Source organism: Sus scrofa, unplaced genomic scaffold (genome assembly GCF_000003025.6).
Source record: "Sus scrofa isolate TJ Tabasco breed Duroc unplaced genomic scaffold, Sscrofa11.1 Contig702, whole genome shotgun sequence".
NCBI lineage: Eukaryota > Metazoa > Chordata > Mammalia > Artiodactyla > Suidae > Sus > Sus scrofa.
The window spans coordinates 616,776-688,864 of NW_018085293.1; the positions used below are offsets into that span (position 1 = coordinate 616,776).

Sequence of the window (72,089 nt, forward strand, 5' to 3'; positions counted from 1 at the left end):
TTCAAATGGCAATAAATAACCATCTATCAATTATCACCTTAAATGTCAATGGACTGAATGCTACAATCAAAAGACAAAGACTGGCTGAGTGGATAAAACGGCAAAAACCTTCAATATGCTGCCTACAAGAAACTCACCTTAGGACAAAAGATACATATAGATTGAAAGTGAAAGGGTGGGGAAAAATATTTCACGCCAATAGACATGACAGAAAAGCAGGAGTCGCAACGCTCATATCAGACAAAATAGACTTTAAAACAAAAGACATAAAGAAAGGCAAAGAAGGACACTACTTAATGATTAAGGGATCCATCCAAGGAGAGGATGTTACTATCATCAACATATATGCCCCAAAATACAGGAGCACCCAGATACATACAACAAATACTAACAGGCATAAAGGGAGATATTGATGAGAATACAATCATAGTAGGAGACCTAAATACACCCTCACATCAATGGACAGATCCTCTAGACAGAAAACCAATAAAGCAACAGAGATCTTGACAGAAACAATAGAAAATTAGACTTAATTGAAATCTTCAGGACACTACATCCAGAAAAAGCAGAATGCACATTCTTCCCAAATGCACATCGAACATTCTCAAGAATCGACCACATATTGGGACACAAAGCGAGTCTCAATAAATTTAGAAGCATAGACATTATCTCAAGTATCTTCTCTGACCACAATGCCATGAAATTAGAAACCAACCATGGGAAAAGCAAAGAGAAAAAACATACTCCATGGAGACTAAACAACATGCTACTAAAAAAACAATGGGTCAAAGAGGAAATCAAGAAGGAAATTAAAAACTACCTTGAAACAAAGGATACTGAAGACACCACCTCTCAAAATCTATGGGATGCTGCGAAAGCAGTGCTCAGAGGGAAATTTATAGCAATACAGGCCTTTCTCAAAAAAGAAGAAAGATCCTAAATTGACAACTTAACCCTCCATCTAAACGAATTAGTAAAAGAAGAACAAAAAAGTCCTAAAGTCAGCAGAAGGAAGGAAATTATAAAGATCAAAGAAGAAATCAATAAAATAGAGACTCAAAAATCAATAGAGAAAATGAATAAAACCAAGAGCTGGTTCTTTGAAAAGGTGAACAAAATTGACAAACCCCTGGCCAGACTCACTAAAAAGAGGAGAGAAAGAACCCAAATCACCAAAATTAGAAAGGAAAAAGGAGAAATCACAACGGATACAGCAGAAATGCAAAAAACCATAAGAGAATACTATGAACAACTGTATGGTAACAAGTTTGACAATCTGGAAGAAATGGACAATTTTCTAGAATCTTACAGCCTGCCAAAACTGAATCAAGCAGAAACAGACCAACTGAACAGACCCATCACTAGAAATGAAATTGAAGAGGGCATAAAAACACTCCCTACAAATAAAAGTCCAGGACCAGATGGCTTCACAGGTGAATTTTATGAAACATATAAAGAGGAACTGGTGCCCATCCTCCTTAAACTCTTTCAAAAGGTTGGAGAAGAAGGAATACTCCCAAAGACATTCTATGAGGCCACCATCACCCTCATTCCAAAACCAGACAGAGATACCACCAAAAAAGAAAACTATCGCCCAATATCATTGATGAATATAGATGCAAAAATTCTCAAAAAAATCTTAGCCAACCGAATCCAACAACATACCAAAAAAATTATACACCATGACCAGGTTGGGTTCATCCCAGGTTCACAAGGATGGTTCAACATATGCAAATCAATCAGCATCATACAACACATTAACAAAAAAAAAAAAGTCAAAAATCATATGATCATCTCAATAGATGCAGAAAAAGCATTTGACAAAGTCCAATACCCATTCATGATCAAGACCCTCGCCAAAGTGGGTATAGAGGGAACATTCCTGAATATAATCAAAGCCATTTATGATAAACCCACAGCAAATATAATCCTCAATGGGGAAAAACTGAAAGGCTTCTCACTCAAATCTGGAACAAGACAGGGATGCCCACTCTCACCACTGCTCTTCAACATAGTTTTGGAAGTCCTGGCCACAGCAATTAGACAAACCAAAGAAATAAAAGGCATCCATATAGGAAGAGAAGAGATCAAACTGTCACTGTGTGCAGATGACATGATACAGTAGCTAGAAAGCCCTAAGGACTCAACCCCAAAACTCCTTGAACTGATTAATAAATTCAGCAAAGTAGCAGGATATAAGATTAACATTCAGAAGTCAGTTGCATTTCTGTATACCAGCAATGAAACATTGGAAAAGGAATACAAAAATACAACACCTTTTAAAACTGTACCTCACAAAATCAAATACCTCGGAATACACCTGACCAAGGAGGTAAAGGACCTATATGCCAAGAACTATAAAACTTTAATCAAAGAAATCAGAGAAGATGTAAAGAAATGGAAAGATATTCCATGTTCCTGGATTGGGAAAATCAATATTGTGAAAATGGCCATCCTACCCAAAGCAATCTACAGATTCAATGCAATCCCGATCAAATTACCCATGACATTTTTCACAGAACTAGAACAAACAATCCAAACGTTTATATGGAACCACAAAAGACCAAGAATTTTCAAAGCAATCTTGAGAAACAAAAACCAAGCAGGAGGCATAACTCTCCCAGACTTCAAGAAATACTACAAAGCCACAGTCATCAAAACAGTGTGGTACTGGTATCAAAACAGACACATGGACCAATGGAACAGAATAGAGAACCCAGAAATAAACCCTGACACCTATGGTCAACTAATCTTTGACAAGGGAGGCAAGAACATCAAATGGGAAAAAGAAAGTCTATTCAGCAAGCATTGCTGGGAAACCTGGACAGCTGCATGCAAAGCAATGAAATTAGAACACACCCTCACACCATGCACAAAAATAAACTCCAAATGGCTGAAAGACTTAAATATACGACAGGACACCATCAAACTCCTAGAAGACAACACAGGCAAAACACTCTCTGACATCAACATCATGAATATTTTCTCAGGTCAGTCTCCCAAAGCAATAGAAATTAGAGCAAAAATAAACCCATGGGACCTCATCAAACTGAAAAGCTTTTGCACAGCAAAGGAAACCAAAAAGAAAACAAAAAGACAACTTACAGAATGGGAGAAAATAGTTTCAAATGATGCAAATGACAAGGGCTTAATCTCTAGAATATATAAGCAACTTATACAACCCAACAGCAAAAAAACCAATCAATCAATGGAAAAATGGGCAAAAGACCTGAATAAACATTTCTCCAAAGAAGATATACAGATGGCCAACAAACACATGAAAACATGCTCAACATCACTGATTATAAGAGAAATGCAAATCAAAACTGCCACGAGATATCACCTCACACCATTCAGAATGGCCATCATTAATAAATCCACAAATAACAAGTGCTGGAGGGGCTGTGGAGAAAAGGGAACCCTCCTGCACTATTGGTGGTAATGTAAACTGGTTCAGCCACTATGGAGAACAGTTTGGAGATACCTTAGAAATCTATACATAGAACTTCCATATGACCCTGCAATCCCACTCTGGGGCATCTATCCGGACAAAACTCTCCTTAAAAGAGACACGTGCATCCACATGTTCATTGAAGCACTATCTACAGATGATTGGATTCAGAAGAGGTGGTATATATACACATTGGAATACTACTCAGCCATAAGAAGGAATGACATAATGCCATTTGCAGCAACATGGATGGAACTAGAGACTCTCATACTGAGTGAAATGAGCCAGAAAGACAAAGACAAATACCATATGATATCACTTATAACTGGAATCTAATATCCAGCGCAAATGAACATCTCCTCAGAAAAGAAAATCATGGACTTGGAGAAGAGACTTGTGGCTGCCTGATGGGAGGGGGAGGGAGTGGGAGGGATGGGGAGCTTGGGCTTATCAGACACAACTTAGAATAGATATACAAGGAGATCCTGCTGAATAGCATTGAGAACCATGTCTAGATACTCATGTTGCAACAGAAGAAAGGGTGGGGGAAAAACTGTAATTGTAATGTATACATGTAAGGATAACCTGACCCCCTTGCTGTACAGTGGGAAAATAAAAAATAAATAAATAAAAACAAATAAAAATAGACAAAGCATGGAGTTCCCATTGTGGTTCAGTGATTAAGGAATCTGACTGAGAACCATGAGGTTTCAGGTTCAATCTCTGGTCTTGCTCAGTGGGTTAAGGATCTGGCATTGCCATGAGCTGTGGTGTAGACTGCAGATGCGGCTCAGATCCCGCATTGCTTGGCTGTGGCCAGTGGCTACAGCTATGATTCGACCCCTAGCCTGGGAACCTCCATATGCTGCAGGAGCAGACCTAGAAATGGCAAAAGACAAAAACAAAACAACAACAACAACAACAAAACAAACAAACAAAAAACACCCTTGCCACTTCTAGCCTCGGTTACTCAGTCTACACCAACATTCATATAGACGATGGACTTAAGACCATAACGCCACAACAAGGGAGTTTTAAGTTTAGGTGGCACATAGGAAAGTGAACAGGCTCTGGAAGCACAAGGACCTGAGCTGGAATCCCTACACTCATTTAATTTCATCCCCACTTCACTGGCCTGACATGAAGATTTCACAAGGTAAGGTCTACAAATACTCAGTAAGTGGCAGCTAGTATAAAAAAAAAATAGACAAAGCAGGAGTTGCCATCATGGCTCAGTGGAAACAAATCTGACTAGTATCCATGAGGACACAGGTTTGATCCCTGGCCTCACTCAGTAGGTTAAGGATCTGGCATTGCTGAGCTGTGTTGTAGGTTTCAGACACAGCTCACATCCCAAGTTGCTGTGGCTGTGGTGCAGGCCAGTGGCTACAGCTTTGATTCAACCCCTATCCTGGGAACCTTCATATGCTGTGGCTGTGGCCCTAAACACACACACACAAACACACACACAAAATAAATAAATTAATTAATTAATTAATAAAATGAACTGAGACAAAGCTCAAGGTACACAGTACTGGACTGGTGACCCACGTCTACATCTCTGGGAAAAATCAGGGGGAGAGCCTTGAACAGGGTGTTCTTCCATCCACCTGGAGGCTGGGGCTCTGGAAAATGTGGACAAAAGAAAGCCCTCCAAGGAACAACAAAGCACTTCAAACAAAGGTTTTTACTCCTGGGTGAATTCACAAGGCTGAAAAGAATCTCTGAACCTACTCAGCAACCTACAGGGTGGAAAGACTACAGGGCTATGGGTAGAAAGGAAGGTGCTGACCATGAAGCCAAGTTCATGGAGCAGGGAGACTCAAGGGATCTGCCAAACTCCTCCAGCCTTCCTTCCCCATCTAAGGGGCAGGACCTCCCCTATGAGGAGTTCTTGACTCTGCCCTGTGCCTCACCTTCTAGATCAGTCTGGATCAAGCCCTGACCTGGAGTACTTAAGTCTTAGCCTGCCCCTTACTGTTGTCTAGAAGCCCCCATTCTTTCTTCTTCAGGTTACTCTTGGCCCCTGTGCCGAGCTCACCCCATGCCTCTCAGGCATGAGATGTATATATGAGAGGAGTGGACAGCTGGATTCCCCAGTAGCCATCGTGTTCCCTCTGAAGCCAATTGCTCCCACATCCTGCCTGTCAGTGCCACATGCCCACCTCTGCCCTTGCCCCAGCCCCAAACATGTGTGCACTGGCATCTCACATACATGCACACAAATACGTATATGTAAACACACAAAAACATACACACATAAATGTAAAACATGGAAACACACTCAAATGTATGTACATAATCACACAAAATACACAAATGCAAACACATATACATACAAGCACATATGTGTGCATGCACGTGTGCACAAACACACACTCACACACTTTCTCTCTCTAGCAATGCCTAAACACTCAAGGGAAATACCTTGGAATGCCAGGTCACATGCACCCTGGGTACATGCCTCCAGCTGACTGTCCTCCTCTGCCAGTTGAAATCACACACACACACCAGCCAAGAGCATCCAGGACTTTCCCTCCCTCCAGTTCTTCAGGGCAGAGCTGCTCACTGAGCTCCCTGAGTTGAACCTATTGCCCACGGACCATCCAAGCTAATACAGCTGCTCCCCACACCCACCTATCCAGCCTGTGGGTCACAGCCTTCCCACACTGTATTTCTTCTCTCCTGGGAGGGGAGGCAAAGTATACTTAGCTTCATGACATCCCTGCCCTGACTGACAGGTAGGAGTAGCAACTGTCACTCACTGGTCTCCTGCTGTGACATCCAGATCCATCTGAAACTTCCCAGTGTGTCTGGGCTGAGCTGGTGGCTTAAGATATAGAAGAGTTGCAAGAGGATAAAGATAATCTCTGAGAGCCATGTCACAGGGCTGTTCCCTTCCCCACGCCAGTGGAGCCCTAATCACCTCATCATGGGGTCCAGGTGGTTTGGGGAAGGGAGGGGATGCCTACACAGCAGAGAAGTGTAAGTTCTGTCAGGAAGAGGGGGATGGTTACTGAAACCCCCCTTGATGTCATGAGTCAATGGCATCCCAGCTTTCAGAAAGCTCTGGGGACTCCAGCAGGCCAGCCTCAGTGCCCCCACCAGGGAGGCACTCTCAAGCCCTGGGAATCATCTACATTCTCTTCCAGGTCACATCTATTCCCATTGACCTGCCCTCTCTCTCTGCCCCTCTCCTGGCACTACCAACACCACCCCTACCACTGAGTATGAGATGCTGCATGAGGCCTGGGTTTGTCCTTCTCTTGGCATCACCAGACCTGCAGCTCATTAGCTGTCAATGGACCTGAACTGCACTGAACACAAAGTTCCATAAATATACTGCATGGGGTGACATAACCCAATAGGAAAGCAAGGTCTGGGCTGGACCAGGACCAGAACGGTGGCAGCTACCACTTCTGGGGCCAGTTTGCACCAGATGCACTTGGAACTCATCATGTAATTGAACAATGCAAAGACCCTAGAGGGGGATACCCACACCAAGAGTGAGCAGAGCTGTGGTTAGTGTGTGGTTAATCTGTACCAAACTTCAGCGTTTCTGCTGGTAGAGCTCCTGGTCAAGATGAAATCAATCATGAAGAGGGAGTCTCACTCTCCTAAGTGGTCAACATGAGTTGTAGCTATTCTGTGAGACATGAGGCTGAAAAACCTAAACACAAAGGGAGGAACCCAGGGCCCTAGAGACAGGGAACAGCAGGCACCCCATCTGGGTGGTCCACAGGAGACCCTGGATCAGGGTATGTGTAGGAGTTACCTCAGGCTGCTGAAACAAAACACCACAACCAGAGTGGCTTAAACAACATATAGCATTGCCCCCAGTCCTGGGGGCTGGAGTCTGAGACCCAGGTGTGGGCAGGGCTGGTCCCTCCTGAGACCTCTCTCCTGGGCATGTAGACTGCCGTCTCACCTGGTGTCCTTACAGGGTTTTCCCTCTGTGTGTGTGTGTGTGTCTGTGTCCTGACCTCCTCTTCCTTTAAGGACACTGTTCCTATGGGATCAGGGCCCACCCTGGTGACCTCAATTTACCTTCATCACTTCTTTAAAGGCTCTCCTCCCCAAATACAGTCACAGTCAGGTGCTGGGGGTCAGGACCCAACATATGGATATTGGGGGACAGAACACAACCAATCACACTTTGAATACAGCCAAATCTCTGCCTCCCCCCGAGGGCCACACAGGGCCATGTCTGTGTGGCCAACTAACACATGTGATCCACAGCAGGTCACCAAACCTGGTGCTTTGGAGTCCAGTGTCTCTATAGAATGGGCTGGCCCACAGGAGTGAAGCCAGCCAAAGCTGGACAAGGCTGTTCTGATTCACAGCAACACGGAAAGAGAATTTTATGTAAGTGAGCCAGTTATTTTCCAAATTTGCTATGGGCCCTGGGAGAGGGAGCTGCCAACAGTGGCTGTTCTGTAAGATGTTTTAAGGGTAGGAAGCACCCAGACAAAGCTTGATCGCACAGTGAATATGACACCATCTGCAACAGGTATCGTTAGCGAGCTGTCTGGAGGCTGGAGGATGAGCATCCACAGCACAGGTTGAATTATATGAACTGTTCACATGCCCTCCTCCACCCTTCTGCCCATGCACATTCCTTGTTTGAGATATCAATCAAGCTCGCTCTTGACTTCCTCCCAGAAAAATCAGGGGGTTGGGTGAAATGACAAAGCACTTGGGGTCTTTGTGCTGAGGGCGCTTCCTTCATCACCCTATGCAGGACATGGAGCTGGAAGCACAGACCCCAGCATGGACAGACACCCCAGCTCTGAGGCTTGTAAGTTGTGTTCAGTAAAAATGCAGGATATTCTGAAAGAAACCCCAGTTCTGAGAACACCCTTCCTTGCACAAGAGGCACATTTCACATCACCACAGATTTCTTTAGGATTCACTTAAAAGACCTGCAATAAACAGACACACCCAGGAGTCCTGTAAGTTGCATGGAGCAGTATCCTGGCCTCTCAGCTGTTCATGTGCCATCTGTGTACCTGCCAGCTTCTGCAACTCAAACCATGCCTTGGGGGTTTCCAAATGCCATCATCCCAATGAAATAATGCTTTCTGACATGGACAGAGACCCATCAGGCTGTACTTATGGTGGCAAACATCAAAATGCTGTCAGAGGAAACACATGAAGGGATGTGTCTATACACCATGGGAGAGACTGCAGGTGACCTTGAACAGGAAGGACAGCCTGCTCCAAAGAGGCTGAAGGCCATGAGCTAGTGCTTTTGAATATTTAACACTGAGGAAGTCCAGAGTGGCCCTGGATTTGTTTTTCTAATCAGTAACACTTTTCAAACAAGAAAAGTTTGACAGCAGCACCTGATTGCTGTGGTGAAATGGAAGGAGGACTGTGCACCCCGCTGACCTTTAAGGGCCCAGCTAGTGGTCCTCTGCCATTGTCAAGGCCATAGCAATGGACAGGAACCTCCTGGGCTCTGTCAGAGATTCATACCCTCCTTGGAGGTGAGTTAATTTCCCCTGATGGTATCACAATTTCAGGAAGGCCCAGAGCAAAGCAGAGGATCAGATGCTGGCAAGAGAGGACCTTCTGGAATAAGTAAGTGGGGCTGGGCTAAGAGCAGGATGGGGATATTGAAATCATCCTGACACAAACCATGTGCCTCAAGCCCCTGGGCCAGCAGAGGAGACATGTCAGTAAGCAGCACTTTGCAGGAAACCATCCCCAGCAGGAAGGCCCTTTTCTTGTCACTTTAGCAAAGCTACATTGTAATGAATTTTGAAACCAGGCACACGCATGCTTTACTCTTCTTCAGCCCAAGCACACCTTTCAAATCCTTTCTTCTTCTTTGGCCACCAAGGCATGTGGAATTCAAGCGCCAGGTATCTGATCAGTTGTGACCTATGCTGCAGTTGCGCCAATGCTGGATCCTTAAACTACCATTGTGGCCAGGGATCAAACCTGTGTTCTAGTGCTCCAGAGACACTGCCGATCTTGTTGATGCCACAGTAGGAACTCCCACCTTTCAAATCTTTTAATCACACAATACATGGACTCACTTGTCAGTTCTTCCTGTAAATCAAAGAAGCAGAAATGAAGAATAAGTAACAGGTGTCCAGACCTCTTCCCTAGCTTCCCCTTTGGTCAACTCCCAGACAAACTGTGTGACCAAACTGTGTGAACAGTTAACAGATAGGCCTTACTGCTGTGGCACAGTGGGTTAAGGATCCAACTGCAGAACCTTGGGTCACTGTGGTGGTGCGGGTTCAATCCCCACCCCAATGCAGTGGGTTAAGGATCCAGAGTTGCCACAGTTATGGTGTAAGTTGCAGCTGTTGTTTGGTTTTGAACCCTGGCCCGGGAATTTCCATATGTCATGGATTTGGCTAGAAAAGAAAACATCTAGAGCAAGAGGGGACAAGTCTGCATGCAGTGGGGAACAGTGGAGACTCTGACCCCCATCTCAATAATTATCTGAGATTACCTCCATTTTCATTTAAAAGTTTCATGTCCTGACAGAATCTTTGGAGGTGTTTTTTGGGGAATTCTGGCCATCATCCCTCCAGATTGCCAGCATTCTGTTTAAAGACACCTTCCCTTTCTACTGACATTTTTGAGTACATAATCCATCCCGTAAGTGGTGGGAAGTGGACCCCAACTCAGTAATGCATCAAATGTATGATCATCTTACATTCTCCCAGAGGAGGTGTTAGCAGCCCCAACCAAAGAGGAACACCCAGAACCTTGGACCTGCCCCAGCATCACACAACTACCTGGGGTGGGGCTGGAATGAATGGTTGATAAGTTTCAACTTGATCCACATCTCAAGATGGAGCCAAATATAAGGAATGTTCACCTGGTGGGGAGGGTAGGGGGTGCATGAGAAGGTGGCTTGTGACATGGATTTCATGGGGAGAAAGGGGGATGGGAGCCTGCTGCCCAGTCGGATGGGGACAGACACTGCTCTGACCCGCTTTGCTGACCAAGCAGACTAAGGGATCCTATCCATGCCCCTAGAAAAAAGTTCTGTGAGAAGAAGAGTCAGAACCTTGAGGCTTGGAGGTCCAGGCCCCTGCATGAGGAGCCATAGAAATCCAACCAGAGAGCCCAGGTTCTGGAAAACAGCCTCACCCTCTGCATGAATGCAGAAAATCAAATACCGATGATTTGCACCCTCCAACTGCCACCTTCTGGATCACTCTTATCAGCCTGGGAAACCAGGGAGGAGGTGATCTCTGCTCTTCCCCAGTGCGGCCTTTGAAATTCAACACTCTCATCACAGTATGGTATTTACACAGCTTTCTACAAAGGTGTAAGAATTCCAGACCAAACATTCTTTTCTCAAAGGGATTTAACATGGGTACTAACATGAATTCTAAGCAAAAGAGCCCATAGGGACAAACGTTTGTCCTGGGGTGACAGAGACCCTAGAGCCAGCCCCACTGCTCACATATGTTGAGCACTAGGTTAACATCTAACAGGAATATTAGGCTTAGAATCCTTACCACACCCAAGCCTTAGCTGGTTCAACAGGCTTTTTGCTTTTTTAATAATGCCTATAAAAAAAAGCCTCTCCTGGTCTTTAGATGCCACATGAGATGAATGATAACCAAGATCAGGGCATGACTTCCTGGGAGGGGAGGGGAGGGCTTTCACTGGAGGGCCCCTGAGCCTTATCCTTCATTTTAAATAATTAATGACTCACCAAGTACCTGATTAAAACTGTAAAGCTTAAACAACTCCATTTAAGGACAATGAGGCTGACTGTCACATTATGAAGAAAATGAAGGCAGAGGGGTGTCAGGGGCTGGGAGAGGAGGGTTCTCTTTGGCCTTAGCAACTAATGAATGAAACCACAAATAAACCTAGATTCCATGCTTTCATCCAAAAAAAAAAAAAAAAAGGAATGTAAATGCATACTACAAAAGATATAACTGAGTTGCTTAAAATAGAGATCAAACATCCAAACCATATATTCCTTTAATACAAAAAGATGGATGGATGAGTGGATAGACAGATGGGTAGAAGGATGGATGGATGGAAACTATCAATAAAAACAAATCTTAAAACTATAACACCAAGTGGAACATTTAAGTTATAAAGGACATTCTCAGTGTGATACCAGGTATATATATTCTTTTTCGCACAACAACACAAAGCCATATAGACACAGCAATCACTGATACATACAAGAGAACAAGGGACAGGAAGGATTCACAGTGAAATCATGACAACATTTGCCTCTGGGCAGAGGAACCTGGGCCAGAGGTTGAAGGGGACTTTGACTTTTTTCAGGAATATTTCAACCCTATGATTAAAAAAATGCCAAAATATTAACCATTGCCAATTCTGCATAGTAATCCATAAAACCTGGTATTTATACTACACTTTGTGTTTTCTTATGTTTTTAATTTTCTCTGGATTAAAAAAAAAAAAACATCAATCTGGAACCTACAATGTCCTCAGCCTCTTGAGGGCTTCCTTCCCTGGACTGGAGTCAGCTATGGGCTACACCCTTTGGCCATAAACAAAGTTCTTGATGAAGAATATTATCACCATTTTCTCCACATGCCCATTGATAACTCGTTGATGACTTTTTAAAGGGGAGAACATGTACTTAAGTCAGGGTCACGTGCAACTAATTTTCTAATTATGTCTAAAATCCCAAACAAACCTCTTTGGGCTCAGCAAGCAAGCAGGTGGAAAAGACAGTAACTTCTTGGACAGGAATATTGGAAAACAATACAATGGCACAAGGAAAAGTGCCTGTTTGGGTACAAGAGTCTTTTCATCTCTGTATTCCCCGGGCTACTATTTGACATGTGAGGCCATTTAGTGAAGACATTTAAGGCATCAACAGGGTAAGTGCTATTCTGGGGGGAAGAATTGAGGGGGTGGGCTTGTCTCCAACAGGAGACACATCACCTGATGTCACTGACAGGGACCGTCGAAAACAGGCAAATCCATGGAGACAGAAAGCAGATCAGTGGTCCCCAGGAAGCAGCAGGCAGAGGGGGTGGGGACTGGATCCTAACAGGTATGGGCTTTCCTCTTTGGTGATGAAAATGTTCTAAGATTGACTGTGGTGGTAGGCACCCTAGCTATGAATAGACTAAAATCCAGTGGATCATATCCTTTCAGTGGGCAAAGTGTACTCTATGTGAATTCTCTCTCAACTTTTTAAAGAAAATGAATCTTTTTGTCCTTGTTGTTCTTATGCTGAGAAACTGCCAAGAGGCAGGTAGCACATTTTAAAACATGTCGATAATAGTATCCCTGAAGGACCCTTTCCCTAGAGCACACTTTCATCCCAGAGCCACATCTGCTCTGACTACCTCAACTTTGTCACTTGGAACCTGTCCCTGGGTCTTCCTTCTCTGGCCACCCCCTGGTCCCAGTCTCCATCAAAGCCTTCCTGGATTCCTGCTGGAACCTCTTAGCTGCTTTCACTTCCTTCCCTCCTCTCCAGAGAGAAGCCAAGATGCCCCTGTTAAATTATCAATGAGGTCATCTGCTCTGTACTAATCTGTCCAAAGCTCCTGCTGCCCTTCAGGAAGAATCACAACCCCTCCCCTCAGCCCCCTCACATCTCCCTCCACCATGGGTACCCCACCCAGCTGGTGGCCTTGGCCTTCTCTGTTTGACACACAAACCAAGTTCATTTCCACTTGGGCGTGCTGCTCTTGTGACCCTCTGCCTGGAAGGTTCTGGGCTGAGATCTTCCCAAGCAAACTGCTCATCATCTGGGGCTCAGCTCAGGTGTCACCCTCACTCAAAAGAAGGATGGGCTGAGATGAATTTCTAAGATGCCTTGAAGACAGTGGGTCTGCTGGGGGGGAGTGCCATGTGCATTTGCTCTTACCCTACGAACAGTAAGAACTCATGGGTGAAGGGGGGCTACTACTACAAATTGGCAACAGGGTTTGCATTAAAAATGACCATTCTAGGAGTTCCCTGGTGGTGCAGTGAGTTAAGGATCTGGCATTGTCACTGGAGTGGCCTGGGTTGCTGCTGGGTGCAAAAGAAAAAAAGAAAGAAAAAGAAAACAACACACACACACACAAACCCCACAAAAACCAAAACAAAAAAACAAAAAAATCAAAACTATAAACACTATGTGGAAAACTTGGGAGTAGAAAGAGGGCTTAGAAGCTCCATGGTCTAGGAGAAAGATGGCAGGGACAGTACTGGGTGGATCTGGTGACAATGGTGGGGAGAGTGACACAGGTCCAAAGGGATTCAGAAGGCCCAAGGGCATGACTTGGGACCAGATCAGTGGAGGGAATGGAACAGGTGGGATGGCTCCTGTGTCCTAGAATCAGAAAAGGTCTGACACTGGAAAGAGGGAACAATTCAAGTTGTCAACAACTGGGGATGGATTCAGCCACACAATGAGCTATGCTGGGCAACAAGGGAGAAATGAGGACTGGTCCCCAGATGGAAGGTCAGGCTGGAGGCGTGACCCTAGTCAGGATGGTAACAGGGCCTCCTACCAGCCAGAAAGTCAGGAAGGCCTCACCCAGTTTGGGTGTCATGAGAGATGAGAAGAGGTGAAAGGATCAGGGAGGGAGGGGGGATCCCAGGATGAAGGAATCTTGTATGTTTGTGAAACAAGCCTGGGCAGGAGGGAGCCTGGGGAGGGCCATGTTCAGCCAGCTTGTTCTTCCTTGGCCTGAGCCACCTGCTTTCTGATCACCCAATGGCTGGATGTCCAGAGAGCTAGGCAGAAGGTGTACCCAACTCACAGCATCTGCTTGGAAAGATACATCAAGAACAAAGCTTCTGGGAGTGGAATTCAGAGGATGCTGTTAACTCACAGAATGAGACTCGCACCTCACCCAGAGGCCCAGAGTAATGAACTGGACAGCTATGTGCTCCGATGGAGTGTCTTAGGGTGAACAAAGCACTCCTGCACAGGCCTTCCAGAACCTTCTCTCCTGATGCATACCCACCTCTGCATCATGGAGGAATGAGAGGCCAGCCACAGGGGCTAGATTCCCAGTAGGAGGCTACTTCATGACAACTCTCATGTGAAGGTGGACTTGCAGGCTGGTCCTGCACACACCCAAGGAGACCTCAAAGCTCATCACTGTTCCTGTCAGTTTTCCTCTGTGCTCTTCTTTTGACGTGATATTTAGGGAGGTCCCCCATGCCAGCTCTGTTCCCACTTCCTGTGCCCCAAAATAGAAGTGATATAAAACCTATAGTTTCTATTGATTTTGGCACATGCCTCTCGCTTAAAAGGCCAAGTTTACTGATGGTACCAGTGCTCAACCTCACAGTAAGCTCTTTTTGCATCTGGGATGCTCCAGTGAGCAGAAGGAATGCCTGCCCACACTGCCCCGGCACTGCCTGGCCACCCCTGCTTAGCCTGCACACCCCCTCCCAGTATTCTGTACATGGGAGTTGAGGTGGTGGGGGAGCATTCCTAGAAGGGGGTCAACACTGACAGAGGCTTTCCCCCTTAGTTTCAATACTGCAGTCGCACTGGATGCATGACACATAGGAACAGCAGTCACTCAGCAGGAGAAGTGAGTCCAGACCCCACCTGGTGTGGGAGAGAGATAGCCACAGGAGACCTCATGGACTATGAGAAAAGTTTCAAAAGTGCCCTCATCTTTAAGGGAGAACTGTCAGAATTCTGCTTTGTTGGATTATTTATCCCTTGGATAACTCTCCTGCTCCCTGAGATTGGAAATGTCACCCAAAAAGCAGAAGCTAAATGGAACAGTCCTATGGTACTAGTAACAGGCTCAAGTGGAAAATGAAACCATGGGAGAAAAGTGACTGTAGCAGTCTGTCCCATGAAAACTAATTTGAACCACATCTGCAATTATAGGTACTACAAAATGGAAGATTCTTGCTATTACAGGAAGAGTTACAAGAAATATTTGGGATAAAATTATAAATACATGGTGCTCTAGAGACTGTTCTGGGGGCAGGAATAACATCTTTCTGTAAGATTTAATATGTTTTGAAATCTATTTAGGATAGATGCCAAATATACCATCCACAGGATACTTTTTTAATTAAATTTTTTTGGAGTGTAGTTTATTTACACAAAATTCTTAACTGAGGTGCAACACTGCTGCTCAGACCTTTCAGAGGAAAATGGAAATTAAGACACACTGAAAAGCTAGTTACTGAAGATAGTTGGCAATACTTTTTGTTTGTTTCTTTTAAATTGGGAATTTGTCATCTCTATCGACAAATAAGCTCAGACAATGTTACAACAAATGTTCATATAAAGATCAATTCTTAGGACGATTTCCTGAATAGGTAGGGGAACAAGCCACACAACACCATCCCCTGCACAGATTAGGGCAACCTGGTTAGTTATCATTTCTGTAGTTTCTACAACCCTTTGGTTAACATGTCACACAGGCTATTTTCCCACTAGGTGGCACTCAAGTCAAATAGTAGGCTAAGTCCAGCTCCTTCAAATTTTACCCAGAAATGTAGATATGCTTGTCTTCAGGAAATTGACAACCCTCTGGCTGGACTCACCAAGAAGAAGAGAGAAAAAAAAAAAAAAAAACCGGAAAGTGAAAAAGGAGAAATCTCAGTGGATAACCCAGAAATACAAAAAATAAAATAGGAGAATACTATGAAAAATATATGCCAACAAATTTGACAACATAGAAGAAATGGAAAGCTCTCTAGAGACTTACAGCCTGCCAAAACTAAATCAAGAATAAATACATCAACTAAACAGAACGATCACTAGAAATGAAATTGAATATATAATAAAAACACTCCCTACAAACAAAAGTCCAGGACCAGATTGCTTCATAGGAGAATTCTACCAAACATACAAAGAAGAATTTATACCCGTTCTCCTTAAACTTTTCCAAAAGGTTGAAGAAGAAGGAACACCCCCAAAGGCATTCTATGAAGCCACCATCACCCTAATACCAAAAACGGACAAAGATACTACCAAAAAAAGAAAATTATAGGCCAATGCCTTTGATGAATATAGACGCAAAAATGCTCAACAAAATTTTAGACAATTGAATCCAACAACATACAAAAAAGATCATACACCACGACCAAGTGGGATTCATCCCAGGTGCACAAGGATGGTTCAACTTATGCAAATCAATCAATGTCATATACCACATTAACAAAAGAAAAGTCAAACCACATGGTCATTTCCATAGATGCAGAAAAAGCATTTGACAAAGTCCAACATACATTCATGATAAAAACTCACGTCAAACAGGGTATACAGGGCACATACCTTAACTTAATAAAAATCATTTTTGACAAACCTACAGCAAATATAATACTTAGTAGAAAAAAGCTGAAAGCCTTCCCATTAAAATCTGAAACAAGACAAGGATGCCCACTCTCACCACGTTTATGCAGCATAGTATTGGAAGTCCTAGCCGCAACGACCCCACAAACAAAAGATATAAAAGATATCCAAATTGGAAGAGAAGAGGTAAAATTGTCACTGTATGCAGATGACAAGATACTACATACAGAAAACCCTAAGGACTCCACACAAAAACTACCTGAAGTGGTCAACAAATTCAGCAAATTAGCAGGGCACAAGATAAACATTTGGAAATCAGTTGCATTTCTATATACTAACAATGAAATATTAGAAAAGGAATATGGAAATACAATACCTTTTAAAATTGCGGCCAAAAAAATCCACTACCTAGAAATAAACCTGACCAAGGAGGTTAAAGACTTTTATGCTGAGAACAATAAAATATTAACCAAGGGAATTAAAAAGGATTCAAAGGAATGGAGAAATATTCCATGCTCCTGGGTTGGAAGAATCAATATCATAAAAATGGCCACTCTACCCAATGAAATCTACAGATTCAGTGTAATCTCTATGAAATTACCCATGACATTTTTCATAGAACTATAACAAGTAATCCAAAAATTTATATGTAAACATAAAAACCCCAAACTTCCAAGGCAATCCTGAAGAACAAAAACCAAGCAGGAGGCATAACTCTCCCAGACTTCAGTTAATATTACAAAGCTGCAGTAATTAAGACAGTATGTTACTGATACCAAAACAGACATACAGACCAAAGGAACAGAATAGAGAACCCAGAAATAAACCCAGACACCTTCCATCAGTTAATCTCCCACAAAGGAGGCAAGAACATAAAATGGGAAAAAAAATGACAATCTTTGCAGTAATTGGTGCTGGGAAAACCGGACAGTGCCATGTAAATCAATGAAACTGGAACATACACCCTCAAGTCATGGGCAAAAATAAAGTCAAAATGCAGTAAAGATTTAAAGGTAAGACAAGACACCATCAAACTCCTATTAATTCCCTGCACAAATCTATGTGCTGGCTATAACCAAACCTGGCCCTAGAGTGAGGTCCAGACTGTTCCTCAGGGCGTCGCTACATTACTGGAGGCACTTGCTAGTCTCCTATCTTGCAGTTGGCTGCTGGAGCTGCAGGAAGGTCCCTGACTCAACGCAGGAAGACATAGCCCCCAGCCGGAAGCCGGAGGGGTGGGAATCCTACTACCAAGGCAAGTCAGGTAGAATTTCCACTCTAGAGAATGAGAACTGATGCTTGTGGGCGTGGCTGTGGGCAGAGGGATATGTCCCCTGCGCTGGGCTCCTGAGAGGCAGGGGACTAGCAGGAGGCCTAGGAGCTGGGCTGAAGGAGAGCAAAGGTGAACTGTTGAAAACATGCGGACCTGCGGAGACCATGAGGAGCTGCCCTTCCAGTGATTTCCCCCTGCCCACCCTACCCCCTCTGGAGGGCGTGCTGAGGAGAGAGGAGAGTGTGCCCTGGAGAGCCCTGCCTCAGCTTCAGGCCAACTTTAAGGTAAGTTTTAACCAAACCAAATTGGGGCCTGACTGCGGTGGCAGAGGGGTAAATGGCAGGCTCCTTACAAATGCCCGGCTGAGCCAGAACCCTCTGTGCGTGTGGGAGGGGCAACATGCTGCCCCATGGTGACAGGTTTTCGGCTCCATGGGGCCTTGCTTCTGCCCAGCCCTGGATAGTAGACCTCCGGAGTTCTGGAAATGGGATGGAAAGAAAGTGCAGGTTTGTATTGCTATTAACTTTCCTCTTAGAATGGCTTTTGCTGTATCCCATAGGTTTTGGAGTGTCATATCTTTTCTGTCATTTACTTCTAGGTATTTTTTAATTTCCTCTTTGATTTCTTCAGTGATCTATTAGTTGTTTACTAGGATGTTTATTCTCCATGTTTTTGTGGTTTTTGCAGTTTTTTTGTTGTTGATTTCCAGTCATGTAGCATTGTGGTCAGAAAAGGGGCTTGATATGATTTCAATTTTCTTTTACTATTATTATTATTTTTAATAGTTATTTCCCTCATACAATTTTTTTTCTACTGTACAGCATGGTGACCCAGTTGCACACACATGTACACATTCTATTTTCCCACACTATCATGCTCCCTCACTAAGTGACTAGACATATTTCCCAGTGCTACACAGCAGGATCTCATTGCTAATCCATTCCAAAGGCAATAGTCTGCAACTTCTAACCCCAAGCTCACCAACCACCCAACTCCCTCCCCCTCCCCCTTGGCAATCACAAGTCTATTCTGCAAGTCCATGATTTTCTTTTCTGTGGAAGTGTTCATTTTTGCCATTTATTAGATTCCAGATACAAGTGATATCATATGGTATTTGTCTTTCTCTTTCTGACTTCCTTCACTCAGTATAAGAGTTCCATCCATGTTGCTGCAAATGGCATTATTTCATTCTTTTTTTTTTTTGCGTGGTTTGAAACTCTTTTCTCCCATTATGTAAATTGTCTTTTTTTTCTTTTTGGTTTCTTTTGCTGTGCCAAAGCTTGTCAGTTTGATTAGGTCCCTTTGGTTTATTTTTGCTCTTATTTCTGTTGCCTTGGGAGAATGACCTGAGAAAATATTCTTAAGGTTAATGTCAGAGAATGTTTACCTATGTTCTCTGCTATAGGAGTTTGATGGTGTGTTGTCTTATATTTAAGTCTTTCAGCCAATTTGAGTTTATTTTCATGCGTAGTGTGATGGTGTGCTCTAGTTTCATTGATTTGCATGCAGCTGTCCAGGTTTCCCAGCAATGCTTGCAGAAAAGTCTGTCTTTTTCCCATTTTATGTTCTTGCCTACTGTGTCAAAGATTAATTGACCATAGGTGTCTGGGTTTATTTCTTTATTCTCTATTATGTTCCATTGGTCTGTCTGTCAGTATTGGTACCAGTACCACACTGTCTTGATGACCTGGGCTTTGTAATATTGCCTGAAATCTGGGAGAGTTATGCTTCCTGCTTGGTTTTGTTCTTCAGATTGCTTTAGTAATTGTGGGTCTTTTGTGGTTCCGTATAAATTTTTGGATTGTTTGCCCTAGTTCTCTGAAAAATGTCATTTGTAATTCAATAGGGATTGCATTGAATCTGTAGATTGCTCTGGGTAGTATGTCCATTTTTACAATATTATTTTTCCAACCCATGGTCATGGAATATCTTTCCATTTCTTTACATCTTCTTTAATTTCCTTGATTAATGTTTTATAGTTCTTGGCATATATGTCCTTGACTTCCTTGGTCAGGTGTATTCCCAGGTGTTTGATTTTTGGGGCTGCAATTTTAAAAGGTATTGTATTTTTGTATTCATTTTCTAATATTTCATTGTTAGTATACAAAAATGTGGCTGAATGTTAATCTTATAGCGTGCTACTTTGCTGAATTTGTTGATTAGTTCAAGTAGTTTATGGGTTGAGTCCTTAGGGATTTCTATATATAGTAACATGTCATCTGCATACAGTGAGATTTTTATCTCTTCTATTCCTATTTGGATGCCTTTTATTTCTCTTGTCTGATTGCTGTGGTAGAACTTCTAGTACTGTGGTGAATAACAGTGGTGAGAGTTGGCATCCTTGTCTTGTTTCAGATTTTAGTGGGAAGGCTTTTCTCCATTGAGTATTATATTTGCTGTGGATTTGTCATCATTGGCTTATGTTATATTAAAGTATTTTCCCTCTATACCTACTTTGGAAAGAGTTTTTATCATGAATGAATATTGGACTTTTGTCAAATGCTTTCTTTGCATCTCTTGAGATGATCACGTGGATTTGACTTTTCTTTTTTTTTCATGTAGTGTATGACATTGATTGATTTGCATATGTTGAAGCATCCTCATGCACCTGGGATGAATCCCACCTGGTTGTTGGTGTATGATCTTTTTTATCTTGTTGAATTCGGATAGCTAAAATTTTGTTGAGAATTTTTGCATCTATAGTCATCAAAGATATTGGCCTATAGTTTTCTTTTTTGATGTTATCTTTTTATGGTTTTGGAATTATGGTGATGGTGGCATCCTTGAATGTCTTTGGGAGTGATCTTCTTCTTCAACCTTTAAAAATGTTTAAGGAGGATGGGTATAAGTTTCTCATTGTATGTTTGGTAGAATTCACCTGTGAAGCCATCTGGTACTGGACTTTTATTTGTAGGGAGTGTATTTATGACATATTCAATTTCATTTCTAGTGGTTGGCCTGTTCATTTGATCTATTTCTTCTCGATTCAGTTTTGGCAGGCTGTAAGTCTCCAGAAAGTTGTCCATTTCTTCTAGGTTGGCAAACTTGTTGGCCTATAGTTTTTCATAGTATTCTCTCATGGATTTTTGTATTTCTGTACTATCCGTTGTGACTTCTCCTTTTTCATTTCTGATTTTGTTTATTTGGGTTTTTTCTCTCCTCTTCTTTTCTAGCAAGAGATTTGTCAATTTTGATTATATTTTCAAAGAACCAGCTCTAGGTTTGATTGATTTTTTTCAATTGTTTCTTTTTAATATTTATTTTATTGATTTCCCCTTTGATCTTTATGATTTGCTTCCATCTGCTGATTTTAGGTTTTGTTTGTTCTTTTTCTCATTCATTTAGTTGGTGGGTTAAGTTGTTAATTTGAGATTCTTTTTTTTCTTTTTTGTGGAAGGCCTGTATTGCTATGAATTTCCCTCTGAGTACTGCTTTTGCAAAATCCCATAGATTTTGAGTGGATGTGCCTTCATTATCATTTGTCTCAAAGTATTTTTTAATTTCCTTCTTGATTTCTTCATTGACCCATTGATTTTTTAGTAGCATGTTGTTTAGTCTCCATGTAGTAAGTTTTTTTCTCACTTCTTTTCCTGTGGTTGATTTCTACTTTCATGCCATTATGAAAGAAAGAAAATACTTGAAATAATTTCTATACTCTTAAATTTGTTGAGGTCAGCTTTGTGCCCCAGTATGTGATCAGTTTTTGAGAATGTTCCATGTGCACTTGAAAAGAATGTCTATTCTGAATTTTTTTCGATGTAATGTCCTGAAAATGTCAATTAAGTCTTACTTTTCCATTGCGCCCTTTAGGATCTCTGATGCCTTATTGATTTTCTGTCTAGAGGATCTGTTCATTGATGTGATTGGAGCATTAAAATCTCCTACTATGATTGTATTCCCATCAATTTCTCCTTTTATGTATGTTAGTATTTGTTGTAGGTATCTGGGTTCTCCTATATTAGGGGCATATATATTGATGATTGCAATATCCTCTTCTTGATGGGTCCTTTAACCATTAAATAGTGTCCTTCTTTGTCTTTATGGCCTTCGTTTTAAAGTCTGTTTTGTCTGATATGAGTATTGCAACTCCTGCTTCTCTGTCTTGTGCATTGGCATAAAATGTCTTTTCCCATCCCCTTACTTTCAATCTATATGTGTCCTTTGCTCCAAGGTGAGTCTCTTGGAGGCAGCAGATTGAAGCTTTTTACTTTTTTATCCAATCTGCCTCTCTGTCTTTTGATTGGAGCATTCAGTCCACTGACATTTAAGGTGATTATTGATATATATGAATTTATTGCCACTTTAAACCTTGTTTTCCAGTTGATTCTATGTTTCTCTTTTCTTCTTTTATTTTATGCTTGAATACTTTTCATTTTTTGTGAATATAATGTTTGGTTTTAATTTGTGGTTGCCCTGTTCTTTGAAATACATTAAGCCCTTCCTTTATCTGCTTGCTTTTCCTGATAGTCATATAGGCTCAGACACATCATTAAAAATTAGATACTCATGTTGCAACAGAAGAAAGGGTGGGGGAAAATGTAATTGTAATGTATACATGTAGGGATAACCTGACCCCCTTGCTGTACAGTGGGAAAATTTTAAAAAATATATTAAAAAAAGAATAAAACCCAAAAATAAATAAATAAATAAAATTTTTTAAAAATCTATATTTTCTTATGTTCTTTCCCCACATTGTATGATTTTGATGTCTTTTTTTTTAAACATCTTCATATTTAGATCTGTATGCTGGCTTATTTAAGTGATTGCTCTCCAATTGTCATTTCCTCCATCCTAATTCTTCTTTTCTCTTTTATTCCTCTCTCTCTCTTTTTTTTTAATTTAGAGAAAGCTTTTCAGTATTTCTTTTAGAGTGGGTTTCATATTGCTGTACTCTTTTAGCTTTTTATTGTTGGATAAATTTTTTATTTCCCCTTTTAATTTAAATGATATTCTTGCTGGATAGAGTATTCTAGGTTGAAATTTTTTTCTTCCATCTCTTTACATATATCTTGCCACTCCCTTCTGGACTGTAGTGTTTCTGTAGAGAAATCAGGTGATAGCCTTATTGGGGTTCCCTTATAATTAATGCTTTACTTTTCTTTTGCTGCCATTAGAATCCTCTCTTTATCTTTAACTTTTACCATTTTTTAAAATAATGTGTCTTGATGTGGGCCTGTTTGGGTTCAGCTTGTTTGGGGTCTTCTGTGCTTCCTGTATCTTGATATCAGTATGCTTTAGATTTGGAAAATTTTCAGTCATAATTTTTTCAAATATATTTTCAATCCCCTTTTCTACTTCTTTTCCTTCTGGATTTCCTATTATGTGTAGATTGGCCCACTTTATATTATCCCATAGGTCTCTTATATTGCCTTCATGTTTTTTCATTTGGTTTTCTGTCTGTTCTCCTGATTGGGTGATTTACAGTATTTTACTTTCCACATCGCTGATTCATTCCTCTGCATTATTCATTCTGATCTTTATTGCCTTAAGTTCAGTTTGTATCTCTGTAAATGAATTTTCTAGTTTTTCTTGGATCCTCCTTATATTTTCTAGATCCTTTCTAACAGAATCTGTATTATTGTTAATATCCTCTGTTAATCCTTCAGTATTTTCACTAGCTCCCTTTTGAACTCCACGTCTGTCAGAATGCAGAGGTCTGTTTCATTGTTTCTGCTTTAGGAAAATTCTCACGTTCCTTTAACTGGAAATGTTTTCTGTGCTTCTTCATCTTGCTTGTGTTTTTCTTTTTCTGTGAGTTCAGGGAAGCCAAACTGTAGTCTTCTAAGGCTACTTCTATGCAGGAATTCCCCTTTGTATTTCTTGGGGGCTTACTATTTATTTTTGGTGTAGGAATTTGGATATTTTCGGTCTCTTTCTTTGGTGTGAGCAGGCTGTTGTTTCCAGGGTTCTCAGTGTGATTTCAGGGAGGAGGAGGCAATGGGTAGTCAGTGCCTGGTCATTGGGCTCTCAATAGCAGCAAGGACCTGCAGGAAGGTGGCACAGGCTACTCCTAGTTGCAGGGCCCTTGAAAGTGGTAATAAGCTCTAGGCAAATCTTCAAGGTGACCAGAGCATTTGTCAATAGCATCAGCAGGGTGTGTGAATTCCCAGGGGAGTGAGAGCAACAACAGCTTGTGTTTGATCACAGTGCCCTCCTCTGAGGTGATTAGAATCATAGGTGGTGCCTGTTCATGGACCCCTATTGGGAGCAGGCCATGACCACCTCTAGAGTCAGTGACAACTGCAGTGATTTGTTCCTGCCACCTGTAGGCCATGCATGAATCAACCCGTCTCACTTAGCCCACATATGAGGTATTGTAAAGGGTGATCCTAGTGCAGGATCCTCTGGAGCCTGGGTCTCAGCACCAGCCTCCGCCCAAGTATTTCAGGCTGTGGTGTCTGGGCTGGTGGTTCAGATGATCTGTGTGGCTCTCACTCTGCTTTGCTGTACTCAATCCAGCTGCTGCGTTTTTCTTGGCAACTTTGAGGTCCCTCAGCTCTCACTCTGCTTTACTGTTTTCAGTCCAGCTGCTACACTTTTCTCAGCAACTTAGAGGTCCCACTGACTCAGCCAATCTTTTGTCAGTTAGGTGGCTACCCAGGAGGTAGGTTCCTTTTCTCCTTCACAGCTTGCTCTTTGGAATGCTATTATTATGTTATTTTCAATTTGTCCTTTTAAGGTTGTTAGCAGTTGCCTTATATATTGTGGTGAACCTATGTTCGGTGTATAGATATTTAAAATTGTTACATCTTCTTGGATTGATCCTTTGATCATTAGGTAGTGACCTTCCTTGTCCCTTAAAATATTCTTCATTTTAAAGTCTATGTTGTCTGATATGAGTATTGCTACTCCAGCTTTCTTTTGATTCCCGTTTGCATGGAATATTTTCTTCCATCCTCTCACTTTCAATTTGTACGTGTCCCTAGACGTGAAGTGGGTCTCTTGAAGACAGCATATATGTGGATCCTGTTTTTGTATCCATTCAGCCAGTCTGTGTCTCTTGGTTGGGGTGTTTAGTCCATGAACATTTAAGGTAATTATTGATAATTATGTTCTTATTGCCATTTTATTAATTACTTTGGATTAGTTTTTGTTAGTCTTTTTTCTTCCTTCTCTTGTTCTCTCCTCTTGTGATTTGATGACTATTTTTAATGTTGTATTTGAGTTGATTTTTCTTATTTGTTTATGTATCAATTGTAGATTTTTGGTTTGCAGTTATTCTGAAGTTTTGATATAAGAGTCTATATGTCTACAATATATGTTCCCTCCTCTTGTGGTTTGATGACTATTTTTAATATTGTATTAAGTTGTTGGTCTCTTAATTGCAAGTGCATCTCCAGTGTCCTGCATTTGTACCCTCCTTTTCTCACGATTTCTGATTTTGGCGGCATAATTGTACATGGATGATTTCATTATCTTTACTGTATATGTACCTTTACTGTTGAGCTTTGTCATTTGTGGTATTTTTGTTTCTGGTTGTGGCCTTTTCTTTCCTGCCTAGAGAAGTTCCTTTAGTATTTTTTGTAAAGCTGGTTTAGTGTTGCTGAATTCTCTTAGCTTTTGCTTATCTGTGAAGGTTTTGATTTCTCCTTCAAATCTGAATGAGAGCCTTGCTGGGTAAAGTAATATTGGTTGGAGGTTTTTCCCTTTCATCATGTTAAGTATATCATGCCACTTCCTTCTGGCCTGCAGAGTTTCAGCTGAAAAATCTACTGATAACCTTATCAGGGTTCCTTTGGATGTTATTTGTTTCTTTTCCCTAGCTGCTTTCAAGATTTTCTCTGTCTTTAATTTTTGTCAGTTTGATTAATATGTCTCGGGATATCACTCCTTGGGTTTATTTTATATAGTGCTCATTGCACTTCCTGGATTTGAGTGAGTGGTTCCTTTCCCATGTTGGGAAAGTTTTTGGCTATTATCTCTTGGAATATTTTTTCTGTTCCTTTCTCTCTCTCTTCTCCTTCTGGCACACCTAAAATACAGATGTTCGTGCATTTAACATTGTCCCAGAGTTTTCTGAGACTCTCTTCATTTGTTTTCAATCTTTTTCCCTTTTCTGTTCTGCATCTGTAATTTCCACTCATCTGTCCTCCACCTCGCTTATTTGTTCTTCTAACTCCTGTATTCTGCTGTTGGCTGCTTCTAGTGAACTTTTTATTTCAGTTATTGTATTTTGCATCTCTTCTTGTTTAAGTTTTATATCTTGTATCTTTTTTCTCAGTGTTTCATGTAAATTCTCCATCTTTGCCTTCAGTTTATTTCCAATGCCTTGCATCATCTTCAGCATCAACAGTCTTAAGTCTTTTTCCTGGAAGCTGAGAATCTCCTTTCACTTAGCTGTTATTCTGGGGTTTTTCTTTCTCCCTCATTTGAGTAATAGTTCTCTGTCTTTTCATTTTTAGAGGTTTTTGGTGTGGTGACCTTTTGACAGATAATAGAGTTGTAGGCTCTCTTACTTTTGGCATCTGCCCCCCTTGTGGTGAGGTTGGGAGGGGGACTTGCTGTAGGCTTCCTGATGGGAAGGACTGATACCTGCCCACTGGTTGGTGGAGCTGATTCCTATCCTCTGGTGGTTGGGGCTTTGTCTCTGGGTGAGATTTGGGTTGGCGTTGTGCCTGGGTGGTCTTTAGACAGCCTCTTTACTGATGGGTGTGGCTGCAATCCCACCTGAATTGTTGTTTGGCCTGTGGCTCCTCAGAGATGACTGATGGGTGGGGCCAGATTTTTGCAAAATGGCCACTTCCAGAGAAAGGCACATTGCTGAATATTTCTAGGAGCTTTGCTTCCAGTGACCTTCCCCTACAACAAGCCACATTCACCCCTGTTTTCCCAGGATGTCTGCCAAGAACTGCAGTCAGGTTTGACCCAGATTCCTACAGAGACTTTGTTTTGCCCTGGGACCCAGTGCAAGTGAAAGTCTGTGTGCACCTTTTAAGAATGGGATCTCCATTTCCCCCAGTCCTATGGAGCTCCTGTGTACAAGCCCCACTGACCTTCAATGCCAGATGCCCCAGGGGCTCTTTCTCCCAGTACCAGATCCCCACACGTGGCAGTTTGATGTGGGGCTCAGAACTCTCACTTGCATAGATGAGTCTCTGTGATACAGTTACTTTATAGTCTGTGGAGCTTCCAACTAGGAGGTATGAGGTTGTTTATATCATGTAATCACCCCTCCTACCTCTTGATATGGCCTCCTCTTTGTCTTCTGGAGTACGATACCTTTTTGAAAGTTTCCAGTCTATTTGGTTGAAGATCGCTCAGCATCTGGTTGTAAATTTTGTTGTTTTTAGGAGAGAAGTTGAGCTCCAGTCCTTCTATTCTCGCCATCTTAATCCCATCTCCTAAACTACTTCAGCTTTAAAGATAAATTTTCCAGCAGGAAGCAGACAAAGCACTGCATGTTAAGTAGCATATGACTTTGTTGGGTGATAGCTTGTGGCTATTCTGTAATCAAGATACAGATAATAGTGCAGGAAACAATGTAAATGGTTGATACTGTAATCTATATTTCTGCATGTCTATCTGACCCAGTGATGGTCTTCCCCCTGGGAACACCCTATTGTTAAAGTAGGTGGATGGAAATTCACTGCATTAGGGATTAACACCTCTGTCAAAGGAGAATCAGCCTCAAGGGCTCAACTAGAATGATGCACATCTGTGCTTTGTGGTAGCTGCTCAGAGGGCTCATACCCTGAATCCATCACCGAAGGGTAAGGTTACAGCTATAATGTAACTTCTAAGAAGCTGAGTGAAAACTATTTCTACTTTGATGAAGACTGCACTCAACTAGGATTCAAAAGACTTCAATGATTTGGTAAGTGCTGTACTTGGATGCCTTTTAGCAACTGTCCTTAAGCCATCATGAGATTTATTTTAATATTTTGCCTTAACTAAGTTTATTTCTTTATATTTCTCAAAATTTTCTGGTTCTTGGATTTCCCATCGTGGGTCAGTGGTTAACAAATCCAACTAGGAACCATGAGGTTGTGGGTTCGATCCCTGGCCTTGCTTGGTGGGTTAAGGATCTGGCATTGCTGTGAGCTGTGGTGTAGTTGCAGACACAGCTTGGATCCTGCATTTCTGTGGCTCTGGCATAGGCTGTTGGCTACAGCTCCTATTCAACCCCTAGCTTGGGAATCTCCATATGTTGAGGGAACAGCCCAGGAAATGGCAAAAAGACTAAAAAAAAAAAATGACCTATGATGTTAGGACTGCAAAAGGGTAATCTAATTATGAAGAGGGCCTGGATAAATCCATGAAGAAAGCCTCCCACCCATATCACTCCCACTAGCGGGCCACATAGCTGCCAATTCATGATGGTCACATAGTGTGAGGGCAATTACTACAGATAATCCAATACTAGGGTTTTTTCATGGATTTATCCAGATCCTCTTCATGGTCAACCACAGCAATTCAGAATTCAAGCTGCATCTCTGACCTACACCACAGCTCACAGCAACACTGGATCCTTAGCCCACTGAGCCAGGCTGGGGATTGAACCTATATCCTCATGGATGTATACTAGTTGGATTCATTAACTGCTGAGCCACAATGGGAACTTCTCCAAAACGTTATAGTATCTAATAAATATAGTTTTAATAATTGATTGCTATGGACATGGCATGATAGCAACCTGTGTGGGTAGTATTATTTCATCCACTTTGCAAATGGCGTGTTGCTGTGGCTCTGGAATAGGTTGGCAGCTACAGCTCCGATTCGACCCCTAGCCTGGGAATCTCCATATGCCGCGGGAGCAGCCCAAGAAATGGCAAAAAGACAAAAAAAAATTATCTATAAGGAGTTCCCATCGTGGCGCAGTGGTTAACGAATCTGACTAGGAACCATGAGGTTGCAGGTTCAGTTCCTGCCCTTGCTCAGTGGGTTAACGATCCGGCGTTGCCGTGAGCTGTGGTGTAGGTTGCAGATGCGGTTTGGATCCCACGTTGCTGTGGATCTGGCGTAGGCCAGTGGCTACAGCTCCGATTCAACCCCTAGCCTGGCAACCTCCATATGCTGTGGGAGCAGCCCAAAGAAATAGCAAAAAAAGAAAAAAAAATAGAAAGTTTTGAGAAGCTCTGAACAAAGGTAGTATGTGGCTGTAGTTGGAAGGAAAAATGAGCAATGCAGAGCTTTGGGTAGGCCCACATCATCATCATCGTTGTCATCATCATTTTTATTATTTCAGAGTGCAGGCTTGTTGTTGGTATCTGAAAGCATGGTCCTGGCATAACGCAAAGCCCAGCTTTCCCTTCCTGGCATCCAGATCTTGCCCTTAAGCCTCTCCAGTGAGGATGGTGATCAGCAGACTTTCTTTGCAAAGGTTTCAATAGGAATCTTAAGCTACAATTAACAACAAGATAAACTCCTAAGTCAATGAGGATTAACTAAGGTAACCAATGTGGACACACTTGTCAGCATGTCAGAAAGCTTTGTTATTCCTGGTTGTACCTGAATGATGCTGCAGCAGGTGCAGTTCCCAAGAGCTGCCCATGCCTGATGTCTCAGCAACCTCCTTCTCTGGTTTAGGACACCACTGTCCCTCCAGATCCCATCCTGGCTTTCAGTCTAGACTTCAGATTCTCCAAGAAAGAAAGACATATTGTGCTATAGGAGAGGCACTAGGTATAGAGGATACAAAGATAAATAAGACAGAGCCTTTTTCTCCCAAGAGGTTGAGAAGAAAAGTCATATGGAAAGTTGTGTGCAAAGGACTCACTGTGATACAGATACACGTGGAGTCCTGTCCTGGCATGATGGAGGTGCCAGTCAGCTCTTTTCAGTTGTGTGGACAGATAACAAATGCATCTCAGAGGAGGGAATAATTGAGTGAATCTTTCAGAAGTTAATTCAGTGGGTGGAAGGAGAAGGGGGAAGAGAGAGAGAATACGTGCATAATACAGAAGCAAGAGAAAAAAGTATGTATAAGAAAAGCATCAGAGAAATACAAACACCATATGATCTTTTTACAAAAGCAACAAAAGCAGTACAACAAAGCAGTGACTGTAACAAGAAGCAGGCTCACAGGTACAGAGGACAACATAGTGGTTACCAGCTGGGGGAGGGAAGGAGGGAGGGCAAAGAAGGGGAGGGGATTAAAGGGTAACTGCTATTGGATATAAGATAAGCCACAAGGATATATCACATAACACAGGGAATATAGCCAATATTTCATAATATTTAAAAATTGTGAATCTCTATATTGTATACTTATAATTTATATATGATACATTAGGTATACTTCAATTAAAAAATTTAAGTCACTGTAATGAAAGACCTTAGAAAATTTGGCTGTAGAGAAGAAATATGGAAGAATCATATTTGGAAGAGTCAAGTCCAACATGCCACATTGATAGTGGAAAGAATTTTATGGAAGAAAAGAGCTTGTGGTAGTGGACAAAAGATAAGTGATGGAGGTGACATGGGAACTCATCCTTGACGATGGAATATGCAGTGTTCTTGACAGGAAAGGGGGAGTGAATTCTTGGTTGGGGAAAAACATGATGAGAATGACATGAGAGTGCATGGTGGTGGAACCATGGGGTTCTGTGTTATTTTGGACTAGATAACTTGAAAACCATCCCGATAGGAACTTTTGGAGAAAGCTTTATGTAACAAATCCTTTAGATCGCACAGCTGAGCTGGTAAGGAAGCAAAGGAAGCAACAGATTCTCAGAGTGGAGGGGAACTTAGAGGTGACAGACCCAGGGGTCCTTCCTGGTGGAGGGTGGCTCCCCTTGCTCTTTTTTCTTGTGGAAACGGTCTGCACATGCTGACATGCTGTGTGTACTTCTTGCATGACTGTCCCACTGCTTCACACTTGCCATGGCTTTTTCGCAGCCTCTCCGCATCTTTCTCTTCTGCTCTTGATGTTTGTCGAGGCACGTGCCTGGGTGTTTAAAGTGAGCTGCCCAGGTGGACCTATGCCAGGGACACGGGAATCATGAAACACATATATAAGGGAAGGTTGAATGTGCAGTCAGAGTAAGTCACTCCACAAAATCTATACAATCTATAGATTCTGGCAGGGTTCCAGAATCCAGACATGGATGCTGCAAATTTCAGAATCTACACCAGCACTTGGGACAAAGAACTCAGCCCTATTGGTCAGTAGGTGTGTCACAACACGGGTGAAGGATGTCAGTTACAAAGATCTGTAAACTTCAGTGAACTTTTCCTGGTCAGCATCCTCTTATTTACTTCCTGTTGGAGCAGGAAGACATCCCTGTGGATCACCACCTGGAGCTGACAAGTAGGGGTGCTGAGGCTGTGTTCTTGGCCAGAGTGAGATATCTGGGATCAGTCATGTAAGCAAATCCTGATAAATACCAACCTTTTACATGAAGAGGAATGAAAAAATCATCTCTTTTGAGTCTTGAGTTATTTCTACATCAAGCACGAAAAATAGATGTGCTTAATACATCATAAAGAATCAAAGAAATGCTATTGGCCAAGAGCTCTTTAGAAAAATGTGCAATGACATATTGGGTAAATATTTGATATATTTGTCAAAGCAAAGTCAAAACATTAGATGATGAATCTTAACATTATCCACAGCATTACTATTAGAGATAGTTTGCTTCTCAAGTTAGAATTATTGTTGTCCAAACACAAGACAAATGAAATAGAGTTATGTTTATATTGCAAAAGATGCTCTAACATCTAAACCTTTTCAGACTTTTTTATATAGCCAGAATTTAGTTGTTAACTAAATTATTAATTGTTAACAAAAGAGTTGTTCACTCTTCAGAAGCAGTCCTGAAGTAATGCTGGGATTTATTATTTTATTTTATTTTATTTTATTTTATTTTATTTTATTTTATTCTATTTTGTTTTATTTTATTTTATTATTTTTTGCTTTTTAGGCCTGCATCCATGGCATATGGACGTTCCCAGGCTAGGGGTCCGATCAGAGCTACAGCTGCTGGTATACACCACAGTCACAGCAATGCCAGATCCAAGCCTCATCTGTGACCTACACTGCAGCTCACGGAAATGCTGGATCCCTGACATACTGAACAAGGCCAGGGATCAAACCTGCATCCTCACAAATATTAGATTCACTTCTGTTGCATCACAGCGAGAACTCTAATACTGTCATTTAGATCTGAATTTTTACTAAAACATGGCTTTTCTCTTGTTATGAAGGAATAACCATTTAATGTTTTGTTAAGTATATGTTGACATATAATTATTTATTATATGTTGATTGGGTAAACATGTTAGTGAATAGGTAATGGGGGAGTTCCATTGTGGCTCAGGAATCATGAAGTTTCAGGTTCGATCTCTTGCCTCACTCAGTAGGTTAAGGATCCAGCTTTGCCATGAACTGTGGTGTAGGTTGAAGACTCAGCTCGGATCCCGAGATATGCTGGCTGTGGTGTAGGCCGGTGGCTACAGCTCCAATTAGACCCCTAGCCTGGGAATCTCCATATGCCACAGGCACGGCCCTTAAAAAGACAAAAAAGACAAGAAAAAAAATAGGTGATGGGAACCAGAGTTGCGATATAATCTAGCACAGTACTGCTTTGAAAGAGCATTTGAAATTAGAAATGAAACAGTAAATGAAATTATAACAGCTTAACGTAGTAATATGTTTTTTAATATGGGAGCTTTATGATTCCATTTAATTTCAGAAATATGATCTTTATAATTGTGTGGCCATTAAAATGTAGAGACCAAAGAAATACTGTTTTTTCCATTTCCTTCTTCATGAAATTTCAAGTGAATATTTAGCATTTACTAAACTGTTTTGAAATAATGGAAAATACAGTGACTTCTAGCCCCAATTTTCCAACTATATGAAAAAAGCTTCTTAGTTTTTGTTCTTTCTTTAAAAATAACACTTTGGCCAGGTGAAAAATAGTGTTTCTTTCACCAAGAGTCCTCAGACTTGACAGAGATGGATTTTTGATGCTTTATGTTTCTTATATTACAGCTGAAATTTTTTTTTACTTTTAGTATGAATTGTATAATGGGTTCATTTCAGGAGATATTTATGGCAGGGAGGCGGCAGAGGGGACCAGGCTTTGTGTTATCACTGTTTTCTGTTATGATGTGACATAGCCTCTTGACGTGGGCTTATATACTGTCATCAGTGTGGGAACATTTTTGAATGTCTTGGATTCTTCTCTGAAACCACTCGCTCGACTTTTTGGAAAGTGTAGCAATGATATAGGCATGAATATATTAAGCATAAATGGTCTTTCTGTTTATTGCCTTGATCCTGAAGTTGGGTATGTTGGGTTTTTGTTTGTTTTTGTTTTTTTTAACTGATTGCTTGGTGGGTCATCATAATACAGTTTCAGAATGCTTTCCTTCAAACACTCCAGAGGCTTGGAGTGTGTACATATAAGGTTGTGCTGCCTTTTACAGAATACACTTTTTGTGATCTTGAAATGCCGTGATCTTGGAATACTCGCACTAAGTGTAGTTGATGTCCAGGGACTGGCAGCATCTGCTCTGGTCTTAGCCGTGACCGGGATTCCTGGGTGGCTTGGGATGGAGGCCTGAGCAGATGCTGGAAGGGTGGACATCTCCATCTCCCTCGTTGCCGGCTGAGACAGGTAGTTTCAGCTTGCAATGGGGATGTGATGTCACAAGCTTTGATGGGTTCACAGACTATTTTTGATCTCATCTGCCCCTTCACATGGAAGGACTGCAGTGCCAGACTCCATCGTCTTGGGCAAGAAGGTCCCCCTGCTGGCAGCAGGAGAGACTGCAGCTCACAGGAGCACCTTCTGGATTCACTTTCCACTGGTCCCCACCTGTGTTTGTTATCTCTGCCCACCTGTGACCAGTTCCTTTAGGTGTAATCCCTTCACCAATATTATCTCTCAGAAACTTAGGGATATTTTCTGGGTATGTATCTGCTGATCATGATTCTCTTTCCTGGCTCAGAGTGGACTTCTGGAAGATCTTAGATTTCTTTTGTTTCCAATGGCAAGAATCCTAGATGATTTTCTCTTGGTTTCATTCACAAGGACTGGGTGGGCCAAGGAAGGGGAGCCTGTCATCTTCAGCGAGAATCCTAGAACAAGGCAAGCGATAGGACTGTTTAGGGAACAACAGGACCATTCTGCTAAGAGCACAGCATGGCTAGTGTCGGATACCCTTGAACTTGCATTTCCTCTATGATGTCATGGACTTGCCTGTAACAACCCAGGGCCTGCAGTACAAAAGGCTTTTGAGTCAGAGTTCATTCCTGGTGAGCACAGTTCAGTGCAAACAGAAGCTGCATCAGTGGCTTCTCTGATGGGGTGGAAACAAGGAACAGGCAGGCAGCTGGGTTTTCCCCAGGTCCCACTGACTGCTCACTCTGAGGGGCTTATTACAACATGCTTCTCTGCTTGGGGAACATCTCGTTGTGGTTCCAGATGTGGCAGGTAGCAGAGGAGAATTCTCACCCTTGAGAGCTGTGCCAAGAGCCCGCAGTTGCTCAGGCTCAGATTTACAGGGAAGGGAAGGGACCTTGCACCCTTGAAACTGGGACGGCTTAATGAAGGGGTCCAAAGTGTGCAGTATAGAGCTGTCCCAGGACACCCCCTTCCCTGGGAGCAGCCCTAACGGGGTAGCATGGGTGAGACATGAAAAGGACCCCCAGGGCCCAGCCCTGTCCCTTCCTGCAGACACCAGCAGGGGGACCACATAGTTCCCTTCCCTGGAGACCCACTGAGACAGGAGGACCATGGCCAAGCACACAGGATGAGCAGAGAATCTGAAACAGAACTTATCTTTATTTAATTCACCTTGTTCCTGAAAGAATTTAAATGGACAGAGTTTAAAAGACTTAAGAATAAACTCAGAGCAGAGCTGGAATCAACTTCTAAGACACTGTTTTCAAAGGAAATACTCCCCCACACCTATCAAGCCCAGGGAAGTCCTGTAAGAGGAAAAGTCCCCCCATGGAAGGGTTTCAAGCAGGGGGTCATTCCTGTACTTTGGGGTCCTGCATGGCTCGGATTAAAAGGAATGTTATCTAAATGCTCCTTCTGGTACTTCTTTACCAACTGCATGATATGAAATCTATCCATGGAGCTCCCATTGTGGCTCAGCAGTAATGAACCCAACTAGTATCCATGAGGACGCAGGTTCAATCTCTGGCCTCACTCGGTGGGTTAAGGATCTGGTGTTACCTTGAGCTGCAGTGTAGACCACAGACATAGCTCAGATCCCTCATTGCTGTGGCTGTGGTATAGTCTGGCACCTGCAGCTCCAAATTGACCCCTAGCCTGGGAACTGCCATATGTCTCAGATACGACCCTAAAAAGATTAAAAAATATGTGTGTGTGTGTGTGTGTGTGTATACGTATATATGTGTATGTATATCTCATTTTCCTCTGTTCATGGTGCTTGTGTAACTTTCGTATCTTCCTTCAGACCAAACAACCTTGAATGTCACAAGGAGTCCTTTGGGTTTTGTGTAGGGACCAGTGTTTGCCAGATGCCCTCCTGGGATCCCCAGGGGGTGGATCCAACCAAGCAATGCCTTCAGTGTAGTTTCAGCCTTCAGACCAGCTTGAATATACATTCTCTGCCTTTCTGGGGCTGCATCTGATTTCTAGAATGTGCTTACACTGTTCTCCAGGCCATGCTCTTGGGAAAAATCCAACCCAGTTTCTGTTCATCTTCAGCATATAAACACAGGTGCAGAAATAGCAACTTCAGCCCCTCGAACTCACTCTTCTCTCTGGACATTGGCCTTCCTCCTGCCCAAACCTTCTCCAGAACTCAGAGATACCAAGGCCATGTGCTGATTTAAGGAGAGGGCCAGAGCTCAGAAAGGGTTAACGGTGGTGGCTTCTGCCCGGGCCCCTTGGGAGGAGGACCTGGGGACCATCCAGAGGTCGTAAGTAAACAGGAAAGGGGCCACTAGGAGCCCACGGATCTGCTCTCCCCAGTGCATGTGAAGATAAGTTACAGCTGCGGCCTCACACAGTCATAAGAAACCTGTTGCTGCTTAGCTCAGGGGAGGAAGGGGGGAACCTGAACAACTATTCCCAGAGCAGAGCACCCATCCCAATGGGAAAATATCAGCAGAGGAGCCAGGTCAGTACCTGTGGAGGGCTGTGGCACACCATTTAAGGATCCTAGAAGGCTTCTGAGTGGCCCTGTGTCCCAGCCCACACCCTGGGTGCCTGAGCTCCACTGGCAGGAACAGCTCCAAGTGCCTGCTTGTTGTGTTCCTGTTGGGCCCTTCCCAGGTGTGGACCTTCAGACTTTCCAGAAGTCTAGACCCCAGACTGAGAATGATGCTAAGCCATCCTTGCTCACACTGAGGTGGTGCTCATGCTGGGGTGGTGCTTGCTCTGAGTGGAAGGAGGGGTGGGGGCCAGGCTGGAGCCAGCTTCCTGGCAAATGACAGCATCAGCACTCAGGGCCCTCCACCCACATCTGTGTATTGTAGTGAGTGGTTCTATTCATTTTCATGCTGATGCCATCCATCAGTTGGCTCTGCGTTTCCTGCACACACACCCTTCAGTGTTCTCTGTCTTCACTTCTCAGGGATGGGGGCCGTGTCTCACTTGAATCCTTTCAATTCACTCTATAGAATCCCCCCAACCCCACTTCCTCATTCAATAGATCTTTACTGGCAGCCCCCAGGGTGTCAGCTGTCATGTTGTGAGGGTGGGGAAGGAGCATAGGAACAGCTGTTCAGAGGAGTCTAGTCACAGAGGGACAGTTTTTTCCCCATTTCATTTATTCAGGAAACATGTGTCCAAGAATCTGCCATGGCCAGGCATAGCTGGGTGTGCCATCAAAGTGATGGAACAGAAAAATCTTCTAGCCCAGAGGCGTGGACTGGAGTCGGACCAACAAGTAAACACACAAATACATAATTGCTTTCTCTCCATCGGCACCATGAGGGAGAGAGCAGTGTACTAGCTCAAGAAGACGGAGAAGTGGGGAGTAAGCCCAGGACTCAGCTATGGGCCATAAGAAAAGAGATGCAGCCTGCCTCCAAAGAGCTTGTCCTAGAGCAAGAGAAAAAGGCACAAAGCAGACCATAGTCATGATGGCAGTTGGCACGTTCCCTTAGAAGCACATAGAGGATGGTGTTGGCCTCAAGGAGAGAAGATCTGCTCTTTGGAGGAGTCAGTAATGTTTCCAGTGGAAAATATAGCATGATAGCTGGGTTTTCAAGACTATCTAGGGGTTTATCGGGTGAAACGTGGGCACAAGGCAGTGGGGAAGAATATTCCAGAACAAGGGAATAGATGGTGGAGGAGGTTCAGAGGCCGATGCACTGTGGTTCCAGCAGATGTGACATTTCACATCTGAAATGCCATTTGTGTCTTGCATAAAATTGGAGCAAATTAATGCCATTTTTTTCCCAGCTGGGTGACAGAGGTTTTTGATGTTTATCCAAGTCCCTATATGTAGCAGGTACTTAACTGGCCCTGGGACTGTTCCTGGTGTCTCCAAGCCAGGGGACGTGCAGGCAAATGCAGCAGATGTGACTGGTTTTGCCTTTGTGTTTGCCTAGACCAAGGATGCCCTTTTCACGATGCTGCATGACCTCAGACCCCAGGATCATTTCATTATAATTGGATTTTCCAACCATATCAAAATGTGGAAGGACCATTTGGTGTCTGTCACTCCCAACAACGTCAAAGACAGCAAGGTCCACATTCACCACATCACCCTCCGGAGGTGAGTGGCCGCCCTGCTTGGCCCAAAAGCTGCGTGGATACGTGAGTAGCTAATTTTCTGCCCAGAGATGAGGATTGGAAATCTGATGCTGGTCACAGGAAAGGAGATAACAGCAGAGGGCTTTTTCCAGAAGCTTCTCTTTCTGCTCTTCCAGGCCCCGAAGTAAGATGGTCAGGTAGGTTTGGGGGAACACCGATAGGTTTTGGAGCCTTTCCTAGTTTATCTTATGGATCCCAAACAAAGAAGCTGTTTTTGTCCCTTGTTCCTGGCGTTGGGGCATGAAAGCCGAGTGGATGACTCAGTGTTTTGTGTGTTTGAATCTGACTCCTTACGCAGCCGAGGTTGGCGGTGGGATCAGCCGTGGGTCCTCTGGGAGGAACTAGGGCAGCCTGAGCAGAGTGGGACCCCAGATGGCCTGGGAGATGCTATGGGTACAAAGGGCTCAGAGTCTTGGCACCCTGGGCTAGGGTGCTGCCTGGGTACAAACGTGGATGATGGAAAAGGCCGTCAAGACCTTTAGGACATCTGGAGAGTCAGAGCCGTGTGCTACCCAGCCGTGCTCAATATAAGCTTCTTCAGCCCAGGACCTGGGTCTGACCCTTGCTGTTGTCACTAGGATGGGGGCCAGGACAGGTGCTCCCGTATTGGAGCGTTTATTGGACCTGAACCATCTCTCTTTGAGGCCCGTGGTAGAGGTGCCATCTCCTGGGCATCTCAGGTAGTTCTGCTTTGGCTACCTGGAAACAGAAGACATCCAGCTCTGTCTTCTTCCACCTGCCATTTCTCGTATATTTGCTTGTTCCCGTCCAAGACTGAGCTCTGGTTCCCCAAATGAACTTTGATGGAACTTGATCTTGTTGTGATGGAATTTTGATTTACCATAGGATTTCCTAGTAGTTGGCACAGCAGTGTGACCTAGGATTGTTTTACTGGAGGAGAAATAAGAGATTAGATTGAGTGTTACCATGATGATCAAGGACGGGACTTTGACAAGACAGTCCAGTCAAGGGAAGACACTCTTTAATCTTTCACGCTCCTGGTTCTGGGTGTAGCTCCTGACAGGCAGTGTGTATTCAAATATGCATTAAATAGAACTGATATTAATGGCACTGCTTACCATTAGAATACTCTGGGTATTGGGGGGGAATAAAGCTTCGGAAAACAGTCATTGTGCATGACATACTTTTGGAATCTAAACTTTGGAAACCTTACTGGTTTCTTTTATTTTGTCTTGGGACTTCACTGCCCTAGCCTCTGCAGGTGAACAGAAAATTAATCTGTTCCCCTCAAGGAAGTGTCACCTCAGGAGATGAGTAGAGATTCTGAAGGCAGACAGTCTTGATTTGAATCCAGCTCCACTAACTGAGTCATTTAACCTCTCTGTGCCTCAGTTCCTTCATCTGTAAGATGAGGGTCATGAAGGACCTGTTATTAGGGTGAAAGGTGCCAAAGTATTTCAAGTGCTTAGAATGACCATTGACTTAAGCAAATTCTGTGAGCATCAGCTATGGCCATCTTTACTCAAGTGGTCCCTACAGTTGGTGCACTGGGGTCCTGTGATGACTCCAGTCGGGGGAGAGCTCTCAGTGAGATGGTTGTGGTGACTCTGTGGCACTCTCCCTAGGGATAGGACCTGAACATTGCGAAGTGTGCAGGAGATGCCACAGCATAGCAGAGGCTGAGTGCCAAGCCCTGCTGTGCTTTGGTGTCCAGTGTTAGAAAAGCTAAGTACCACCTTTGCCTGGGCTCTGCGTGGCTTTAAAGTGGAGTGAGAACTTTAGCATCAAAGGAATTGAACCCACATCCTTATGGATCCTAGTCGAGTTCTTTAACTGCTGAACCACAAAGGGAACTTCCCTTTCTTTCTCTTCCTTCTTTCTTCCTTTCTTCCTTTCCTTCCTTCCTTCCTTCCTTCCTTCCTTCCTTCCTTCCTTCCTTCCTTCCTTTCTTTCTTTCTTTCTTTCTTTCTTTCTTTCTTTCTTTCTTTCTTTCTTTCTTTCTTTCTTTCTTTCTTTCCCACCCCCCATTCTTTCTTGTCTTTTTAGGGCCATACCTACAGCATATGGAAGTTTCCAAGCTAGGGATAGACTTGGAGCTACAGCTGCCTGCCTACACCACAGCCACAGCCACTAGGGATCTGAGCCGTGTCTGCAACCTGCTCCACAGCTCATGGCAATGCTGGATCCTTAACCCTCCAAGGATGGAACCTGCATCCTCATGGATACTAGTCCTGTTTGCTACAGCTGAGCCACGCTGGGAAATCCTCCCTCTGTGATGCCCTCTTCCTCCAGATCCTTCCACCCAACACCCTTCTGTCCCTTTCCAAGCCCTTCTCTGAGAAGGATGTAGAAACTCTTGAGGCTAAGGGAGGGCAGGCTTCTACACCTAGGTGCCACGAGATGCCTGGGTGAGGGTGGTAGGGCTTGGTGCCTTTCCTGTTCATCCAGCAGACACCGGTCAGGTCAGGATCCTAGGCAGGCCATGGACCTGGCCTCACAGCAGAGTGCACATGTCTCTCCTGCAGATGCCCATGAGGGAGCCATGACAGTGTGACCAGGTAAAGGAGGCTTAAGTGTGCTGTTTCATGTCCCACAGGCACAGACATCAACAGGGCCCTGCAGAGGGACATCATGCTGCTCAACGACTATGTGGCCCACCACAACTTCGAGGACTGCATCGTGTCCCTGGCCATCTTCCTGACAGATGGGAAGCCCACTGTGAATGAGACCCACACCCTCGAGATCCTGGACAACACCCTAGAGGCCGCCAGGGGCCGTGTCTGCATCTTCACTGTGGGCATCAGGGATGACGTGGACTTCAGGCTGCTGGAGGAGCTGTCCCTGGAGAACTGCGGGTTCACGTGGTGTGTCCATGAGGATGAGGATGCCAGCGCCCAGCTCATCAGATCCACCCGGGTCCCCTCACACAGGGAGGGTGGGACTCAGCGGGAGGCTGGGACAGGAGGTGGCCCTGCTGCACCTGAACCCGCGTCTGATCACCGCTCCCTCCGCAGGAGATGTCACAGTGGGTCCTGAAATGAGGCAGGTTTGGGTTCGTATCAGTTCCTGTCCTGTGACTTGAGGCTTTAAGATTGTCTTTGCCTCGGTCTCCCCACCTATAAAATGAGGGCTGTGGTATGATGAAGGAATTTTTTTTGTTTTGACTGCATCCTTGACGTGTAGAAGTTCCTGGGCTGGGGGATTGAAAGCAGTGACAATGCCTGCGTCCTTAACCCGATGCAGCCAATAAGAAAAGAGAGAAACCCCATGACCCTAACTGGAAGTCTCCAGGGCAGGTGTGCAGATCGGATTCGTCCTTGGTCAGGAACTACTCACAATTTTCCTCCACCATTTTTGGCAAAGATTTTTTTTTGTCTTTTTCTCTTTTCTGGGGCAACACCCATGGCATATGGAGGTTTCCAGGCTAGGGGTCGAATTAGGCCTACACCACAGCCACAGCAACTTGGGATCTGAGCTGCATCTGCGACCTGCACCACAGCTCATGGCAACGCCAGGACCTTAACCCACTGAGTGATGCCCAAGATCAAACCCACGACCTCATGGTTTTTAGTTGGATTCATTAACCACTGAGCCACGATGGGAACTCCTTTTTTTTTGTTTGTTATTTGTTTTTACTTTTTGGTTTTTGTCAAAGATTTAAATAGAAACACAAATTTGCTTCCTTCATTTTCAAATACTGTGTTCATAGACAAAGCAGTGACCTGGACACAGATCCACTGTGTCCACCCACTGCTGTATCACAGACACACTGTCAGGACCCACCGTTCACAGGGAACTTACAGGAGCCAGGCACATCTGCAGCTGTTCTCTCCGGGGACCCTCACTCGAGTCCTGGGAGCAGGTGCATGAGGGCAAAGGCCCAGGGGCCACGCAGGTGACTCTCCCTGTGTGGTCTGGACAGGTCCTCTTCTGCCCCATGACACCATTCAGAGTCTCAGGTTCCTTCCTGTTTATTGCCCTGCACCCCTTGGGGCTCACCACTCTCTGCAAGGCTGAAATTAGGTCACCATCAGGTCACCATCGCTTCAGTGGTCCAGCCCCAAAAGAGGGAAAGAAAAAGAAAAGGAAGCATGCCACATTAATTTACACAAGCATCACAGCTGTTGCATTGCTTCTCATTATTGGCCACAGTGGAGGCTGGAAGGTGTCCTATGTGTTAGATGGGCCTGTGCCTGATGAAAACTCAATTATTGTGAAAGATGGGGAGCGTCGGTTCAACTGGACAGTGTTATAGAGGAAGAAACTGAAGTTCAGAGAGGTCAAGTCCCATGTATAAGACACACAGTAAGTAAGGGGTTGAGATCGAAGTCTAACTCCACAGCCTATGCCCTCCAGATCTTGGGAAGAGACTATAACTCTCTCCATGTGACGTAACTAGGAGAAAAGCTAAAATAAGCAGATGCCCTATGGCCAAAAGCACAGTGTCAGTATCAGGGTCAGACTAGTCAAGTATAACAGGCCACTTAGAGCCTGTCTGGAAGGTGTGTTTGGTTCTAAGAAAAACATTTTAAGAGGCTCTGGGAACAAAGAGTGGGAGGAGTTAGCGGTTCTTGAAGTTGTATCATATGGGGGATATTTAGCAGGTTCTGTGAAAGAAGACTGTCAGGGCCACACAGCAGTGTCTGGAAACTTCTAAACACCAGTGTTTTCAAGCATCTAAGTGCTGAGTGGATTATATGCCTTCATGCTGGGCTGCTCCAGGAGCAAAATTGAGACCAGTGGGTGGAAATTGCAGGAAGGAAGATTGTGATTCATGGCAAGAAGATTCCTCCTCTTCCCCAGAGCCACTGATGAGAGGTGGGGAAACTTGAGAGACAGTGAGTTCCCCGTCAGCAGCGCTTTTCAAGCCACTACTGCACAGCCTACTGTCAGAAATGGTCTGCTGGGAGTTCCCATCATGACTCAGCAGTAACAAATCTGACTAGCATCCATGAGGACGCAGGTTCAATCCCTGGCCTCGCTCAGTGGGTTAAGGATCCGGCATCGCCATGAGTTGGGGTGTAGGTCATAGACACGGTTCAGATCCCTTGTTGCTGTGGCTGTGGCATAGGCCAGCAGCTACAGCTCTGATTCAACCCATAGCCTGGGAACTTCCATGTGCTGTAGGTGCAGCCCTAAAAAGAAATAAAAGAAAAGAAAAAGAAAAAAAAAGAGAAGAAAAACAAATGTATGCTGGCTAGAAAGTTGGACATGGTTGCCTCTGAGATCAGACCTGCCCCGACGGCCCCAGACTTCCTCCGGGACTGTGCTGCCTGCAGTGGGCAGGCCTGACCCCCTCCTGCTTCCTCCTCTCCAGGTTCTACAACGAGATCAGGACCCATCTCCTCTTGGACATCTGCATGGATTATCTGCCCAACATGGTGGAACAAGTCACCAGGACCATGTTCCCCAATTACTTCAAAGGCTCAGAGATCATTGTGGTGGGAAAGCTGGTGGACAGGGCAAAGGACTGGTTGAACATGGAGGTCACAGCCAGCAACAATAAGAAGTTTGTCATCCTCAAGAAGGATGTCCCTGTGGAGCCCTGGTGGGTGGGGAGTGATGTCCCCAGGGGCCCCGGGCCCAAAGGTGGCAGCCAGGAGGACCCCAACCAGAGCTCCTGGCTGCAGAGTGACCACGAACAGGAGAGGGACCCGCTGAGGTGGAAGGCACAGGCCCTGGCAGTGGCCCGGCGCTTCCTCTCACTGTTCACCTTAATGAAGCTGAGGCTGGCACCACAGAACACACCCCGGAGGCCACCTACGGCCTGGCCAGCATGTCAACAGCCACGGGGCCCAAAACAGTGATGCAGAGCCTGCGGGGTGACCACCTGCAGCCAGGTAACAGCACAGTAGCAGGGGGTAGGGGCCCACGCAGCCACTCTGGCTCCTTTTCAGGTCAGGGTCACCTGTTTTATTTTATTGTATTATAACTTATAAACTTGGGAGTTCCCATCATGGCTCAGCAGTAACAAACCTGACTAGCATCCATGCCAAGTTCGATCCCTGGCCTCACTCAGTAGGTTGGTGATGCAGCGTTGCTGTGGGTATGGTATAGGTCACAGATGTACCTTGGATCTCGTGTTGCTGTGGCTGTGGTGTAGGCCTTAGCTGCAGCTCCAATTTGACCCCTAGCCTAGGAACCTCCATATGCCTCAAGTGTGACCCTAAAATAATAATAATAATAATAATAATAATTTTTATACACAGTGTTCTACCAGCAGACCCTAGCTTTCAGAGACTGGTTGGAGCTTATGTTCTGTGTTGGTATTGATATAAACGATGGATCTCTGTAGAGAAATTAGAAAAGGTGAGGTCAGTCTATTGATGCATCATCAATATGAAGTGCCTGCCATGAGCCAGGCATTATTGGAGGCATGGGGATGAATAGACAAGTGAACAAATACTCATTTTTAACTGCCTTTCTATGTTTTCAAGTATTTCAGAGTTCTGTCATTTTATGTGTATGTTTGATTTTATGTTCCATAGACAATGAGGAATGCCATGAAGAGTGAGGAACTAGAAATGTACTGAAAAGGTCAGACTGTGATGTAGAGGTGGAACATGACATGTTGCCTTTTTAGAAAGAGTGGGGTTTGTCTCAGCATCAGGGAAAAGCAAATTCAAATGACAGGAGACCCAGGGGGCCAAGAACACAGATGAGGCACAACCAATTGATGGCCCAGAAGTGTCATTAGAGTAGGGTTTCCTGGAGGTTCCCGCTGTGGCTCAGTTTTTTAGAAACCTACTAATATCCTTGTGGATTCAGGTTTGATCCCTGACCTCACCCAGTGGGTTAAGGATCCGGTGATTCTACAAGCTACAGCGTAGGTCGAGGATGTGGCTCTGATCCCATGTTGCCGTGGCTGTGGTGTAGACCTCAGCTTCAGCTCCAATTTGACCCCTAGTCTGAGAACTTCCATATGCTATAGGTGTGGACCTAAAAAAAGACCAAAAAAAAAAAAAAAAAGAAAAAGGGAGGGATGAGAGGGGGAGGGGATTTCCCTGAAGTGTCAGTTAAGTATTTAGGACAACCTCCCCTTTTTTAAAGGTCTGATATTTTAAAAATTTTAATTGTAGGGTTTTTTCAAGTGTCTGTGACAGTTTAAGGCTCCTCAGAGCAGCTGTCAAAACTGAGATGTGCCTCTCTCATGGTCCACCTAATTCTTTCCTTGTCCTGCTGGCCAGGAACCAGGCAGAGAAGAGGGCCTTAAAAACATTGAGATACTGTGATCTTAATTTTCCAGGAACCCACATCAGTGAACAGGAGCATAAACTTGTTAAAACAGAATTTGAAAGAAGATATTCATTTTACTGGCAGAACGTAATTTCCTTTCGGGTTATTCTTTAATTGGATGTTTATTTTTGCCTGCTCCTTTATGAATTATGCACATGGCTAGAGAACTGGATTATCACTCTGTTTCTTTTACATTTGTCTATATTTGGGAGGGTTTAAAGTGCTGTTTTGCAAAAAACAGTCTAACACAAAATTCACCACTGTAACTATGTTTCAATGTAGGGGTTCAGTAGTGCCAAGTATATTCACATTGTTGTGAAGCAGATCTCCCAAATTTTTCATGTTGCAAACTTGAAACTCTGTCGGCATTAGACAACTCTACTCTCCCTCACCCCTATCACTATCCCTAAGTAAGATAGAACATTTCCTCCTACTATATACCCAGAAATCACAGACAAAAAGAACATTCGCTAATTTATAAAAGAGTGAAATATATAAGCCTCCTCCTGCTACATCTTCACTTTGTGTTGTGAGGCTGAGCTCCTCCTTGAAAAGAGAGGTTTTAAAATCATCACAAATGTATCCGAAAGCTGTATTTGACTCACCTCAGCCCTTGGTACCTCTTACTTCCTCCTCCATAATGAGTAACAGTGGTGGTTCTCTTTCTTCCTCTCTAGGACCTGCTCTCAAGAAACCAAACAACCCAAGAATTAAAATCTCTAAAACATCAGGTAAAGGAAAGAATGTGTGGGTATATGATTTGAGAGTGCACATGTTTGTGAAGCAGACTCCAGGAATCCCCTGAAGCCAGTTAGGACCTCAGCTCATTGAATGAGATGTCAAGGCCTGTTTTCTTTTTCTTTTTTAATGATGATTTTTTAAATAATTTTTTCCATTATAGCTGATTTACAGTGTTCTGTCAATTTTCTACTGCACAGCAAGGTGACCCAGTCACACATACATGTATGCATTCATTTTTCTCACAGTGTCATGCTCCATCACAAGTGATCAGACATAGTTCCCAGTGCTACACAGCAGGATCTCATTGCTTTTCCATTCCAAAAGCAATAGTTTGCATCTATTAACCCCAAATTCCCAGTTTCTCCCACTCCTTCCCCATTCCCCTTGGCAACCACAAGTCTGTTTTCCAAGTCCATGAATTTCTTTTCTGTGGAAAGGTTCATCTGTGCCGTATATTAGATTCCAGATATAAGTGATATCATATGGTATTTGTCTTTCTCTTTCTGACTTACTTCACTCAATATGAGAGTCTCTAATTCCATTGAAGGCCCATTTTCATTCAGCACAAGCTGTCAGCACCAGACAGTCTCAGATCCAGGGTCATCATCAAACCATTACATAAATGCTGGCAGGACCTCTGATGAAAGCATGGGTGGACAGAGGCCCATGTTCATCACGATTGAGTCCAAAAGACATTTATTTTAGAGATCTGAAGTATGCATGCTTCCAGCTTCTGGTGTTTCATATATGTGAAACATAGGGTTGCTTGGTTTTTAATTATTGTTTTATTATTTGCTTAATCCTTGGCTTTAGAAGGAAAGAGCAGAAACAATACCATAGACTTGCACTTGTTCCTGTTCCTGGGATTATAATAAAAATCTGAACAGAGTAGCAGTGCAAGGGCTGGCTTTTATTCTGAAAATATACACATCTGCCCTGCAAGTCTTTCTTATGGCCCGCCCGCTTGTGTGCTGGGTGACCTGTTTGGATGGCCAGCACCAACCTAGATTAGCTCCAGGAAGAGGAAACACAGTCTCCAATGGGCAGTGTGTCCTTCCTCTGAACACACATGCTTTCTGGAATGCAAGAACACTTTCCTCTAGGGAGCTGCACAGAGTAATGACTTCCAGACCTCACCTCTCTGTGTTGGAGCAAGCAGCAGCTTTCCTTGTAAAGGGATTTGGCAGCTTTGAGTAGAAATAATGTGTGAGCACGAGGACGTTCAGACAACTGTCACTTGGTCATATTCATACCCAAAGAGTGACAGAAATATGGACCAGGAATTTAATCTTTTTCTTTTCTTATTTTCTGCTTATTAGGACCACACCTGCAGCATAGTTAAGTTCCCATGCTATGGGTTGAATTGGAGCTGTAGCTGACAACCTACATCATAGCCACAGCAATGTGGGATCCTTAACCCATGTACTGAGGCCAGGGATCAAACCCTCATACTCATGGATACCTGTCAGGTTCATAACCCACTGAGCCACAATGGGAACTCCAAAATTTTAATTTTTAATGTGTGCCATCTTTTCATCCTACAAAAGATCAGTATCTTGTATTTCTTTATGAAAGTTGACATTAACTGTGGGCCTGAGGCACTTCACAGTGAGATCAACCAGATTTTTGTAAGAGCCCTTTTGAGTCATACTAGGGATAGAAAGGGTTTTTCTGCAAATACACCAAGAACATTAACTGGGGAGTTCTCATCGTGGCACAGCAGAAATGAATCCAACTAGGAACCATGAGGCTGTGGGTTTGATCCCTGGCTTCACTTAGTGGGTTAAGGATCTGGCATTGCCTTGAGCTGTGGTGTAGGTCACAGACACGGCTTGGATCCCATGTTGCTGTGGCTGTGGTGTAGGCAGGAAGCTGCAGCTCTGATTAGACTCCTAGCCTGGGAACCTCCATGTGCCGTGGATTCAGCCCTAAAGGCAAAAAAAAAAAAAAAAGAATGTTAATTGCCTTGTAGCTTGAAAACACCAAACTCCTGACCCAAACCCCACAGTATATACAAATGCAAATACATACATATACACGTAAAGTGTGTTTGTGTTTGGTGTATAAATCAGAGAGAAATAAGGTCTCCAGTCTTGGGAGGAAGGGAGATTGATGTGGACTCCTGGGAACTGTTTGGTCTGAACAGTAAGAGGCAAAACTCTCCATCTTCTGCAGAGGAAAAGATGAGATGAATGGGCAAGAGCAGGCCAGCCCAGCTTTGTGGGCTTATCTGTGGTCCAAAATCTGAGAGCAGGAAAGTCAGCAGTACACAGAGGACAGGTTTCCGCAGTAACCACTGGCTGCACTGCCCAGCCTCCCATGGACTGTCCTTCAATTGTCACCAGCCCTAAACAGGGCCTGGTCATTACTGTCACCCAAGGGTGGTGTCTGGAGTCCCTGGGGTTCTCCAGTCACAGGAGCACATGTTCTCATCCATGTCTCTTCTCTTGGGTGCCCCAACAAGGAGGGAGTGGTTGGAGGGGCCCCCCCCAGGGAATGGAGGAGCATGAGCTTGGAGGGAATAGGGGGTAGACAGTGCTGCCCTTTCCTTCTGGGCCCCACTTCCCTCTCAGAGCTCAGTGGTCTGTGTTTGCTGCTGTCTGGTGAAAGTAGCACTTGTATTTGAACTTGGGGGACCTGCATTCACATACTCACTTTCCACAAACTGGACACTGGAAAAGGAATGGGTGCCTCTGGGAGAATCCAGCCTAGGACCACAATCAATTAACCCTCCCACCCCGCCACCCTGATGTCATGAATCCCCTTCATCTGGGTATCACACGTGCATCTCCTGGTCCCTGGTGCCAGAACTGAGGTCACTGGTTCAACAGCATTGCTTGCACTTGACTTAGACCTGATGCCTCTTTTCTCCTCTCAGGTCAGTTCCTGAACCAGGAGGCCAGTCTCACCGAGGAGGCTGCTGGGCTTGGCAAGAACCCTACCAATCCTCCAGTCCCCACAGGGTAGGAAGGAGGTCTGAGTCTGTCCCAGTGGTGTGGAAGCAGAAGAAAATCTACAACAGGGAAGAGCAGGTGGACTGCTGGTTTGCCGGGAACAATGCTGACAACCTTATTGATGGGGAGTACAAGGACTACCTGGCAGCCCGTTCCTTTGACTCAGAGACCACCTTCCACCCCGGCACACCCTGGAGACTCTGACACCAGCAGCCTTAACACTAGGGTGCATGACAGGGAAGCATCATCCGGGACCCCATGGTGTGGTTCTTGTCACTTGCTGGTGTCTGGTCTCCTGGCAGGTGGCCACCACCTGTGTCCCACCCCTGGTGGGAGAGGAGGTCCGCCATCTGCATGAGCGAAGGGTAGGGTGGGGACATGAATGCAAGAATGGGGTTTCTTGCTCCTCTTCCTCCCCTCCCCCATCTTCAATAGAGACAGATGATGGCACCAAATCACAGTTAATAGCAAGAAGCCTCTACCTGGTACCAACTGGCTTGTCTGTCTCACAGCCTACCCTGAAGTGACTCTGTGGAAGGAAGGTGTCCAGAAGGTTTGTTTTTTCTGTGGAAGTGGCTGAGTTTGGGCAGCCTGCTCTTTGCCTTACACTGATGCTTAGGAATCTCCTGTCCTGCACTGCTGGACACAGAGGACAGGTTTCCGCAGTAACCGCTGGCTGCACTGCCCAGCCTCCCATGGACTCTGTGTCCTTCAATTGTCACCAGCCCTAAACAGGGCCTGGTCATTACTGTCACCCAAGGGTGGTGTCTGGAGTCCCTGGGGTGTGTGACCAACCTCAGGGGAGCCTCTTAGGCCCAGGATGTGGGTCAGGCAAATAGCACATAGATTTAATCGTTGTACACGATTTGGTCATTTAGGAGAGGGTATTCTTCTGCTGTGATCTCTTGCCCTTTGAACATTTGTTTTCATTTAAAAAAAATGGATTCAAAATAGAAACATTGCAGCCCAGATAACAGTATCTTCCTATTGGGCTTTGTAAACCTCCTGACTTTTCTCCTACTTATTCCAGAAAGCTGAGTGCTTCTCATAAACAGGATGGCCCTCATGGGTGTATTTCACGGGCCTGTCTTGATGCTGCAGAGCCGGCCAGTGGAATGATGAATCTTGCACTTGCATCTCCAGCCTTGGTCCTGATTCTGATCTAATTTTCTCACGGTCCCCCAGGAGGTGATAAATCAGGCTCTTGCAGAACTGGGATGGGGATTTAGGGGCTGCACAGAGCCAACCTGTGGGGCTCAGGCTTCATGTGCACAGCAGGAAGTGAGGAACTGCTTCCAGATCTCAGAGGCCCTCCCACATCCCAAACAGGCCAGGCCAGGAAGTCAGCATGAGCCAGGGGCTTTGGTTCCAGAGCATGGACATATCAGATTCCATCAGGGAAGAGCTGAAATCAGGGGTAAAGGGGGGGCTTTAAAAGTCAGGGACACCCACCCTTCCCCCCGTGGAGCCTGTGAATCCGATCACACTATTGAGGGAAAGGGAGGCTGCTGGTGGCCTCAGGGTCCCCCCCCCCCGCCCCAGCTTTTTCTTGGCTTTGTCTTTTGGGGACCATGGAGAGTCAGGAAGCCTGGTCCTCCCTGCAGTCAGGGTGCAGCTGGATGCAGGAGGAGTTGGAACCAAACAGCAGAGAGAGGCAGATTTGGGTCAGAGAAGTGAGATATTTTGATGTGACACTAAATCAAATAAAGGCTTTTGTGCTGGATTCATGGAAGGTTTCTTCCAGTGGGTGGTGACCCTAGAATTTTCATGCCATATGGAAGCAGACGTAGCACTGGGAGAAGAATCAAGTGAAGAAAACTGTTTATCACAGCAGAAGGACATCCACGTGATTCTGTGGGCCTGGCAGCCACGGGAGCTTCAGAGCCAGAGCTGGGTTAGTGGGATGGAGGCTCAATCCTGTTTCAGAGTCTCCATCTCTCTCCACTCTGTGACCCCACCAGACCAGGGCCAGCAGCTGTGTTACTTTTGACTCAACTCAGCTGCCTGTTTTCATGGCAGCGAGCAGCATGAGCAGCACCAGGATGCTGACAGCTTCTCCCCTAACTCTGAGCTCAGAGGAGGAGGAGCGGGGGCCTAGCTGCCCAGGGCCTGGGCAGGCTCTGTTAACATGACCTTCCTGTTAACATGAACCCTGGGCCCAGTTGGGCAGACGTCCCTGGAGCCACGTGGCCTGCCAGCTGTGTGAGTGCCAGGAGCTGGAGCTGTGTTTCAGATGTGGCCTCGGAGCTGCAGAGCGGGGCCAGGTAACCCGGCTTTTGAGGCTGCCTGATCTCAGAGCACAGAAAAGCATTCCAGTGAGGTGCCTATCACCTATTCTCCTATTCAGAGAAAAACAAAACAAAACATTTTTTAAAGTGGGAAGGTTGAGGGAATTCCTGTTGTGGCTCAGTGGTAAAGAACCTGACTGGTATCCATGAGGATGCAGGTTCAATCCCTGGCCTCGTTCACTGGGTAAGGATCTGGTGTTGCCACGAGCTATGGTGTAGGTGAGCAGCTGCAGCTCCAATTTCAACCTCTGGCCTGGGAACTTCCACATGCTGTGGGTTCAGCCCTAAAAAGAGAGAGGGAGGGTGGTGTTGGAAGGCATACACTTCAAGTTACATCATTGCTATCTTTATTTATTTATTTATTTTAGTTGCTGAACCCATGGCATATGGAAGCTCCCAGGCCAGGGACTGAATCCCAGCCATAGCTGTGGCAATGCCAGATCCTTTAACCCACCACATCAGCTGAGGATTGAACCCACACCTCTGCAGCAAGCCAAGCCCCTGCAGTCAGATTCATAACCCTCTGGGCCACAACCAGAACTCCCTTCACTAACGTGAATGAGTTGTTAAGGGTTGAAGAGCTGGGCTCCTTTGCAAGTCTCCATCCCTGGTTCCCAATCCCCTCTCTCAGCTGAGAGAGCCATCTGAATGAGTCGTCATTAAGGGTCTCCTAATTTAAAGAGGCACATTCCCCAAATGAAAGGGACCAGACGTTCTCTATCCATTCATATTAGGTACGTCACCTGTCTTCTCAGTGGTGCACTATTTTGGGAGGCAGGGGCTGGGCATTCGGGAGGATGACCCATCCTGACCCTCCAGCACAGCCAGGCTCTAGGAATGGAAGAGAGCATCACTTCGTTTCTGTGCATGGCATCCTAAGTTCTGCTCCAGCTTCTAGAACATGTGCCCCCCCGCCCCCCCCCATCTCCACATTAACTCGACTCCTCCTGTGCTGAGAAAACTGCAGAAGGAGCTCCCTTGTTTACTGTCTCATACATAGATCCTCACTCCTAGGCCTTCCAGGCGTAAGGATTGAGCTCCACCCTGGATGCCATCTCATCTCACTCCCTCAAGGCAGCCGCTTCAGTGATTTCTTATCTTTCAAGCTTCTCCATACCTTTATTCCCCAGAGGTTCTTCCTTCTTTGTTTCAGAGACCCTCCTAGAAGTCTCCAGTCTGAAACTCTTGCCCTGGCCAGACTACCCTGCCGCTTCTACCTTCTCTTTTATTTCGGTGTCATCTTGTGCCAGTGGTCAGCATTTGAACCCTTGTTTTTTCACCTCCTGGTCAGTTGCTTCACTCATTAAATTCAGTTCTGTCTTTATCCGGTTAAGCAGACTGTATCTCAGATGTCCTTGCTAGCGATGTGCGTCTCTGAGCCCTATGGCTTGACAGTTTGAGCCTCTTCCTCTTTTTCTGAAATGTTGGATCCCTTTGCTTCTCTTAGGAGATTAAAAAGATTTTTCACCAGCCTCATTTGCTGAATGCCTTACCTCTTACCAACCTGTGGATAGCCCCTGAGTTCAGGCTGGTCTCCCCCCTCCCCCCTTCCCCTTGTGATCTCACCCACTTTGTGGTTCCAGGATCTGGCGCTGTGTAGACTGCTGAGGACACTTCCTTTTCATCATTCTGCCATCACCACAAACTCAGGAATAAAAGCAGATTTTCCATCTTCAGAGTGTCTGTATTCATATCACAGGGATTTGGGATCTGAGAGGAAAGGAAGACGTTCGGGCACCATCTTTTAAATATTGATGGTTGCAAATAAACCTGGAAGTGCGTGTGCATGCACATGTGTGTGCATGTTGTGTGTGTGTGTGTGTCCTTGCACACACATGCATGGGTGCGTGTGTCCAACATACATTTCATAAGGCAACTCAACACCAATTTTTATTGATAGAGAATTCTTCCTGAAAATTCTCTGTTAATTGTATTATTTTCTCAAAACAACAGCTGTGCTTGTGTCAGAGAAGGTCCAAGTTTCTGATGACTCTCCAGGAATTTCTGGTTACATAAGATGAAATGCACAGGCCCTAAGTTTATCAAGGCATCACATAACTTCATTGAACTACAAGTACAAAATGCATTGTAAATAGATGTCAGTGTGGTTTTTGAATACATTGCATGGGATGTGTGCTTTTTGAATACATTGTATCGGATGTACAGGATCGAGATGGACAATACAGTGAACCCTGCTGGTGCCTGGGTGGAGACGGGAGTGGGGATGGTGCACTGCCCTGCTGCCGCCTGGCACACTGCCTGCTTCATGTTGGCTCAGCCGCTCCATCTTTCTGCCATGGAAATAAGGCGAGCTCTGTGAGGGTTATGAAGGCCCTCTGAATGTCATGTGCAATGTCACAGGAGAAACCACCCATTCCAGGGAAAGGCAGAAACAGTTCAAGTCTGAGGGTCTGGCTCCAGCCTGAAGTGTTATTTGTTTTGCAAGAAGGCTGGAACCCAGGACTCGTCTAGAAACCAAAAGATCTCCTGTGTGACTTGGAGGCAGCTTCTTAGCCTTTCAATCTCTTAATTGGCCTGGCTTGGAAAACTAAGTTACACCCTGAGGCCTGGTGATGAAAACATAAGATAAAAATCTGTGTATCATTGAAAGATGGGAACATTTTGAATGGTTCATGCAGATTTTCCCAGAAGAGAAAATGCTCCACAACAAATAAATTCACTTATTCACTCAACTAATATAGAGACGGCACTGACCATGTAGGGGAGATAGGGTGTCCTCCACATCCTGCCCTGGAGATCATGGTGGATATAATTCATTATAAGACAGACAGGAGTTCCTGCTGTGGCACAGCCTGATCGGTGGTGTCTCTGAAGTGCCAGGACACAGGTTCGATCCCTGGCTCCTGTGCAGTGGGCTAAAGGATCTGGCATTGCCACAGCTTCAGTGTAGGTCAGAACTGTGGCTTAGATTTGATCCCTGACCCCAGAACTCCATAGTCTGTAGGGTAGCCAAAAAAACAAAAAAATGAAAGACAATCAATACTGTGCACTTAAAAGATGCAGAAAAAAACGTGTCGGGGGTGGGTGGGTGGGTTAAAAAGGAAGAGACTGCTCTCAGTGGGGGGTGAAGAGATGCTGGTGTTTGGTCTGGTTCCCACAGAACAGGTAAGGATGGAGAGGGAGACTTCCAGGAGTATTTCATATAAGAACTTACTGGAATGCAAACACTCTAAAGGACAATAAATTGTAGAGAAGAACTAAACTCCCAGGGAGTCAGGATGGCCTGTCCTGCTCCCCAGATGATGTCTGGGCCTAGCCTGCATGCAGTGACTCTGCTATTCCCATGACTCTGGGATGCTCTGGACAAAACAGGAGCAGCTTCTGCAGCAGCTGCTGAGATTGCTGGGCCCTTGACGCAGGCTCCCTCCTGTTCCTGTGGGCTGAGCAACCCAGGGTGGAGAAGCAGGCCGGCAAAGGGGGCTCTCTTACAAGTCCCTGATTGCGGTGCTTGCAGGATTGCCTTTTCTCTCTAAAATTGGCATCTGTTGCATGAAACCTGGGACTACTCTTTGCCACTGGCCTGGGCTCAAAGTGGGAGGGAAATTCTGCAGGCTGGAGACACAGGCTTGATCTAAGCTCATCTTTCTCCCTCTTCCTTGGAAACAACATCCTAAGAAGATTCTCCCAATTGGCAGCATTCTGAAACCAGTCACCCTCTGCTTGAAAAACATGGAAACATGTCTGCGGAGCTCAGGCAAGGAGAGCCTGCAGGAGAAGGGGGAACCCAACCCAGCTAAATACACAGAAATGGAGAGAGACAGAGCTCACATTCCCATCCAGTGGCTTTTAAATGTCACTTGTCTTGCTTGGGAGCAGCACAGACAATGCAGCTCTTGACATGATTAATGAGCTTCTGGCCATACCTGGCAGAGAGACTCAGGCTGAGGCTGTGGAAGCAAAGGACCTTTCCTTTTTCCCTGTCAGGCACTCAGCGCTGGCTAGGGCGACACACCCTGGTTTCTTTAGAGGTGATAAGCCAGCCTGGTGGGGAATCAGAAACCAAAGGGACAACCCAGACTGAGAAAAGGGTCCACAGGCCAAGCCAGGGAGTCTGTTCCCAGCTGCTGGAGAACAGAAGGATGGCGGCAGGAGGTCTCCATGGCCCAAAGGTAAAATCCTTAAAGAGAAGCACTCCTGGCTCCCTGTCCAGCCTCTCTGAACATCTTTCATCACCACAGATCACCTGAGAGAAGCAAAATGGAATGAGGATCTGCCCTCGTTCAGAGCAGGTGACAAATGCTGAGGTTCTACTGGAAGCCCCAGCTTGGTTTCCACACAGCATGGGTGCACCTTCTCTCCCCTGCACCTCCTTTCATCTGCACACTGTATCTGGGTGCCCTGGCCCTGGGGCCTTAGATCCATAAGGGACTTGTGCCCCATGGCCTCGTTCTGATCTGCCTGCCACGTCTACCACACCAGTAGCTTCTGCTCCAGGCACCTGGTCCCAGAACTCTGGAACAAGAGCTGATGGGGGAGGCAAAGCAACTCCCCAATCACTTGGGAGCCAAAAGGTATCTTGACAGATTGCAATGTCTGGATTTTTTTAATTTGTTTTGCTTTTATGAATATACTTCATAAGCTCACATAAATTCTCAAAATTCATGAACAGGATGTGACTTGCCTCTTTCTGATAAAAATAAAAACAAACACATAAACACTAAAAAATGGCCCAGAGTTCCCATATCATGGATAAGCAGGTTAGGAACCTGACAAGTATCCATAAGGATGTAAATTCAATCCCTGGCCTCACTCAGTGGGTTAAGGATCCAGCATTGCTGTGGCTGTGGTGTAGGCCAGCAACTGCAGCTCTGATTCGACCCCTAGCCTGGGAACCTCCATATGCGGCAGGTGTGAGCATTAAAAAAAAAAAAAAAAGCCATGAATGGCCATCAGAAGACAATAACTCAGGACACATTGATACAGTTTACAGCTCTGAAAAGGAGCTGTGTATTGTGTGATGTGTATTAACATAGGAAGCTGTCTAATGGACGGATAATTAAAACCCAATCTGCAGAAGAGCATGTATGGACTGCTTTCACCAGATCACAGCATCTTTATGTTTTACTTCTTTGGAGTCATGGGCACTTCTGGGCACATGATAAAATATGAAATCCCTCTCTATGAAAAAAAGCTATCTCCCAGGTTAATTCTCTACTAAAACTATCCAAAGCAGATCTTTTGCTTCTGCATTCAGGTGGCAAATCGCAGTCAAGCCTGAGTGCCCTGTGCTATGATTTAAGCCGAATTCCTCCAGGATGGGTCCTTAAGTGACCCTCACTACTCTAGTCATCTCATTGCCCATCTGCCCATCCCTTTAAAGAGCAGAGCCTAGTTCTAAGTCAATGCCTAGAATTGTTGTTGCTGTTGTTTTCCCCACCTGGCTCCTCAGTTCCTTTCCTCCTCAGGACTTTCACATTTAGACCACAGTGTTCCCAAGCCCTCCTCCTGGATCAGGAGAAGCAAGCCTATTCTAACTGCTTCTGGGGTCAAGCTGGTGGAAGCTGAGCCTCAGTGACTGATGATGACCACGCAGTCTGGCAGCCAGGTTGGGTGCCCTTCACCCCTCCTAGAAGCCAGGGCTGGGCGCCCCTCTGCCTGGGTGGCTAGGGTTTCAGCTGAAAGGCTGGAAGAGCAGCCCTGTCAGTTCAGCAGAGCTGAGGTGTACCCATGTGGGAGGTCCAGGGCGGCAGCTGCCAGCCTCTAGGAAGAATGGGGTTTTTATGTGTAGTGGGGAGTGGGCAGTGAGGTATTAAGCAGAGAAAATGGTTGAAACCTAAGTCTGGGGGATGCTGGCAGCCTGGCGCCTGCTGTTAGACAGATGAACCCTGATAAGAGCCTGGCACTTTCTGCACACCCGCCGCTCCCCACCAGGCTGGAAACTTTAGCATCACTGGGAGAGCAGAGGGCGCTAGTGCTCAGGGAGGAGTGGGGGGATGGGATCCCCGGGAGGGGGCTTTCTGCATCCCCAGAGGGCAGCTAGAGGCCTACTGTGCTCAGGTCAGATCTGTCAGTGCAGGTCTGGTGACAGGATAGGGTCTGCAAAGTACAGTGCAGGGGTGGGGTGGGGGCTGCAGCCTGTGCAGGGGCGAGGGTAAGAGGGACGCTGCAGATCAAATGACAGTGGTAGTGACCAGGGGATGGGGATGGAAGTCATGAGAAGCCCACCTGGAGTTCCTGATATGGCTCAGCAGGTTGAGAACCCGACTGGTATCCATGAGGATGGGGGTTTGATACCTGGCTTTGGTCAGTGGGTTAAGGATCTGGCATTGCTGTGGCTGTGGTGCAGGCCAGCAGCTGCAGTTATGGTTGGACCCCTAGCCTGAGAACTTCCATATGCTGCAGGTACAGCCACCCCCACCCCACCTCCAAAAAATGAATAACCTACAAAATATGGTTAAAATAGTAACTTTAATTAAAAAAAAATTTACTACAATTTAAAAAAAATCCCCTGAGTCCTCTACTTTCCAGCCTGAAGAACAAAACCCTCAGAGGCTCCAGAGAGAAGAGGGAAGGCCAGCTGAGCATCTGGGCTGGACCCATAGCCATGGGAAATCCCGGGCAGATGCCAGAATATTCCAGATCCCCCACAGCAGCATAGCAGGGGTGGGGCACAGAGGTTCACAAGCTCCTAGGATGTCTTGACACACAGTTTGGCTGGGTCCATGGGTGGGGAACATCTGCAGGTCAGAGGGACATTAGGACCCTCAAAGCAGGGCCCTTGATCCTTAGGAAGCAGGTTGTACGACAACAAAAAGATTCTTGAGAGGCAGGAGGCCAAGGGAAAAAGTACACGTGGATTTTAGAGCCAGAAAACCTTTTTTTAAATTTTTTTTTTAATTCTCAAAATACCGAGCTTCTGTGTAGCATGGAATAGGGTAATGCTTCCCTCTCCTTTTCTTCCTCCTCCACTTCCTCATCTTTCCACACCCCCCTCCTCCCCTCCCCTCCTTCTCCTGCTGTCCATATGACTCCATTACTTCTGCTCCCATGATTCTTCCTATCACCCAAGTGTTTATACCTAAGCTGTACAGTGTATACATAAATTAAATGTGTGTGTATATATATATATATATATATATATTTAATTTCTGACCTGAAGGCCCACATAGATCCTCATGCTCAGGTGATCATGTGACCAATCACATGATTGACATCACGGACACAAGAAAAACGTTGTTCCTGTCACCTCCTTTTCTCATCTACACACCCAGGAAATTCTGGCTGAACTCTCACGGCAAGAATCTAAACTTTGAAGAAAAAAAAATCCTCTCAAATGACTAGTATTTGTCATAATTCCAAATAATTAAAATGGACCACTGTTCAACCATTGCTTCAACAATTTTACATCATTGTTTTTTAAAGAAAGAGGAAGGTAGTTGGTTGACAAGGGATCTGTGAGATGAGCGGCAGAGACTCCAAAGTTACTTCTTAAAGTATTGCAAATATATTTGGCTTTCTATTCTGTTCTTTAAGCTTCCAAGTGTTGAAAAGGACTTTGCTTCACTTGTGAGTAGCAGGCAGAGAAAACATGAAAGTGCTGTGTGCTTTGACTCAGAGGCATTGCATTAGCCTCCTGTCAGAAAAGCTTCCAAGGGAACATTCCATGAAGCAAGCATCCCAAGGGAACAGAGAGAGAGAGATGAGGGAGAGGGAAAGAGATGGAGGGAGGGAGAGAGGTTTGAAAGGACACAGTGCCAAATGCCCCTTCTGGGATCCAATTGGAAGTTAGGCACCATTTTCAATGACAAAAGCACAGTTGTTGTCTAATTGCAAAATAATACATACAGTTTAAAAATAAAACCTTGGAAAATCAGTTCACCAAGAATCTATTTCTTTTTAACTTAATTTTTAAAATTCTTTTGGAGGCCCTTTTGGACCCCCAAACAAAAAAATGTTTTCAAAGGGGACCTATTTACGAGAGATTTTCTATATGAAATAAGGCATATAGGTGAGAAATGCCCAGAAATAGCAGGAAAATGTATTCTCTGCAGTGAGATTCAGGATCATTAGACAAAATTGAGAAAAAGAGGGATCCCAGTAGTCTCATGTTATTGGAGTTCCTGCTTGTGATCAAGGGAGTGGGGTCCTGCCCCTCCCCCAGGAATTGAGAAGAGCACTTGGTGAGCAAGCGGTGAAGGAGCTGGTCTCCTCTGGGCTGGACCTGACCACAAGGGCTCAGGATGGTCCACGGATGCCTCTAGAGCATTCCTCCTGTGTAAAATGGAGATCTTGGTGGCTGCCTCCCAGGAGCTGCAAGGAAGCAAGAAGAGACTGGGGCCAAAGCTGGTGTTCCCTAAGTATTCCAGAAAGACCACTACCTACCCAGATATGTAGCCAAGCAAGTGAATTACTGTATGAAGCAACACTAACACCTCAAGGTAATTAGGACACCTGTTCTGAACTGGAGTTTCTGAACACAACAGCAAAGACTTGGTGGGATCATCCCACTCCCAAGGGATCTTTGTTTCCCTGGCTTCTGAGGCCAGGAGACTGCCTGGCGCTGTGAGCCACCAGGGATTTGGGGGGAAGTGCCAACCCTGGGTGTGGAGACTTCCCCCTCATGTTTCTCTCTTTCTGCTCTGCTGGCAGGGAAAAGTGTGTGCTCCCCTGGACCCTATTCCCTAGAGGGAGTTAGAAGGTGCCTCACTAGGCTGGGAGTGAATGCTGAGCTCCCACCCTGAGTTCTCCAAGTCAGTCGCTCTATCCCCTCCCATTGTTGCCTGTGGGAGAAAACAAGATTCAGCAATAGACTGAGCCAAACCTCTGTCTCCTGATCTTCGGGGATGAAACCCATCCAGCCTGACACTCACTGTAATTGAGGAGACCTCAGTGAATAGGGCCCTGGCACCTGCACCCTAACCCTCTCCACTGTATCAGTCACCACCCTGAGCCCCTGTATCAGCTGTGTCCTTATAGATGGAGGTTTTAGTACCTCTTTGAAACCCCTGCTTATTTCTCAGATGCAGCACTGGGGTTTCCTAATCTTGGCATGTGGTGTCTTCATCTGCTCTGGCTGCCATAACAAAACACCATCAATGGGGGTGCTTAAACAACAGACATTTCACTTCTCAAGACCCTGAGCCTGGACTTCCAAGATCAAGGTGTTTGCCCATTTTGTCCCTGGTGAGGACCCATTGCCTGGCCTGCAGAGGGCCCTCTTCTTGCTGTATCTTCAGGTGGTGGAGGGAGAAACAGCTCTCAGGTGTCTCTCCCTATAAGGACACTAATCCTGTTAAACCAGACCTCTACCCTTACATCCTTTTCATTTGTTCTTTTGTTTGTTTTTAGGGTGGCACCTCTGGCATATGGAAGTTCCCAGGCTAGAGGTCGAATTGGAGCTGCACCTGCCAGCCTACACCACAGCAACAGCAATGTGGGGAGGGACCCAAGCCACATCTGCGACCTACACTGCAGTTCATGGCACTGCTGGATCCTTAACCCACTGAGTGAGGTCAGGGATCAAACCTGAATCCTCATGGATACTGGCTGGGTTTGTTGGCACTAAGCCACAATGGGAACCCCAGGGCTCTATCCTTATGACCTCATTTCACCCTGATTCATTCTTTACATCAAATACAGTGACATTGGAAGTGAGGGCTTTAACTTATGAGTCCTGTGGGGCACTATTCTAGCTCTAGGATATGGCTGTAACCCGGTCTCTAGGGTCATGGGTCGGGGTAATTCCTGGAATTGCTGAGCTAACATTTTAGGCAGTTCACCATAGGAAGAAAGCATTTGGGGAGGGATGAGGAGGCTTGGGTTCCTGTCTTATCCACCAGAGCTAGAGAACCTTCAGGCAGGTCCTGTGCACAGCATCCTCTGGGCTTCCTTAACCCTGGATGGAGACCACCAGAGTGGCGATGACAATTGGAAGGGCCCTACAAGTTGGTATCACTATTAAGGTCTGACCCTGTTAGTTGAGGGGTAGGGAGGCACATTCCACAGCGATCCAGAGCTCTTAGCTCACCCTGGCCAAGATCAGCTTCCTTCCCATGGGGAACATGTGTCACGTGACCCAAGTTCTCCTACAGAGCCATGAATGCAGCTTGGTCAGCGTCCACAGAGTGTCCACTTCCAGCATCTCCAGGAAATGTGAGAGAACATTATTATTTAGCATTAGTTCCCAGTCACCTATGGCAAAGAAAGGAGTGCCGTGACTTGAAATGGAGGAGAGGCCATCCTCATTTTTCATGGCAGTTGTCACCAGAGGTAAGAAGGAGTCTGCAGACTCCTCCCAGGCTCAGGGGACCCACTGAGGCTCACATTCTGCCCTTATATGGGTTTTGCCAAAAGTGCTTCATGATGATTACAATGGACTGGTTTATGTGCCTGGAGGACCAGGTTTCAAGTGTGAGTGACAGGTGAACCCTTACAATGAGAGCCTGAACAGCCAGGAGTCAGCAGGTTCCCGCATCCTCCTGGCTCCAAACCACATCACTGCCTTGAATGTCAACCCCCAGAACTGGTGGAAATGCAACTCAGATTCTTACTACCGTCCAGTCTCAGATGAGCAGGACAAGGTTAGTGGCCACTATCTCAAACACCAGGGTCAGCAATTTCAGGAGGGACAGCCCAACCCAGGCCGTGTCTTGAGGAGAGTCACCTGGAGGGGTAGGATGAGCGCAATGTGAACCTCTCACCAGCAGCCACTTCGAGGGGGTGGGGGGGGGCACCCATGGGAATCACATCAGGCCATTCAATGAAGCTGCTGGTGAATTCAAAGCTCAGCCTCTAATGAAGACACCAGTACTTCTGGGCTTTGGAACTTGAATGACCAGTGCCACCTGGTGTCCAGCATTGATTGTCCACTTTCATAGTCAGCAGACCATAGTGGATCAGGAAGCAATACTTGGCCCCTGGCCCAGAAAGCCAGGGACCCAAGCAGCCGTGACACCGTATTCTGTCATACGAAGCATGCTGGTGTGAAGATGATCACTCTCCATTTCCCACAGCATTGGAATATGCAGTTAGGGTGACCCCTCAGTTACCACTCCCCACAGCTGCCACCTGTCCCCCAGAATCTGATTCAGGTGACTTCTTAGTAGATGCCTCAGGTCTCCACACACCTCTCTGTTTTCTGTAGCACTAAAACATCTCCAGAAGACAGCAAGTCTATGTCCTTGTGGCTCCAGTTTCTATGACATGGAGGCAATGACCTCTTATGGAAAGGCTGAAAGCACATGGAGACAGAGCATAGGGCCAGTTGTAACTGTTTTTCTTTTCAGCGACATTTCTTCCCCAGCAGAGAGAAGCACACTTGGATCAATGAGGCCTGATCGCTCTTCTTTTTTCTCCTTTCTTTCCACCTCCCTCCAGTTTCTCTCTCTCCCCTCTTCCAGAGTGGTCCTCACACCGTTATGCACAGATTATGTCATCATCTCCTAAACAGAGGGATGCAGACCACAGGTCTCTAGGTTTTATACATAAAAAGCAATAATAGGTTGTCTGATAGTGAGAAAGCTATTCCTTGGCCAGTTCTTTCTGATTCTGACAATGAAAAAGAGAAGCTCCCAGATCGTGTTACTGTGCCTTTAACTCCTCTCAGATATCCACTTTAACAAAGAAATCCTGGCAGGCAAAGTCACCCGCAGGCCACAGTGTCTGTCTATACCTGAAACAGTTTTCTTTTCAAACCTGTAAGACTCAGCTGTTTACACTCTGGATGTAAGTACTTCTTGCAAAGTAAACTATGAAGTTTACTCTGTCAGCTTTAAGGAAAATATTAAGTAAATCATTGAAAAGATAGTACCGGCTTATGGCAAGAGAAGTGGAAATGTGGCATATGATACATGAATGACCTAAAGCTGGGGAATCCTTTACTAACCAGATTTCTGTTCCTTTCTCTCACTCCCTTCCGCATATCCGCACCTGGTGTTGCCTCTCCAGGACTTGCCTAACCAGTTCAGAAAAGACTGGGAAACCCTTGGAAAGTCTAGCCAGAGGTAGGCATTGCTCAGACAGCTGTTTCTGCCATCAGACTCTGCCCTTCTGTTGATGAGGCTGGCCTATGGACCCAAGTGAAACACCCAATCCCTCCTGCATCTTCCCTTGGGCCCTGTCACTTTGCAGCAAAACGCATGTGCCAGGCTCAACTTTGGAGAATCTCATTCATCAGAATCACTTTATGGTGACAGGCCGGCCTCTCTGCCTGGGCCACATGTGGGTGGATCGGGTATCTGGCAGCTGCTGACACTGGCAAGATTGACACAGAAACATGTGGTGACTAAAGGTTTCAGGAAGGAATCAGGATCTCCATTTTACCTGACATTCTGGGTAATGCAATCTGAAAATCAATTGTCATTAGAAACGAGTGACACTAATACCTCTAACAGGTTACATCTTAAGTGATGATTAAAAGCATATTTCCTGATGCCTAGCTGCTATGAAATGCATCCCCATTTATGACACAGTCTCATGCTAAGACCCCATGGACTGTCATTTGTTCCCCCAGGAAACCTCATAGTTCCTGGAGTGTCATTCATTATTTTAATCTGATTTTCTTTACTGAAGTGAAATAGAACCTGGCATTGGCACTTTCTCTCCAACTTTGCTGACAATCCTTAAAAAGCAATTAATATTGTCATAAAACAAGCAACAAAGCCTTATTTTGCAATAATACGGTCTTTAGTGTGATGTGTGGATGGAGTTTATTAATCATCAGCAGTGTCCCACTAAGTTTTATAAACCTTCCTCAATTAAGAAAAGGAGGAGATGTGCCATATGCTGAGGGTGCAGCCTGAAAAAACAAATATAAGGAAGGAAGGAAGGAAGGAAGGAAGGAAGGAAGGAAGGAAGGAAGGAAGGAAGGAAGGAAGGAAGGGAGGGAGGGAAAGGGGAAGGGGAGGGGAAGGGAAAGGAAAGGAAAAGAAAGGAGATGTGGTGGCTGAGATCTTAAACTCTTTATTTGCAGTGTCACATCAGAAAGAATGTCAGTGCTGGATGCTCAGGAGTGAGCAGTGGGGCACACCAGGGGCTCAGACTTTTTGAAAATTATGAGAATATTTACCTTGGCCAGTAATACCTGCTGATTTGGCCATTTTGGCATCAAGATGTCAAATTGTATCTATCATTGGGGAAAATGGGAATGTTCAAGTTGTCTTTCTTCTGAACTAGATTTGTAGGTCATTTAAACATATCATTTTATCACTTATATGGGAACTCTAAGAAAATGATACAAATGAACTTATTTACAAAACAGAAACAGACACACGGATGTAGATAACAAAAATATGGTTACCAAAGGGGACAGGCAGGAGGTGGAGGGATAAATTAGGAGTTTGGAATTGAGATACACACTATTGTATATAAAATAGACAAGCAACAAGGACTTACTTACAGCACAGGGAACTATATTCAATAACTTTAAATAACCAATAGTGGAAGAGAATATGAAGAATACATATGTATATATGTATAACTGGATTGCCTTGCTATAACCTGAAACATTGTGAGTCAACTATACTTCAATTAAAAAAAATCATTAAGGCACAGAAATAAATCACCAGGCCAAAAGAACAAAAACGTGTTCGTTATATGTGGTTTTAGTTTCCTAGATCTGGCATAACAAATTACTACTGACTGAGTGGCTTAAAACAACAGAAAGGCATTGTCTTGAGATTCTGGAGGATGGAGCCTGCGATCAGAGGGCCACCTGTGCTCTGAGGACCCTAGGAAACAGCTTCCTCACCTTCACCAGCCTCTGGCCACCTAGGGCTCCTGGGTTTGTGTCTCCATCCCTCCATTCCAATCTCTGCTTCCCTCTCCTTATGGCCATCTTCCCCCTATGTTTTCATCTTTTCATCTTCCTCTAAGGACACCAGATATACTGGATTAAGTGGCCCACTCTGTCCAGTATGACCTCATCTTAACTAATTTCATCTTCAAGGACTCTACTTCCCTATAAGGTCACATCAACATGTCTTTTGGAAGGAAAATGTTCGACCAATAAAACATGTGGAAAGGGCTTAGTCCATAAATGAGATTTGGATGACTGGCTAACCATGAGGGAGAAAAATGAATTCCTTGGTTTCTTACCTCCTCTTTACAAAAATAGCAAAGGGATCTAAGTTTGAAGTATGAAAAGTCATTAACCCCAAAACATCTGTTGCAAGCATGGTTTGCAGAGCTTTACCCATATCAAAATGGCACCCTCACAACAACTCTGCCATTATCTGTTTTACAGCAAAGGAGACAGAGGCAGAGGCTAGTTAATAAATTTGGCTGAGATCACACAGCTGGTAAGTGCTAGAGCTGGGATTCCAACCCTGGCAGTTTGGTTCCAGATCTGTGCAGCTAGAGACAGCCTGAAACACTCAGCACACCCTGCAAAAGACAGGAGAAAAGGTAGGATGCATTCCTTCAATACCTTCTGAGGAACTCCAGGATCCTCGCCTTAGGATGTTGAGCCTATGCTTCTGTGTCTGCCTGGTTCTAGCCAGAGTTAAACTTTTCACACACAAAAAACCGAATAGCAATCCCAAAGTGCCCTGGATCCCTTTCCAGCCTGCCTAGCATCATGCAAGTCGGCTTGCCCGGAAAGTGGGAAGGCTGTGTTATAGAAACACTGCATGGTGTCACAGCAACAAAAATGGACAACATCTCCCATGCCGGCCTCCACATGTGTGTCTAAGACGTGACAGCAAAGGGGCAGCACATTCAGAATCAATCTTATTTTATGGAGGACTCAAGTTTCATGTCCTTTGGATGATGAATGACCACAACCCCAAAGGGCCATACCTATAGAGACAGTCATGGGAAACAAAGAAAAAGACCCATGACTTGCTTCAGTTCAGCCCTCATCTGAACAGAATGTATAGTGTAATTCTTACATAAGGAGGAGTATTTTGTACTTATTTTGTACATGTCAGATTTTGTACATTGTATTATTGAGTTCTCACCATCAACCACACTATTTGGTGTTGTATGATGAGCCATGAGGTTTTTTCCTCTGAGAGCAGCTGTCTCTGCCCTGAAGGCATTTATACTCAAAAGTGAAAAAAATGAAAAGTGTTGGGAATTCTCATTGAGGCTCAGCAGTTCACAAACATGAGGATGTGAGTTTGATCCCTGGCAGTGGGCTAAGGATCCAGTGTTGCTGTGACTGTGTGTAGGCCCACAGCTGCAGCTCCAATTTGACCCCTAGCCTGGGAAATTCCATATTGGCCTTAAAAAGAAAAAGAAAACAAAAGGTGGGGGCTTCTCCTTGAGACTCAATCTTTGTTTTAAAAGTAGGTAAGGAGTGAAAGGTTTGCCTAACATGTTACAATAAATATTTTCTCACCTTTTAATCAATCTCATAGCTCTTAACTGTTAACTAAGAATGCAAAAAAAAATCTACTCTCTGTGAATAGCTTCCTGGCACAAACTTGCATTCCCCCTGAGCCTAATGAGTTCCCAGGACACATTTCCCTGCCACATATTGGCGTGTGCTGTAGGTAACACAGAGACACTGCAGAATTCAACAGGAAGGACCCAATTGAAATGTGAAATTTGACATGAAAACAGCACATTACATTCAAACCCAAAAGAGCTGAATTTTGATTGAAACTCCCACATCCTTGGATGAGCAGTGCTATCATTCCATTCCTCTACACCTTGGTCCGACCACAGCTCACCCCAGAGCCCAGCAACCCAGTGCCTAGCACCCCAGGACCCCCACCTTCCCTCTCCTTCTTGCCTCTGAGCTCCTACCCCTGCCAGCATATCTCATGGTCTGTTTCTCACCTCTGATCAAGACACACCCTCCAGGTCCCAGGGAGGGTTCAGCCTGCCCCCTAGGCCAAGATCATTCCTGAAGATAGGTGGGAGCAGAGTTCTTAAGCGAAGAGCTGGGAGGGGAACAAACACATTCTCGCTCCCTGCTGGGCTTTTCAGATTAAGAAACATGCAGGACCTTCCAGCAGTAGAGAAAATTAAGCTTTAATAGAGTCAGCGGAAATTACCTGTGAAAATTCACAAGCACAACGTTAGGTAGAGCTGGAGGGCTTTGTTGGAAGAGCATTTAGCCCCCTTCCAAACAGGTCAAGGCCAAGGCCCCACTATGGCTGACTGCTGTTAAGTCCAACCAGCATGAACTTGATCTGAGAGTGACCATTATTCCCACCCATTCCCAGTTTTTGGAGCAACTTGAAATAGTCATTTCTTCTGCCCTCTTACCACCTGCCCTTTTCCCACACAAAGGGGGACAGACAGAGAGGAGCGTCCCCCCATCCAGCCCCCAAATTCCAGTGTTTGGACACTTCCCTGCTTCTTTCTTTACCACCACCCCCAGAGTCACATGCCTCCGTGCTTTTCATGTTTAATTCGAAGCAACCCTGAAACATCCAAATTTCCCATCCCCAGAGGTACAAAGCCAGGATGGCAGGAAGATCAGAAAAGCAAGAAGACAAATCTGACATTTATTTTCTGGTCTTTGAAGGGCAGCCCAGCATTGAAATGAGAGGTCAGACTTTTAAACATGCCACGGGTGGGGTGGGGGTGGGGCTGCCCTTTCCTTCCATGTTGATATGTCACCCAGGGACACTAGCTTTAGAGTGATGTGAGGAATATACAATGGAATCAAGAACAACTCACTGGAAGCCCCCGCTGTTGTGAAAGGGATCAGCGGCATCTTGGGAGTGCTGGGACCCAGGTTTGATCCCCAGCCTACACAGTGGATTAAGGAGCAGCCTTGCCGAGCTGCAGCTTAGGTTGAAACTGCAGCTGGGATCTGATCCTTGGCCTGGGACCTCCACAGGCCACAGGGTGGCCAAAAAAAAAAAAAAAAAAAAAAAAAAAACACTTCTTGAATGCTGTGAACCAGAGCATCAGGAAAAGGCATTGGCGGTGGGGGGCTGAGCCTTGAAAGATGGGAAAATGGCAGAAGCTTAGAGTAGAGAGATGTTCAGTGTCCCCAGGAGGAGGCAGCAGAGGCTGGCCTTGGAGAGCAGGGGTCCTCATAACTGGACAAGACAGTCCACTGTCAACCGAGCTGCCCCTAGAGCCCTCTGGACATCCTGCACAGTGGACTCTGGGGCAGACTGTAGGTCCAGAAATGCACACAACTGTATTTCTAGTTCAACATGCTTTTCTGGAGCCACAGCCCCCAGGAAGAGGTGGAGCCTATTCTTCCTACCCTTGAATTGGGGTGGACCTTCTTTTGAGGTCACGAGAGTGAATGACCACTGTGGAAGTGACAAGGTGCCTTCCAAGGTCAGGTCAGCAACAGTAACATGGCTTCTGCCAATCCCTTCCTCCTGATGCTCACCCTTGAACTCAGCTGCCATGTTGTAAGGAAGCCACATGTAGATGCTCTGGCAGACATGCCAGCAGCCAGCCTGGACCACCAGGCCTGGGGATGGATGAGCCTTGGGAAGACTGCAGCCCCCAGCCTTGCGCAGAGCCAAGACAAGCCAGCCTGCCTGAACTTGCAGACTCACAAACAAAGCAGTTGTTATTGCCATTTTAAGTTGCAAACTTTTAGAAAGGTGGGTAATCCTGCCAGGACTCCAGCAGGAAACAGCTTCTAAAAATGCTGTGAGGCTGCAGTGACCCTTCAGCTGAATACATTTGCTTTTTGTGTCACTGATGCCAATAAACTGGATTTTCAGGTTAAATGTCCCCCTTTGGCTGCGTTGGGATGAGTGGTCTACGTCTCTTCATTTATACTTTTCTTCCTGTTCCTGCGACTCAGAGCGAGAGCGTAAGGGTCACTGCATTATTTACATTATTCTTTTTTAATTTAATTTTGATTTATCTTTGACAAAATGTATATATTTAAGGTGTACAATGTGATGTTTATGCTTATATAGAATATACGTATATAATATATACACACACTGACAAGCTACTATTAACATCAAACATATCCATCTCCCCCCATCTTTATCTTTGCATGTTCGTGGGGGGGGCATGTGTTGAGAAAAATTAAGATCTATGCTCTGCCAATTTAGGTCCTACAGCTCGTCATTGATAACTAGAGGCACCATACCAGCACCTGCCATCTCCAGAGTTTATTCACCTGATCACTAAACGTTTCTACCCTTTGATCAGTTTCTCCCATTTCTCCCACCCAACAGCCCCTGGTCACCACCATTCTCCTCTCTATGAGCTCCACATTTTTTTTAGAATTCATGTATAAGTGAGTTCATGTGACATCTGTCCTCTGTGTCTGGCTTATATCTCTCTGGCATAATTGCACTCCAGATCCATCTGTGCCCACGTTATTCTTGTGGCCCCTCAGACAAGCCCATTTCTAAGTCTTAGATGTGGCTTTGGAGGAAGAGACACTATCATTTACTTAAGGAATAAAAACCATTCAAGTTTCAAACACCTATTGTTTTCTTGTTTGTTTCCTTTGTTCTGATGTGTTGATGCCAGGAGTAGTTGCAAACAGTCATGATCTTCTGCCATTAAGTCAGGTTGTCATTAAACATGAGCAGGACAGGGGACTCTGGCAAGAGGAAAGTAGACGTCCTTCATGGGTGAAGTCTGTGTGGGAAGCTGGACATGAGCTCATGTTCAGTCCCCACCTAAAAGATCAGGCATCTGCCAGACCCCATCCATCTAGCAAGACTCCCCAGCCTGCAATTCACTGCCAGGACTGCTGAGTTTCCAGTTATCCACTCCCTAGAGTTCCAGAAATGTTCTCCTGCCACCCACCATCCCTTCTCTTTCTTTCTTCTTCACTATTCAACCCTCTTGATTTAACAGTGACAAAAGGGGGCCACAAACTCCAAAAGAAAGCTAAGGGTAGCTTGAACTTACTTTTTTTTTTGGCTATGCCTATGGCACACAGAAGTTCCTGGACCAGGGATCGAAGCTGCACCACAGCTTTGACCCAACACCAGATCTTTGACCCTCTGGGCTACAAGGGAATTCCCTACACTTAAAAAAAAATGCATGAGCTGTGGTGTAGGTCACAGACCACTCAGATCTGGTGTTACCCTGGCTGCAGTGTAGGCCTCAGCTGCAACTCTGATTTTACCCCTCATCTGGGAACTTCCATATGCCACAGCTGTAGCCCCAAAAAGCAAAAAAGGGGGGGCAGCAGGGGGCAAGAGACTCAAGCTGGTGTGGACACAGCCAAGCTTGTGGACCTCGCTGAAATGGCAGGTGGCTTTCCAGTGATGACAGAATGGCAGCTTCTTGGTGGCCCATTCTGCACTGTGACTTTGGGAGTTTCTCCTGAAACTCAGCCTAGTGTTTCTTCAATTCCTTCAGTGCCACCAGTGGTGCCACCTGGAGTCATGTAATGCCTGGTAACAAATCCTCTGCTTAAACTAACCAGCACAGACCCTGCTCTTTGCAAGTGAACCCTGACTGGTTTGGAAAGTCCTGAAACTCCTATTGTTAATGGAACCCAAGGGGGCAGAAGCAATCCCACAAAGGACCTTCTGGTGAAGACCCCCAGAGGGAGGGAAATGAAGCTGAGCTCCCAGCAAACAGAAAGTTGACAACAGCGTCTCCTCTGATGCAAAGACTAAACCCTCCCAAGCTGGTTTCTATCCCAATTGCTCTCCGTATACCCCCAATGCCATGAGGAATAATCCCAACATCCCATCAACCAGGGTGCTTGTTTCCCTCTAGCCCACAGGGGTGGTATTCCCCAAGGACACCCAAGACTCAACCCAAAATGTTGGGTAATTAAGCAAAGAGGAGAAGGAACAGGAGATGCTAAACCCACACTCGTAGGCTTTGCCCATCAAAAAAAGATCCACAAATGGGTCTCCAGTGGGAAACATGGCTTCTCTTTTACCATCTGAAAAAATCCAAGGCTTGGAGTTCCCACTGTGGCTCAATAGGATTGGTGGCATCGCTGTAGCACTGGGACACAGGTTCAATTCCCAACTTGGCACAGTGGGTTAGGGATCCAGAGTTGCCACAGCTGTGGCATAGGTTGCAACAGCAATTTGGAACTGATCTCTGGCCCAGAAACTCCATATGTCTCGGAATGACCAAAAAGAAAAAAAAAAAAAAAAACCAAGTCTTTAGATTAGTTGCCAGTTCCGTGATGGCAACCCCATTTGATTTACATGATCCAGCCCCCATCCCAATTCTTGGGCTAAAACCAACATTTCCAGGAAACAAAACCTGGGTGGGTCTGTGCCCCTGTGGGTAGAAGAGTGTTCATAGTCTTAAGGATTTCAGGAGGCCACCAGATTATTTTCTTCTGCTGTTGACTCTGCCACTTTTCCAAGGCTTCTTAAAACAACAACCAACCCTCTGGAAATTGATAACTTTCTTGTTCTTTAACTACACATTGAAAGTGGTCAAACTGGACCGGATTCTCCAAGGATCTCTTTCTTTGCTTCCTGAAAACATTCCACTAGGAGAGAATATGAAAGAAAAATCAGAATGCCAACACAATATTTTCATATCCATCCAGGTAGGAAAAGCCAAAACAAGGACGTAAAAAGAAAGGCCTGACCATACCCGATATCTGCACCAAGTCTTTTTTCTTACTGTGATTGATCACAAGATTGAAACCTTTGAAGCAATCTCCATTTCTTCCCTGGAGGGGAGGGGGATTGCATGACCTCCCCCACCACAAGGGTCCCCCTGGGGTCTCATCAATTTCAGTAAGACATTTGAGGCATGTGGCATTGTAGTCAAGTGATCCGGTTGTATCTACCTCAATCCATAAAACAACAAATCGGTTGTTCAGGGGGATCTTTTTTAAAAAGCAGAAGGGCTAGTTGGACCTGGTCTTAATTAATCACTCTTATTTTTAAAGTGGCTTCTCCAGAGCACTCATGCAGACTCAAAGGATGCCTACAGCCCAGGAAGTGGCTAGAGAAACTGACAAGGGCATTTTCTAATGTGACCTCAAGTTGACTATTTCAATTTCTGAGCCAAAGGACCAAATCTCTATTGATTATTCCCTCCCATCAAAGTAACCTAGCTTCCCAGAGTAACTGCCCTGCAGAGGGCTCCTGGCTGGGTCAAAGGGCAGGACTCACAGATGACATTTGATTCGCATGCCCGGGCTTCTGACAGGGACACACACAGTGTCCCACTGAGGTCTCCTAGGCCTTCTGCCATTTAAAGGCAGGATACACACTGTGCGTATTCTTCTGCTTCTGAATTCTTACTCTGCTATGTGCAGAGGAAGGCCTTATTGCTCCCCCAGAACTGCCTGCCTCTTCCAAGGACCAAGGTCGCAGCCTGTCCAAACACTGATGCATTCTTACAGCATCTGCTGGGATAGCTCACACTAGAAGAGGACCTGGAGCTCCTTTTACCAAAAATATGCA

General features: G+C 45.0%; 1 protein-coding gene across 1 annotated transcript; it reads left to right on the forward strand.

Annotated features, from left to right (window-relative positions):
- The first annotated feature begins 18,131 nt into the window (after positions 1-18,131).
- On the forward strand, positions 18,132-49,713 carry LOC110259054 (inter-alpha-trypsin inhibitor heavy chain H5-like). The gene is given in 10 exon segments (XM_021082351.1): positions 18,132-18,251; positions 37,451-37,602; positions 37,604-37,617; positions 40,213-40,519; positions 42,931-43,345; positions 43,348-43,456; positions 45,530-45,583; positions 48,472-48,556; positions 48,850-48,912; positions 49,578-49,713. Coding segments are annotated over 10 exon segments (1,455 nt in total).
- Positions 49,714-72,089: the final 22,376 nt, after the last annotated feature.